This window comes from Marmota flaviventris, chromosome 7 (genome assembly GCF_047511675.1).
Source record: "Marmota flaviventris isolate mMarFla1 chromosome 7, mMarFla1.hap1, whole genome shotgun sequence".
Lineage (NCBI taxonomy): Eukaryota > Metazoa > Chordata > Mammalia > Rodentia > Sciuridae > Marmota > Marmota flaviventris.
Genome location: NC_092504.1, coordinates 107,708,624 through 107,769,571, shown reverse-complemented (window position 1 = coordinate 107,769,571; position 60,948 = coordinate 107,708,624). Strand labels below are relative to the sequence as shown.

The following is a 60,948-nucleotide window of genomic DNA, read 5'->3' as shown; positions in this document are numbered from 1 at the left end:
AGAGGTGAGGGAAAGGGGAAATACTGGGCAATGACACTGGCCAAATTATATTATTAGTGTGCACATATGAATATGTAACAATGAATCCCACCATTATGGATAACTGAGAAACTGATGTGACTCCATTTTTGAGAAACCAGCCTCTACCTCAGAGCAAAGCCTGTCCAAGGAAGTGGGCATTACCCTTGTCCTTGGAAAAACCCACAGAGCGTTCCTAGGCACATACCCACCCTGCTGAGTTGTATATCTACAAATAACAGGAGAGATCTGCGGAGCCAGGTGTCCCTGACTCAGTCAGGCTAGGTGGGGACCCATAGCAACCCCCTAGCAACCACCAATCAGCATGAGACTGGGAAAATACCTGGGATGCCAGATGACCTTCCCAGTAGTTTATGGTGGTTGATAACATGTTGGGAAACCATGTAGTTCAGCACGTACACCCCTCGTGGTTTAAATCAATCAGTTCAAACGAATCCCCCTCTTGTAGTAACCAATCACCCCTACCCAACTTGTTCCCGCCAGTGAATGCGCTAATCATGTTTTAGAGTTGTTTTATGATTTTCCCGCGGTGTGTGATGATTTGCTAAGAGATGCTATGATGTATGTGAAGTCCCTGCCTTCCCCAAAGAGTGTTTAAAACTGCTGCAAACCCTGGGCTCGGGGCCTCTCAGCGTCACCAGTTGCTGTGTGCGCGGAGGTCCGAGCTAGCTTGCAATAAATGCCTCTTTGCTGCTTACATCAATCTCAGTCTCTGGTGGTCTTTTGGAGGTCCCCAAACTCGAGCATAACATTAGTACAATGCAACAATAAAAAAGTGGAGAAAAAGTCAATTCTCCGTTTAATATGACAGTAATTTATAGTAAATTAAAGAGGAATTTAAGAATATTTTTTAAGAAATAACAATCTGAAGTAGGTAATTATGAGAAAGAAAATCATTAAAACAACCAAACCCAAGAGGTTCTGCCACAAACCCCAAGGTGAGAGATCCATGCCCTGGACTGTCAAGAATTCTTCTCCGGTACATCTAAAATAAAAGAAAAAAAAAAAATAAAACTACATTTATAGTATTTGTCAAGTTCTATTGCATATATTCACTGTTCCTTTGTTAGAGAAGCCTATAGGTAACCAAATTGTTAGTAGTTAGCTCTTTAAAACTAATAGCTAATAGTTGATGAATGCTAACAATTGTGCCAGATACCATGCTAAGCAACATGTACCTAATAGTTTACTAATCCCTAAAACAATCCGAAGGTGTATAGATATTATGCTCATTTTAAAGAGGAGGAACAGGAGGTTTAACAAGCCTGGGCAAGTTTATAAAGTCACACTATGAACCAAAATTTTAGCTTCCTCAGATTCACTCTTTTCCAGATCTATAATGCTGCTTCCTTAAAAGGAAAATTTGATCAGGTGACCTTTCACTTATTCCTTATAGTGAACCCTCAGCTTTACCTGATGGTATCTATAGCCCTTGCTAAGATGGTCAAAGCTCCTCTAGTTCCACTCACCCACAAGACAGCCATTCAAAAGAACTGAGGCAAGAATTCCAAATCTGAGGGAAAAAAACGAGGGAGGGCTTTCTGCCAAAGTCATGTTCTCTCAGCTCTCACACCAAGACCCTACTGAGGAGTATGGAAACCCAGCTCGAGGATGTGACCAGCAAGCCCAGGAATCAGACTCAAACCTTAGGTAGCAGCTAGAGCAGAGCAGGATGCAGCATTCTTGCCACAGGTTAGAAAAGTGGCTGGTACTAAAAACACCTGGTGCCGCCACAATTATTGCCTGCTGCCATTCTTGTGCACCTCTAAGAATTTAGGCATTTCAAAAACATCCCTGGCCTCTCTTTGTTACTGAAGAAGCTTCCTCCTTCCTCTTGCGAGAATGAGCCTTCTGTGAGTGTGAAGCCTATGGCCACTCCTCCTTATCTGGTCCTACTTTTTCCATCCATTTCCTGCCCTGAACAGCAGGGGGCCAGCAACTGTGTTACAAAGATGCCACACCCATCTGAAACCAAAGAGAGTACACAGGTAAAGAAAACCCCTCTCCCTAGAGGTTTTCCTCTCCATCATTCAAAATAGAAATTTTTGCTCTTGCTAAGTATTATTTTCATACTCTCTAAAATTCCAGGAGAGATTTAGGATGCTAGGATTCTCTCTTCTCTCTCATTAATTCATGTTTCAAAATCAAACCATTAATAACAATTGTAGAAAACAAAAACATTACATGTTTAAAAGATCCTCTAATTTTATTAAAACCTAAATTTGTTTTAATGATATTGTGCAAAGCTAAGACTTCCATATCAACTTACTGAAATATGCGTTTCTTTCTTTAAAGGATACATTCTCAGATAGGGAGAATTCCAAGTTAGGTTACATACACACACACACACACACACACAATGCAGTCTTTGATTTCATGATTTCTGCCAAAGATCTAAGCTGAGAGAAGGCCGAGGATCTTAGTGGGGCCATACTCACTCCTCTTGGGCTATTGCTGCCCTGTTAGCTCTTAAATACTGTCCATGGACTGGCCTTACAGGTAGCCCATAATCCATATATTCAGAGCCTATAACCCCTTGCTAAATTATAAAAGGAGCCCATGTCAATGCAAATGTTCTAAAAAGTGAGGACTGAAATTTAAAATCAAAACAATATTTCAAAAAGCACAAAACACAGATTTCTCCACAATTTTGACGGTTAGAATACAGGAGTTGTACAGCATGTTCATATACATTAGTACACAAGCACTCACTTTAAGAGGAGAAAACAGGTTTAGAAAGGTTTGCTGACCCTAAAATGACTCTTACCAGTTCTAAGCCTAAGGGCCTTTCTACACCACACCACAGTAACCAGCAAACCCAACCGGACATTGAATGCAAACTTACATCACATAGTTGCTGCAGGTATTGCTTCCTATTGTACCAAGTTCTAAACAGAAGTTCTGTCCCAAAAATTGAGTATGCTGCAGAGCCTATAACACAAGAGTGAGTGGGATAAGGTAAATGGCTGTGAATTTCAAAAAGTTCCCAAAAGATCATCATAATTATGTTCTTGAGTTTAATCGTTACTGTTTCTAGAACATTCACAGAGAAACTCGCTAAAGAACTGAAGTATTTTCCCTAGCAGTCAGGAAGTCTCCGGTGGGGATGTTGTTTCTAATTGTCCAAGAATGGAAATCTCTGTCTAGATCATCCCTTAAACCCTTCCTTCTTCTCTCCCATTTCATAAACCCACAAACACAATAATTAAAATAATACCATGGTACTCGGTGAATTTTGTTGATTTATGGTAATGGTCTTGTTAATTGTCATCATGGGAATTAGAAACTTGGTTATACAATGAAACAGAAAGTTCACTTTGGAGCCAGTTAGTTTCTAAACCAATACAGCTACGAATATTATGTGGCCTTTGTTTTTCCTCTTATTTGCTTTTCAATATAAACTGTATGTTCTACTCTCCTCTCTTCTGATTATTTTCTTACTGAACTAAACACAACAATATGTTTTTCATCATTTAGTTAATCTTTCCCATTTGCTAGGAGATTTCTTCCCAACCGTCTTCTTCCTCTAACAATAAGGTGACTTGGAAAACCCCAGATGACGTCCAGACCTTCTTTAAACCAAGGCTAAGAGGATATACTCATGCATTCCTCCTGAAAGACAATTCCCAGAAGGGAGGTTCATATCTCATGACTGGGGAAATTAGATCGTTAGGCTTTTTATTTTGATTGTTCCCAGTTTGGGAACCCAACTTGAGGACAAAGGAGGACAACTTACCCTAAAGCCATAATGAGGAATACTTAAGTACTGAAGCCAAGAAAGCTTAGATGGAATAGTTCCAACATACAGTGAGATAACCAGAAAAACCTACAGAAAGCAAAAACCAAGCATCAGAACCAGTCCAGTGACTTCATGAGGAATTCTAAACAAGACCTTCTTCAAGAACCCTAAGACCCCTAAACATTTCTGCTAGAAACAACTCTCTTGAAATTCTTCCTACTTACGTTAAACACTAATATTTGTCCTTTGCTTGTGTATCTCTGCATAGCTAAGGCAGTTTATGGTATTAAAAGAAGGACAAGGGCTGGGATTGTGGCTCAGCAATAGAGCGCTCACCTAGCAAGTGCAAGGCCCTGGGTTAGATCCTAAGCACCACATAAAAATAAATAAATAAAGGTATTATATACAACTACAATTAAAAAATTAACATTAAAAAAGAAGGATAATATACCTATCATCTATATTTATACATTCCACTTATTTGGAAGATTCTTAATTATCAACACGATGTCCTCACCTTTCTTCTGTAACTGTATACAATGAAAGATTAAGAAGTATGGTTATCCTTTGGTATCCTATGAAGAATGATTCCAGTAGGTAGAACCAACATCATCAAAATGGCGATATTACCCAAAGTTCTCTACAGGTTCAACGCAATGCCATTCAAAATCCCAACGGCATTTCTTGTAGAAATAGAGAAAGCTATCATGAAATTCATATGGAAAAACAAAAGACCCAGAATAGCAAAAGCAATTCTAAGCAGGAAGTGTGAATCAGGCGGTATAGCGATACCAGATTTCAAACTGTACTACAGAGCAATAGTAACAAAAACAGCATGGTACTGGTACCAAAACAGGCAGGTGGACCAATGGTACAGAATAGAGGAAACAGAGACCAATCCACAAAATTACAACTTTCTTATATTTGATAAAGGGGCTAAAAGCATGCAATGGAGAAAGGATAGCATCTTCAACAAATGGTGCTGGGAAAACTGGAAATCCATATTCAACAAAATGAAGCTGAACCCCTTTCTCTCGCCATGCACAAAAGTTAATTCAAAATGGATCAAAGAGCTTGATATCAAATCAGAGCCTCTGCGCCTGATATAAGAAAAAGTTGGCTCCGATCTACATATTGTGGGGTCGGGCTCCAAATTCCTTAATAGGACGCCCATAGCCCAAGAGTTAAATACAAGAATAAACAAATGGGACTTAATTAAACTGAAAAGATTTTTCTCAGCAAGAGAAACAATAAGAAAGGTAAATAGGGAACCTACATCCTGGGAACAAATTTTTATTCCTCACACTTCAGATAGAGCCCTAATATCCAGAATATACAAAGAACTCAAAAAATTAAACAATAAGATAACAAATAACCCAATCAACAAATGGGCCAAGGACCTGAACAGACACTTCTCAGAGGAGGACATACAATCAATCAATAAGTACATGAAAAAATGCTCACCATCTCTAGCAGTCAGAGAAATGCAAATCAAAACCACCCTAAGATACCATCTTACTCCAGTAAGATTGGCAGCCATTATGAAGTCAAACAACAATAAGTGCTGGCGAGGATGTGGGGAAAAGGGTACACTTGTACATTGCTGGTGGGACTGCAAATTGGTGCAGCCGATATGGAAAGCAGTATGGAGATTCCTGGGAAAGCTGGGAATGGAACCACCATTTGACCCAGCTATCGCCCTTCTCGGTCTATTCCCTGAGGACCTTAAAAGAGCATACTATAGGGATACTGCCACATCAATGATCATAGCAGCACAATTCACAATAGCTAGACTCTGGAATCAACCTAGATGCCCTTCAATAGATGAATGGATAAAAAAATGTGGCATTTATACACAATGGAGTATTACGCAGCACTAAAAAATGACAAAATCATGGAATTTGCAGGGAAATGGATGGCATTAGAGCAGATTATGCTAAGTGAAGCTAGCCAATCCTTAAAAAACAAATGCCAAATGTCTTCTTTGATATAAAGAGAGCAACTAAGAACAGAACAGGGAGGAAGAGCATGAGGAAAAGATTAACATTAAACAGAGACGAGTGGGGGGAGAGAAAGGGAGAGAGAAGGGAAACTGTATGGAAACGGAAGGAGATCCTCATTGTTACACAAAATTACATATAAGAGTTTGTAAGGGGAAAGGGGAAAAAAACAAGGGAGAGAATTGAATAACAGCAGATAGGGTAGAGAGGGAAGATGAGAGGGAAGGGGAGGGGGTATAGTAGGGGATAGGAAAGGTAGCAGAATACAACAGTCACTAATATGGCATTATGTAAAAATGTGGATGTGTAACCAATGTGATTCTGCAACTTGTATTTGGGGTAAAAATGGGAGTTCATAACCCACTTGAATCAAATGCATGAAAGATGATATGTCATGAGCTTTGCAATGTTTTGAACAACCAATAAAAAAAATTAAAAAAAAATTTAAAAAAAGAATGGTTCCAGGATCCCCCTTATCTCCAAATCACAGATAACAAAATCTGCTGAAGCTAAGTCCCTTATTTTCAAAATGACATAGTATTTGCGTGTAACCTAAGTACATCATTTATACTTTAAATCCTGTCTATTTTAAATCATCTCCATATTTCTTATGATACCTAATACATTGGGCATACTATATAGTTTATACTATATAGTTTAAGGAATAATGACAAGAAAAGAAAACGTGCAAATATTCCATACAGACACAATTATGGGACTGTATAGTTTTCATTAACAGTTGGTTAAATCTTTGGATAAAGAACCCATGGACATGAAGTGCCAACTATACTGACTATTTGGACTACATCACCACTATCTGTTCCCCTAATAAACCTGGCAATCTAGGAACATATTCCAGAAAACTCCTGAGCAGCACATATCCTTCTCTACAAAGTTTTACATTTCATATACATTAATTTAGAAATAATTTGACATTCAGAATGCAAGGTTAAGATAACCAGAAGCCTAGAACTGATAATGAGCATGATGTGGTGAAGCCCATCAGAAATTTGGTCAATGCCTCCATTTAATGATAGCAGAAAGCAGTATCACAGTGAAGATGCCAGGAAGGACTTCTGGAGACACACAAGAGGCAGCTAGAGGTTCACATGACACTAGTCCTAACTACTGTGAAGTATACTGGGATGTGCAAAACAATGACAATGTTATGATGTGTCTGCATATGTTTAGACGTGACCTAACAAAGTGCTTATTATATCACAGGCACCTCTGAGTGAAATACATTTTTTACCACCAGTTTTAAAGTTCCATAAAGAAACTTTTACATAATAATCAGTCATCATCAAATAACTCAAACAAAATATTTTTATCTATTGGATGATAACATATGAAATACATAAACAGGACTTTCTCAATGATATACATTTGGAGTTGCCACATTCATAAATGGAGGAACTAAATTTTGGCAACAGTTTGTGCTAATTATGTAGCACTTAAAGACATCGATTCCTGCCAGACTTTGTGGCACATGCCTGTAATCCCAGCTACTCAGAAGGACAAGACAGGAGGACTAAATTCAAGACTGGTCTGGGCAATTTAAGGAGATTCATTTTCACAATAAAATTAAAAGAAAGGAATGTAGCTCGGTGGTAGAACATTTGGCTAGCATAAGTGAAGCCCTGTGTTCAATCCCCAGCATCTCAAAATGGAAGGAAGAAAGCATGGAGATAAGGAGCATTACTAATATAAGAGGTTGTCATGAACTCAGAAAGGAGGTAACCTAGTATGGACTTTGGAATTTTCCAATATTTTAAAAGCATTACTTTCCTAAACATAAGAGGCACCCAACTTATACCACCCACATGGTGCTGCACACTGTTACCCTTCTCAGGGAGCTTCGCTTTCAACTTGGAGAGAAGTGAATTCAGCTAAACTATCTCTGCTATGGGTAAACAGCCAGCAGTTCAGAACATCAGCATGAAAGGAAGATTGACAACCAATCATATTTTACAAGGGAATCATCCAACCATAATTATTCTGATGTTTAAGTTTTAATTTATCAAGTTTTTATATGTCACCAAGAAATGTCTTTTAAAAGCTCATTAGAAAGGACATGTTAGTTAATGTTATAGGAACCACATTAGTACAGTGCAGAGGAAAGAGGCCTGTTTTTTTTAATAAACTATATCACAGTCTATGAACTCCTGAAAATGTCAGAGTTCCATGTACGGAATCCTCAAAGCAGGTTTTATACAACAGGTAGCGGAACAGAAACAAACCAGGAGGGAAATTCCCTCTCATACTCACCATCATAAACACAAAATAGAAGTTCATGAGGAGTGTTGACAGATAGTGCAGATTCTGGCCTGTTGCCATGGCCAGGGACAAAGAACTGGCCGTGTACGTCACCATCGTAACAGTGAATATAGTGATGAAGAAAGCCCCTGCCTCTGGTTTCAATCCTGAGACAGAACAGAATGGGTCAGTCCAGCTACCTAGGTCACCATGTATTCAAGATTGTTTATTGTTCAAACAGCACTATATTATTCTGGGAAACAAATATCAGAATAAAAGAAAGTCACCATCTCACCATCCAACTACTCTTGGATCAATTTCACTTTTCCCTGGAGGGGAATATGAGTGCATAAAGTTATATCATCCTGTTTTATTTTATAAACTTACTGAAAAAACACTTTTCCATATAATACTTAAGCTCCTTTATGTGCAACTATGAACAATTTCTGAGTTGCTGAGATGGAGACATACAGCCACACAAATGTCCAAAATTCTGCTGCCTTCTCCTGTCATTGGAAACTCATCAACAGCACCTTCTATATCCAAATGTCGCCACATTACGCACTGTCTGCGACAACCAGTGCACTGGTGAAGAATCTGGGATCAGGATTCCACGACCTCATAGTAGTTTTAATATTTAGGGGAAAGTAAAGTATCTCTGTAATCTATGTCCCCCTAGACAAACCATCAAATGATCCTGTGATTGAGATTGAAGCTTAGTGAAATTTTCCTAAACTACTTTATAAACTATAATGAGCTAATGATATGGGTCACAGAATCTGAAGATTTTAGAATAGACCCAAGAACACTGATCAGGAGTCTGTGGGTTGGGAGGCATCTATATTCCATTATAAATTCTTTATGACACATCTCTGACTTGTGAAATAGAAAGTTTAAACTCTATCAGTATTTTTGTTGTTTTTGTTAATTGAGTAATGTATTGGGTTTTTTTGAAGAAATTTCTGGTGTATATGTGTGTTGTGTGTGTGTGTGTGTGTGTGTGTGTGTGTGTGTGTGTGTCTATACTATGAAATATATACAATTTTGATTAAATGACCTGGGGTGAAGACTGAGCATAATGCACAAATATATCTGCCTACATCCATCAAATAAGTATCATTATTAAATCAATAAACTTATAAAGTCACCATCTTTCCCTCATTAGAGAATGAGAGGAAGAGAGAATATATGTGTATATTGCTTTTTACCTCTCTTTACATATATTGTATGTATATATATATATATATATACATATATATATGTGTGTGTGTGTGTATCACTATAGATATTAGATACTACCTATCTATAATTTATGTAGAAATATAATTTATGGAGAGCTATAGAGGAAAATAAGATAGGCAATAAACATCTTGGTTTCTTCAGCATAATTTCAAGTATAAATTCTTTCCATATTTACATATGAAGCAGATCAACTCTCAGTATAATGTAGTTTTATAGTTTTAAAAGTTCAAATGGGGAAAAAGTCTTGAAAACAATGTCCACATTGAATAGCTATTTGCTTATTTATTTACTTTTGTACTAGGGATTCAATCCAGGGGTGCTTTACCACTGAGCTACTTCCCCAAACCTCTCCACCCCAATTTTTTTTTTGTCTTACTAATGTGCTGAAGCTGGCCTAGAACTTATGATCCTCTTGCTTCAGCTACCCGAGCTCTAAGATAACAAGTGTGCACCACCACACACAGCAGAACAGCTATTTTAGAGAATGCATAATGAAAACATGCTTCCCAATCTCATGTCTTGGTTTATAGTTTGGATAACAAAAATGATTCTTGGGGAAAAAAATTGGCTTCACCTCATATCCAGGACAAGACACAGCCTCTCTGTCTTGTTACTTACCTGCCATGAAGTATATAATACAAATGAACAGCATACTTGGCAACAACTTCCTGGGTAATAAATCAAATAACAATTTTCCAAAGAAATAACATGGCAATCTGTAGTATCCACTGATGTACTCGTGTCTATAGGGGGAAAAAACACACACACACCACACATTTTAGATTAGTCCAAGAAGGCACAGCCCAGATGAGATGCTGCTCTGCAGATTCCTGCTGCCACCAGGTCTGATACTGCACCTGCCCATAGGCTCCAGGCTGACCGCCCCCCCACACACACACCCTTCTCTCCCTCAAGTGCAGCCTCCCTGGGGAATCAGCCCCACAAGGCTCTAACTTGGACCCTCTCTCATGACAGCACCCCTCCTGCTGCTGCCCACTGTAGTGCACATCACCCCTCCAGGGACATCATCTACATCTCCTCACTCTCCTCAGCCACCGTGTTTGTCCTCTGAGACTGGCTCTGACTGAAGAGTGGAACTCCAGTTATTAAGGAACTCAGTGGTAGCAGAGGCTTTTCTTCTCCCCACTTCTGAGTGTGAAGAAAGCGATTTGTTTTTCTCCAAGGCCACTAATGCATCTACACATCTCTAAACTCCTTTATTTCTATTTTCATGTTAAAAAAAAAAGAAAAAGATTTCTTCCTTCAATGATCACACCTCCAATGTGCAGCCCCGTCACTACTAAATCCCCATATTTCCTCTTCCTGACATTTTTCTCCTATAATTCCAAAATCTTCCACCAATGTCTCCATTCCTCTCCTCTAAGAATTCTCATCTTTGGCATGTAAGTATGAGCAAATATCTTCCATGTTTGAAAAGTAGAAGAGACAAACCCAGTCTGCTCTTTACTGTAAGGCTGCCTTCTGGCTCTTTCCACTCCTTTATCTACCAGGATTAAACCTTTTCACGTTCTTCATCAGTTTATCTCCCACCTCCGATTTGCTCCTGATCCCAGTACTTAATCATTTCCAAGCTCCTCAAGCTTTTCTTGGAAACATTATCAAGACCCGTTGTTTTCTAAGCCAGGCATGGTGGCAAATGCCTGTGATCCCAGTGGCTCAGGAGAGTGAAGCAGAAGGATCACAAGTTCAAGGCCTGCTTCAGCAACTTTAGCTCTTTTATTGCTTGCTCTCTCTCTGCAGCATTGGGATTTGCTGACCACACCTTAACCTTAGGACTCCCTGTTTCCTTGGTATCAGGTCCCACACAATTTTGATTTTCTCCCCACCTATGACTACTTTTTCTCAATTAACATTGGAAATCCCTATGTATATTGCAAATGCTTTTATTGTATATGATTAATATGTAGAATTCCTATCTATCAATTAAAGAAATAAAAGAAAACAAAAATACTGCTAATCCTTGGGTTCACATTCTTGGCCCAATTATGTATGTGACCTGTTTGTCCCCAGCTGCCAATGCCCCTTCATAGAACATAGACCTACTCACATAAAGAGTTTCCTCTCGACCACAAAGATCTGCCCAGCTAATATGCTGCTGAAGCACTCATAGACCACCAGCACGAGAAGCAGCCCAGCTCTGCCAGGACAAAATGGAAACAGACACCCTGCAGTCAATTCAATACGAACACCAGTTTTCTACCCACAGAATTCTTTACACAAATGATATGACATTAAAAGTTATTTTTTAAAAATAGAACTGTTCTGCTTGAAACAGAGAAACATGACCCCATCAAGTCTCTCTCCCACTGTTTCCACAGTGATTTTCCATAATCCCATATCATAGCACATTTTGAAATTCATGGTCTTAGTTCGCTGGGAACTCAATAATTCCCCACTTAAATTATTAAGCTGAAGAAATTACTACCATCTGGGTGTTATTGGGAGGTTAGATGATTCGGTTTACATGAGTTCATGAAAGTGGAGCACCCAAGACAGGATTAGTGCCCTTAGAAGAAGGAGAAAAACCAGATGTTCTGAGATGACAGGGCACAGAATGAAGGTAGGAAAGGACATTCACAGGAGCCTGACATTGCTGGAACAGAACCGTGACTTCAGACTTCCAGTCTCTAAAATTGAGAGAAAATAAATTTCTCTTTTCTAAGGCACAATGTCAGTAGTGTTTTGTCATGGCAGCCAAAACTAATACTTAGGTCATAAAAATATTGTCATCTTCATCTTAACTAAAGAACATGCCAAGGGCTGGGGTTGTGGCTCAGTGGTAGAGCGCTTGCCTAGCACGCCTGGGACACTGAGTTCGATCCCCAGCACAACATAAGAAAACTAAATAAACAAAATAAAGGCATTGTGTCTATCTACAAATTAAAAAAAAATTAAAAAAATAAAGAAAATGCCAAGTATCATTCCTAACGTATAAACAGAGAAACAGTGAGCTACATAAAGCCCAAAGGGTGAAAACATTTTATTACTAGTTTGGTTTTCAAGTGGAGTAAAAGTAGGTAAGATGGACATGGAAGGAAATGCCAGACAGTGGAAGGAGTCCTCACTCAGCTCTAACTACAGACACCCTACACACGGCCATCAGAAAGCCTTGACCAATAGCCTTGACCTAGCCACCTTCCTATCAGGTTTCCAAGGTGCTCAGAAAAGAAATTAAGGCTATGCTTATTTATGAGTTAAAAAAGTAATTTGTGTACCTATGTGAAAAGGAAGAATTTTAATGCTCATATTTCTGTCAGATTCAGAGACAGAAAGTAGAAGTGGTTGTCAGAGGTTAGGAGAGGTTTGTAAGGGGAATTGCTCTTTAATCGGGCTAGAGATTCCATTTGAGAAAACAAAAAAAATAAAAGTTCTGGCATTTGATAGTGGTGATAGTTGCACAATATAAATGCACTTAATGCTGCTGAACTGTGTACTTAAAAAAATGGTTGAAAGGGTAAGATTTGTGTTCTGTGTAGTTTACTACTATATATATACATGTACATATGGGAAGAAGAAAATTAACTCTGTTTTCAGTGCACTAACTCATTGTACCCCACAAAACAATAACATCTGGCCCATACTTATAAATTCAAATATTGACGGATGTCTGCAAGAATGAATAAAGTAACAACAGTTTTTCAAAATCAAGATCCAAATTTACTTACCTACTCTCCGTTTTCATACAACTATTTGTTAGCCCTTGGAAAGTGGCACCTACAAACACTCCAAGTATGACTGTGGCAATTATCTTTTTGGAAAGAAAAAGGACAGCATTTAAATGAGAGGTGAAAAATTTTGACCATCATTTATACCATTGTAATAGATATGGCTGCATAATCAAAATTTGTCCATTGAGATAAACACTTTAAATGGCTTGGCCAGATTTTCTGGGAGAATATAAAACAGTGTATGTTATTAATGCTTTCTAAACTAAATTGAAAATTAACATATCTGTTGTTTGGGGAACTAAAAGCAAATGACTGTACAAGCTAAGATTCTCCCATATCTACCAGGCACTGCCAATGTAGGGTTTAGTCTGACTCAGGAACTTATGAATAGAATTCATCAAATAAATTAAGGTATAATGTAACCCATGATCCTTTGCTATTTGAAACATCCTTAAGAAAATTTTTATCATTAAAAAATGATGTTTGTATGGTCTCCTTAGGAGTCATCCACACAGATTGAATAGGTGCAGATGGTTGAGGAGGATGAAGAATTAGCACTTCAGCTGTGATGTGTTAACTGTTGGCTTCACTGGCCAAGGTTGATAGAGAGGCAGTGACAGAGGAGATGGTAATGGAAGCACTGGGGTGCCCCCAGAGAAAGCTAACTGAATTATTTGGTGACTATAAAATGCACTTTCCCATACAGGCAGGAACCCCCAAAGGTAGAGGTGAGGCCCAGGTCATGCCTACTTCCTTGTTGTGCAAAATTCCATTTTTGAAGTGTGTTTCTAAATTTTTATTATTTATTTTGCACTGCTTGGAATTGAACCCAGGGTCTTGTACAATCTTAGGCAAACACTACATTCCTGGCCCTGAAACTGAATTTATGTATAATGATAAGCGTAAAGATAGCCTGTTTTTGTTTGAACCTCTTGAATTATGAAACTGTGCATGTTAGCTGTCAAAAAGGCTGAGAGTTCAGTTCAAGACCAAATTCTAGGCCACTTGGACTTTATTTTATTCCCCAACAACTTCCTCAGGTCCTGCATGGCTATGCTACCCTGTGTGGCAAGATTGATTTGGGTCGACTTTTAATAGCTGGAGGAAAAAAGATCAAGAATAATATTTCTTGTAATATAAAATTTATAATCAAACTTCAGTGTCCAAAAATAAAGCTTTATCAGAATACAGCCAGGTTCACCTGTTTATGCATGAGTTATTGCTGCTTCGTGCTAAAACGGCAGGGTTGACTACCTGAGACAAAGACCATATGGCCTGCAAAACTTAAAATATTTACCATTGGCCCCTTACCAAATAGGTTTGCCTATTCATATACTAACACTCCAATATTCACAAACCTGAACAAGAGTTCAGGGGGCTACCTACACAGCTGAACCTTAGAAACCGGTGAGGGGCAAAACCAGTGAGAAACACTTATAGAGAGAAAGCTGGGATCAGGTGGGACACAGAAAGTTCCCAGTGCAAGTGTAGCCACAACCATAAGGCAGTCAAAGACCATGATTCAAGTCACTGCTCTCCACAGTTCTACCCTTATTTTAGAGACTGATAATTCTCTGAATGTTGCTGGAACTCCTTTTGAGTTTATTGATGAAGTAAGTTGGCTGTTTGCACCTTAAGGAAGCCTAGACCCAAAACAGGCACAATCCTGGTGTACAAGTAACTGTGTTCTGATAATGCCCTGCCCAGAACTCCTGTGTATGTAGCTTGGAAAAGATACTTATAAACCACTTTTTAAACGCAAGTAAGGAAAACTTAATGCATAAATCACACGAAAGAATCTACTCATTTCATCATCTCCTGCTGAACAGTGGGTAACCTAAGTTGATGGCTCTAATTCAGCTGGCATGATTCTAAATGAAATTTAAAATATTTTAAAGAATAAAACATTACTCTTCATTGATAGGACACAAAATTGCTTGTGTTCTGAAAGAAATTACAAATAACAAGGCTAAAAAACATTCAGAGAAATTGAGTCCACTAAGGGTGAATCAAATAAGGATATATGTTCTCAGGTACACTAAATATGAAAATTATAGTGCACATGTTAAGAAGTCAGTAGTATTTCATTAGTACTGACAACATGCTATCTTTCCATACTCAACAGAAATTTAGTGATTGATAATAAAAATAACAGTCCCCAAACAACCAGGTGAATTATAGATGATAGATCAATGAACTGGGAGAACTAGTGTTTTGCGTGACACACAGGTTACGAATAACAGCAAAACTTTGAAGAGTGATAATCAATAATTATTACAGAGCCAGACAAAAGCAGAAAAGAACATTATCTCATCTTAAAGGAGTTAGCTACACAGTGAATAGCCTCATTAAGCCTGATTATTACCTGTGTATAAACTGAAAACTCTTTAAGGTATCTAGTGCTTTCCAAAGATAGAATCTTTAAGTAGGAAGGTCAATAATAATAACAACACTCTGCATTCAGGCTCTTCCTTCAGACAGTGGACAGTTCAGACCAACTGCAGGTATATTCAACAACTCCAGGTTTCCCTCACTGCCTGATTTCAACTGTAAACCAACGCTCTTCTCTCTACTTCTTCTCTGTCCCTCCCCTACCTTCATCCCTTCTCTGCTTAATCTTCCTGCATAGTCTCTTCTGTCATCTGACATGCCATCTATTTTCTTTATTCAGTTATCATTGTCTTTTGCTATCATAATAAGTCCCATGAGAGCAGAGATTTTAATTTTACCCATTATTCACCAGTGTAACAGAGTCCCAAAGTGCAGCACACGATCTTATGTTGACATTGTTGAGTAAATTACTGGATGATAGGGGACAACTACTAGAATACCCCAAATAAGGCTGACTCTACATTTACATTACAATTTTTTTTTTGCTCAGATTACTCATTACAGTTTATTTCAATCATCAACAATTCTGAGTTAGGTGGCCCAAGTAAAAACTAAAACAAGCTTTGCATGTTAAAATCTTGATTGTGTTTCACTTGTTCTATTGACTGTTTCTATATCCCAAATGAAGTGGGGATGACAAGTCGATGGAGGGGTGGGTAGAAGATACACAGAATCCTGAAGTGGACCACATCAGAACCAAATAGCTCCCACATGAGTACTTCACAACACAATGAAAAGAATTTGTCAGGTTACCTGAGCTATAGAGGCACGGGGAATACCCAGTACATTTTTGAAGGAACGCCTGATAATCCATCTGAGCTGATGACAGAAGGAGGTAACATAAGTGATTTTCTTGAAGGCTGAGCTCCTCTTCTTTTCCTGACCTCCTGAAAGTTCATCTAACTCAGCTTTGGTATCTCTGTAGAAGGAGGAGGTGGCATAATATTCAACTAATTTTTCTACGACTGACTTTTCTCTCTGAGAAAGCTGCTCAGTCTCGTTGGCTTTGGGATAAAAGTGGATAAAGAAGAGAAACATTATTAACAGGTTACTACTAAACTAATCCATTCTTCTACAACTCCTTTCTTGGATAACATTCTAATTCTAAAGCTTGAATATAAAAAGAACCACTAGCCTTGTCATTGCTTTATATTGTAGAAAAACACAGTGAATGAACCAGAACTACTGGTGTAATTTTATAGGTACAACAAATTCACTGACTTTTTCCTATTTGCCTATTTCACAAAATAGATTCCTTACCACACAGTGGAATAATTCCTAATATAAAAATCTGGCCCTTCCTTCATACTCTGTATAAGTGCATAAAGAGCCCAGTTTCTTATTTCAAAAATAGCATAAAAATGAGAATATTTCTTATTGGGAACCCCCTTCCAACTGAAAGTATCATAGAGATGCTCATTTACAAATTAAAATTAAAATGCCCACAGCTCTATGAACAACAAAGTCTGTCTGTTGACTCATCAGAACACAGCATTAACATGAATTCACAAAGGCAGATTTTAATGAGCCATCACATTGCTAAACTTCAGCCAAAGCAACTAGGCAAAATGAATCTAAGAGACTTACATACCTTCACAGTCTCCTTCCTCTCTGTTTAATCCCACAGCAGAAAAGTCTTCGTTAATGATATCCAGGAAGAAGTCCGCAGGGTTGTTGTAAGGTTCACATGGGTAACCTGAGAAAGAAAGCACCCCAAAAACTCAATATGATAGTCATGGAAGGTGAAGAGGACTCACTTCCAGAGGGTGATGAAGGTGAGGTTAGGGAAGACAGAATCTAACTTCTTATCTTCTCGTTCTCTGTTCTCAGTATTCATCTTTTCTCCTTATATATTCAAGTCACACAATATTTTATTTTTTTCCAGCTGATAGATAAGATATATCTATTATATAATAGATCTATTATATAATATAAAATATGGATAAATAAAGGAAATATTATTAACAGGTTACTACTAAACTAATCCAGTCTAATAAATATATCTATTATATAGAGATATACCTATTATAAACATTTATATATCTATATAGATTTGATTTTCCACACCAATCATGGATTCTTTAGAACATCTTACATTAGTCCTTACCTATCATAAATCATGAAACCCAAATAGTCATCAATATGATCTGATGATTATTAGTACTCTTCCATAAAACTAAATCTGTGTCCAAGAAAAAAAGTGTTAAATGCTGGGGCTTGTTGTACTCTCAGAGTTCACATAGCAAATACTAGAACAGCAGTGCACCTATCTGCAAAACTAGTTTCTCCACCTTCTACATTCAGAGATCCAAATTATTATCTGTCCTTCTGCCATAATTCCAAATAGACAACAAATCCACAAAACAGCATTATCAAGAGAGAATGATTAGCACAGCACACCTAAGCTCTCACCTCAAGTCCTGTGGCACAATCATCTGAACTTGACCTGAGGTCTCACTCTTAAAATTTTTATCTTCTCTGGATTCCCTTAGACCCACATATGTTTGATCATTTTCAAATGACAGAGATTAAACAAAAGAAATTAAGAAAGACAGCTAATGAATATTTACAATGATATGTTAGGTCATGAGGACACATCTATAATCATACCCAAATATTTCTAAAATGAAGTAGATTGCATGAGCCATTTAAAATAATCACAAAATTCAATCTGATATAGAAAGAATCAGGCAGCCCAGAAATGTCAGAAATACTGGCCCATCAAAGTCAGATTTAGGACAAGATATTGTATTGACTAATAGCCACGTGCACTTATTCAAAGCCTAAATCTGCAATTTAATGTTACTATAAAGTTAAGCAACATCTCCATGAGCCCTCATCAGGGTATATAAGAAGATAACATGATGGAGGAAAAACTGAAATGCCATCATCTCTTATGTGGTCAAAACAATGACACTGGGTCATTCCATAAATGTTAATTGACTAACTGGCTCTAAGTTCACTACATTTATTACTGAACTTTCAGGGGGAAGGTCATTATAACTGGGAAGCAGAGCAGACACAGGCCTAGTAGAAACATACATATATGCATACTCGTAGGACAGGATAAGGAAAGAGACCTAAACAACAAGTAAGTCCTGCAAAATGGAAAAAAAAAAAAAAAAAAAAAAACTTCTGGCATCAAACTGACCAAAGATGTTTAGAGTGGTGGCACCCCAAGTAAATGCAAAGATCCAACAGGACTCTTGTCGCCCCTCTGTTCTCTATGATTCTATGAATTGAGGATTTAGTGCATGAAAAAGTCAGCCACACCTATTGATTCAAAGTACCCCAAAGCCTCCTGGGCAGGACCATGGAATATAAGTCTTCCTGAGGCCAATAATGTGAGGCAGTCAAACAGCTTGAAGATGGAATACTGAGGTTGATGAATGGAGAAGATGATTGTTCGTCCCTGCTCAGAAATCCTAAGTTAAAAGAGGGAAAATAACAAATCATTAAGCATCTGAACCTTGTACTTCTTTAAAAAGTACTTTATTCTGCCAGTAAGCCATTTGTTCCAATTTAACTTGATTTTCTCTTATAAAATTCTCATCTCATCTACTTGGTAGTTGAGGAACTTAAATTCAATGCATTTATTAAAAACACAAGGGCTTGTTAAGGATGGTGCATCAATATTCTAAAATTTACTAGAATGTTTATTGACAATACAGATTCCTAGACAGACCTCCTAGACCCTGAATCAAAATCCTGGGGTTGGGTACAGGAGTCATTTTTTTTTAATATTTATTTTTTAGTTTTAGGTGGACACAATATCTTTACTTCACGTTTATGTGGTGCTGAGGATCAAACCCAGTGCTTCCTGCATGCCAGGCGAGCACTCTACCACTGAGCCACATCCCAGCCCGGGAGTCATACTTTTAACAAGAAAAATATCTCAAATTTGAGGACTAATTAGAACAGGTGTACTCAAATTTGAGGACTGCCTGTTAGTAATTAGACCTTGGAGAAGGGACAGGTTGGTATCATTAGCAGGGCAGTGCCTTGCCCCTTCTCTCAACTAATCTATCTGGTAATTGTCTCTAATCTGTAGACCATTCCTCAAGTGGAGAACTTTGGGGGTTTGAAACAAGTCTGGGGTCTTTTAACCCAGGGGGAAAGGCACTGGTGTTATTCATAGCATGACCTGAATTTGGAGAGCCTGTAACCAAAACTAAAAAGCAACTTCTTGAGGGATGGAGGACTCCTTGAAGCACTGCCAACATAAATCCACCTCAGGTAAGTAGTCAGAGTAACTTTTCAGGATTTCAAACCAAATGAGACACTTGTATTTCAGTAAATGTGTTCCTATGCTCGATGTTTTTGTTTCCCTTTAATTCTGATGTAAACATTTGTTGTGAAAAGAAAATGGGGCAGAAGGGTTTACAAAGTGAATGGAGGATAAAGCAACCAGCCAGAACAATTGGGAGACTGGTTGCATTAGAAAACTAAATTATTTGTTTGAGTAAGTAAGTGGATATATTGAGAAAATGGGAGTTACATCTTTCCCAGTCTGATGTCGCTTATAAACATGAAAGTGGCAAAGACTCAAAATGACATGGAGATTTTAGACTAGAATTCAAATAGTATTATAAACTGATGGGCTTTTTAATATGTACACACTAACAGAAACAGCAATAGTTACAGATGTATTTTTACATGGTTCTTTCTATTCCAATATATGTGCATATATGTACACACATATATGCACATGCACATAAAATATTTATATTCCACATATTTCTAAATAAAATATAAAAGTACTTTTCTACATGGTATACAAATATAAACATACACACCCATACATGTGTTTTCCTACATCTGCCTACAAAGGTCAATTGGCAATGCCAGTAGTAGCAACAGAGAGAACTAAAAAAGCAGACCTTGGTTTTCATTTATTTATTTACTTATAAATTTTTATTAATTTTTTAATATGTGACAGCAAAATGTATTACAATTCATATTACACATATAGAGCAATTTTTCATATCTCTGGTTGTATACAAAGTATATTCACACCAATTCATGTCTTCATACATGCGCTTTGGATAATAATGTCCATCACATTCCACCATCATTTCTCACCACATGCCCCCTTCCTTCTCCTCCCACCCTTTTGTCCTATCTAGAGTTCATCTATTCCTCCCATGTTCCCCCTCCCTACCCCACTATGAGTCAGCCTCCTTATATTAGAGAAAACATTTGGCATTTGTTTTTTGGGGATTTGCTAACTTCACTTAGCATTATCTTCTCCAACACCATTCATTTACCTGCAAATGCTATGATTTTTATTCTTTCTTATTGCTGAGTAATATTCCGTTGTGTATATATGCCACATTTTTAAATCCATCTATTGAAGGGCATCTAGGTTGGTTCCACAGTTTAGCTATTGTGAATTGTGTTGCTATAAACATTGATGTGGCTGTGTTCCTGCAGTTTTTAAGTCGTTTGGGTATAAACCAAGGAGAGGGATAGCTGGGTCAAATGGTGATTCCATTCCCAGTTTTCCAAGGAATCTCCATACTGCTTTCCATATTAGCTGCACCAATTTGCAGACCCACCAGCAGGGTATGAGTGTACCTTTCCCCCCACATCCTCACCAACAATTATTGTTGTTTGTCTTCATAATAGCTGCCATTCTGATTAGAGTGAGATGAAATCTTAGAGTGGTTTTGATTTGCATTTCTCTAATTGCTAGAGATAATGAACACTTTTTCAAATATTTGTTTATTGATTGTATATCATCTTCTGAGAAGTGTCTGTTCAGATCCTTGGCCCATTTATTGATTGGGTTATTTGGGTTTTTTGGTGCTTAGCTTTTTGAGTTCTTTATATACCCTAGAGATTAGTGCTCTATCTGATGCGTGAAGGGTAAAAATTTGTTCCCAATATGTTGGCTGTCTATTCACCTAACAGATAGTTTCTTTTACTGATAAGAAACTTTTTAGTTTGAATCTATCCCATTTATTGATTCTTGATTTTAATTCTTGCGCTATAGGAGTCTTATTAAGAATGTTGGGGCCTAATCCCACATGATGGAGATAAGGGCCTACTTTTTCTTCTATTAGACACAGAGTATCTGGTTGTGTTCCTAAATTCTTGATCCATTTTGAGTTGAGTTTTCTGCATGATGAGAGGTAGGGGTTTGATTTCATTTTGTTGCATATGGATTTCCAGTTTTCCTAGCACCATTTATTGAAGAGGCTGTTTTCCAATGTATGTTCTTGGCACCTTTGTCTAATATAAGATAAATGTAGTTTTGTGGGTTAGTCTCTGTGTCCTCTATTCTGTACCATTGGTCTATCAGTCTATTTTGGTGCTGATACCATGCTGTTTTTGTTACTGTTACTCTGTATTATAGTTTAAGGTCTGGTATAGTGATGCTACCTGCTTCACTCTTCCTACTAAGTATTGCTTTAGCTATTCTGGGTCTCTTTTTGTTCCAGATGAATTTCATGATTGCTTTTTCTATTTCCATGAGGAATGCCATTGGGATTTTGATCAGAATTGCATTAAATCTGTAAAGTGCTTTTGATGGTATGGATATTTTGATAATATTAATTCTGCCTATCCAAGAGCAAGGTAGATCTTTCCATCTTCTAAGGTCTTCTTTGATTTATCTCTTTAGGGTCTTGTAGTTTTCATTGTATAGATCTTTCACCTCTTTCATTAAGTAGATTCCCAAGTTTTTGTTGTTGTTGTTGTTTGGTTGGTTGGTTGGTTTTGTTTTTGAGGCTATTGTAAATGGGGTAGTTTTCCTCATTTTCCTTTCAGAGAATTTGTCACTGAAATACAGAATTGCCTTTGTCTTTATATCCTGCTACTTTGCTGAATTCATTTACTAGTTCTAGAAGTTTTCTGGTGGAACTTTTAGGGTCTTCTAGGTATAGAATCATATCATCAGTAAATAATGCTAATTTGAGTCCTTCTTTTCCTATGTGTATCCCTTTAATTTATTTCATCTGTCTAATTGCTCTGTAGTATACACAGAAGTAATTAAATATTAAGTAAATGAAAGAACAATATTCCCATAGCATTTACCTTTTCAGGAGCAAAAGGACAGTACTAGCTGTGCTCGAGTCTAAACCAGTTGTGGGTTCATCCAGGAACAAGATGGGAGGATCCATGATCAGCTCCATTGCTATGTTGGTCCTTTTTCTTTCTCCTCCAGATATAAACTGGGTTCCAACCTAAAACACAGTTATTGTTATTGTTTCTCTCACAAAGAAACAACCACAGTCACTGTCATTTGGTAGATTAGCCTGTGCCAGTCCTATTAGAGACACTTTATTTTGTTGTCCTTATTATTCTGAATGCAAATAAATAGACATCTGAAAGAAGAGGGGGTTTCTCTTTTATTAGATGAGTGAAATGAGGCTCAAGACACAGGTTCCAAATGACTGGCCCAGATATAAAGGCTAAGCTTTTAACAGTTATGTATGTTTCTTATCAAGTTGCATATTTAGGTTTAGCATAAATAAGCTTGAACACTAAAAGATATGTCCCTGATAGTGGCATCACACTATAAAACAAGAAATAAAGATAGGAAAGGAAAAAGGAAAGTCTCTCTAGTGATTTATTAGTCTTCTAACAACATCCCAAATACTGTTTCAAACAAAAGTCTCCAAGTGGATTTACAAAAAATAAACTCACAATCAAAGAAGTGTGCTTTCTACCACACCACATTAGCAACTTTTCAATGACTGCAAGTCTTTCCAAATTGACACTGTGCCCACCCCCAACTCATTGAACAATTCCTTGTTTGTTCTTTTAAAGCAAATCTAGAAGATGTGATATTCCACAGGGCCACTGTCTCAGTCTTTTCAACTAGTCAATGTGATTGTGTGTTGAGGGGAGTAGAAAGGTTTTGGGGAGACAGAAAGTAGCAAACAATTCTGAAATTCAGAGTCTCCAAAAGGATAATAATCAAATGCCACCCAAGGCCTATGGCTGGGTCCTGTTAACAACTGAACTACAAAAGACATTTGGAGGGTTGGGGTTGTGGCTCATCAGTAGAGCGCTCACCTAGCAAGTGTGAGACCCTGGATTTGATCCTCAGCACCACATAAAAATAAATAAGTAAAGTAAAAGTATTGTGTCCAACTATGACTAAAAAATAAATATTAAAAAAAGACATTTATAGACAATTTGAAGAATGTGAATGAATAGGGGCTTGACAAGGGTGATGATATGAACATACAGTCCATTTTGTTAGTTGATAATGGTATTGTGGTAAAGTAAGGAAATGCCATTTTATAGATACATAATTAGTATTCAGGGATGAAACACTGTATGATGTTCTTTAAAATATTCAGCATGAAATTGTTGAAGTAATTATGGCAGGTGATATTTACAACTGATAAAGCAAGGTGAATAGTATGAGCAATTATATTACCATATGATCTGACAATCATATCATTGTCATATTGACTATTTTCTCTACATTTTTGTTATGTTTAAAAATTCATAAAAATTTAAGATTTTTTCAATTAGATTACATAAATTATAAAAAGTCAATAACTGCCTTCACATATTTTCCTTTAAAAATCCAAATAAGTAACTTTGAGCAGTGCCTGCTTAAAGTTAAAGAACATAGTTAAAGAACACTGGGAAGGCAAAATCAAATAAATAAAGATCCAAAGGAAAGAAAACTCAATGACTCATAAAACAAAAATAAGTGCTAAATGGTGGCATCCCAGGATTCTTCTTCCAAACAAAGTATACTTCACATAAAATACTATCAACAGGTACCAGGGGAAGCAGCAGAGAGTACAGCCCCTCAATTCTTCATTGCCTCAAAGGAGAGGTGATAACAGGGGGTGCCAAAGGCTAAAAAAAAATGGCTATAGAAACATAACTTGGTCACCACATAAATTATAAATAAATTCTAATGTGACCAAATATAATTTTCAAAGCCAAATTAACCCAAAATGAACTACACAGAACTAGAATCTTTGGATTCCTGTCATTTATCAATCCTAGAAATACGCCTTAAAAAAAGCATAAGAACAAAGTCTCCCCAGAGCAAAAGGAAGAAGAACTACTAAAGGGGTAGTAGAAAAAAGGAAAAATAAAACTTAGAGCAAAGACATCAAATGGTCTCTCATTTAACGAAGAGGGTGAGAAGACCACATGGAAAAGGCCATGTGAGGAATACTCTTCAAACTAGACCACACTCCAATACTGGGATTCAACCATCATTAAGATTGCCTCTCCAGCTTCATTACCACCTTCATATTATGTAACTTGACTTTTCTCATCATTATGGAAGGCAGTCGCGTTGACCTTATACACCTTAGGAAACTTCTGATTAAGGTCACATTGTTCACACAGGGAAGTTCTCTTTTCTGGCTGATTCTATCAGGGTTTTTTCACATTACCTTAACATCAGCCACTTTACTCAGACCTAAATTTTTAATGACTTTGTTGATCCTCTCATTTTTTTCTTGATTTGTCACAGTTGTTGGAAGCCGAAGAGCCGCTGAGAACTGTAAATTTTCTCTCACTGTCAGGGTGCCCATCACAACATCATCCTGAAGGCAAATAGTATTTTAATGAGACATACTAAGTCTTTTCTAAGACTATCCCTCCAGTGAATGTAACTTAATACACACACACACACACACAACCCAAGGTAAAATTTCAGCTCCACAGATTTCAGTGATTCCACATACAGAGAGCTACAGAGTCCAAGGGAGGCAGTTCATCCACCAGTGCACACCCAGATGGAGCACTGGTAATTATGATGACTCCAACAGGTACTTCCAGACTGCTTTGTATAAGGATTCGCCAAAGGCATTGTATAGGGAACGTAGGAAAGTAAAGGAAGGGCAAAAAAAAAGGATAGGAATTAGCTTTTATGTAAATGATACAACAGCTAGAATCAACACCACTGCCTGACAGGGGTCATAGTCCAGATCCTCCTTTCCTTTCCATTTAACTCTAACCTCACTCTTATGGGAAATTATGAAAAGCAGGTGTAAACAAGTTTTGTTTCATGAGCATGTGAAATAATCAACTGGAATCATACTAAATTATAAGCCAAGGTTTTTCCCGATACAGAACCAAAAAAATCTAAAGGGAAAATTCACTAATACTTACTTGTACCACATAACCGGACTCACATGGGAAATTGGCATTCCGAGGTGCTCCATTTACCAAAACTTCTCCAGATAATCCACGTGGATCCTTCCTTGCAGCTAAGATATCTAACAAACTATAAAAGGGTACATATGTTATAGGGTTTTTTCTCCTCCTACACAGGCCATGTCTCTCAGCTACTCTTAACAGACATTTTTCTCAAGTCAGAAAATTAACTAGTCAGGATGTTTTTAAAAATTGTATGTGTGTGTGTGTACTTAAATTTTCACCCTTCTTTTCATCATGGGCTACAGGAAACACCAAAAACATAAAAGCAAGGTATCATTGGCTTACCCAGCACAGGTGTCCCAAATGACCCACATGGCTGTCTTACCTTGGTGGATCCAACACAGGAAATGTGCTCCTTTATCTATGCCCTCACAAAGACCTTCTGCTCTACCTCCACATTTTTAATATTATCCCCTTATTTCCCTACCCAATGCTGATAGCATGCCCCCCAGCCCATATATGCCAAATAACTTATCAAGTCCTATTAGTAAAGCCAACCTATTAAGACTTCCTGGTTCTTGGGGAAAAAAAACACAAGCTAGCCCAACTGCCTATCAACAGCACCTAGGACCAGAGAAGACATGTACAGCAAATGCTCAACCAATATCTACTCACACTAAAAATGATTGTTAAAAACACACTGAAGATTCTGGAAAAAATGGAGTAGGAGAAGGGTGTAAATTTCACTTATTCCATGAGCTTGAGGCCCAAGCAGCAGGAAAATACTGCTACCTTGTAAAGTGGGTGACAGGGAACACACTGAATCCTAATATAAGAATCATAAAGACAGAAATTCAGGAACTCTGAACATAGGGCAGGAGAGAATACCTTGGGAATCCAACCTATAATGCTGCAGATCAGTCCACTGTAGAGGGGAGGGGAGACCCAAGCAGAAAGAAGAGATTGAATCTAAAGGAAATTGGGCACAGGGTAACTGGTAAAACAGAGGTGAGGTCTGAACTTGGGTAACTCTGAGCTTCCTGGGTGGAGGGTGGAGAGCTGATGTGGGATGCCATCTTAGAGTGACTATGAGGTGACTTTCTGCTACAGGAGCCAGGGAGTTCATAACAAGCATTGGCCAACTGTCCCTGCATACGCCTGCTGTGAGATCTAGAGACCTCCTGGTGGGGGCATGACTGAGGAAGGCACAAAGAGGATTGTGCTCTTTGGTGGCTTGCAGGGTTAGTCTAAGTAAACTCAGAAACTGGACAGATGGGTACATTTACACTCGGGGTCTGTTCCTGGAACAACCATATTTATGGAAAGTGATGTGTGCAAGAACAGAGACTTCATCGCTTTACCCCAACAATGGAGTTCTCAGGAGCCCCCTCCCCATACCCAGACACCCAGTGAAGATTAGCTTCTGTCTGGCAATAGGGTGGATGGAGCCATTTTCCCTAGAGTAGAAAACTCACAGCAAAGCTCACAAGTTTGGTCAGAGCTAAGTTTGCCAGTTGCCTGAACTTAACATTTAGAAGTCTACATCAGCCCCGCCCGGGGAGTGCACTCACCGAGTTTGCATGGACAAAACTCCAATTGTCACTACTTCCTATTCTGTCCTTAAACTGGCAAGAAGGGAAACTGAGAGTCAATACAGGCAGCTTCAGTTCCAGGCCACTGTAGCTGACAGCTGAGTGACCAACTCAAAGAAGATGGACTTCACAACTCCCAGCCCTTGCTCTAACAGGTACACAGCCCTAGAAGAAACAGAAAGGACAGGAAGGCATAGGCAGTGGACATCCATACTTGCCAACAGTGTTGCCCACCTCAGCAGAGCAGCCCTTCATGTGTAATTAAAATTTTTCTTTCCCTTTATCCTTATTCTTATTTTTTTTCTTTTTTCCATCAACTGTGTGTGAATGTGTGTATGTGTGGGATGTATGTTCTGTTTCGATTTCCTAGTGGATCTTCATTTTTATCCCCTTTTTCCTCTTTTTAAATTTTTTCCTTTCCTCAACCATTTGTTATTTCACTTTCTTTTAACATTAGAGGGGTAAGGTTTTGTGCTTATGTGTTTTGGTTTGACTTTTCATCTCTTTGTTTCGGCTCTTTTTTGTTGTTGTTTTGTTTGTTTTTTCTCTTATTACTCCTCTCCTCTCTTCCCCCTTCAGTAGCTTAATTCACTTGTTCTCTCTCTTTCTCATTACTTATTTTATTGGGGAGTCAGGTATTTTTTACTCATCTTTATTTATAGCCATTACAATCCCTCCCCTGCTGCACTTCAGTTCACCTTTTGAATATTTTAAATTTCCTTTTACCTTCCTACCCCACTTTTTTTCTTCTTAATGAACTACAGTTTTACTATCTTTAAGAACAATTTAGTTTGTATAATTACTCCCCCACCGTTCATGTTTCTGCAGTTATTAGCATTGGGAAGGGCATAGTTGGTAACTATTATATATTTTTATACTAGTTATAATTCATGACTGCTTATTGTTACTGCTGTTGTTAAATGCTTACCCTGCAATTCCTCTTTTTGTGGGAATTAATGGTATATTAGTGCCATAGCAGGCACCAGGAATTTATTCTAATGCTCTATATTGATCACTACTATTGCTGTTGCTTCTTTTCCCTTTTTTTCTGAGAGGGGCTGGGAAGTAACTGGTACACTACAAGTTCAAATGAGAAACTCTGCAGTTGAATAACACCCACATCTCAGCAAAGTGACAGTGTACCCTCCTTCACACACAAATCAACCCTAATCAAGCTTCAAAAATACTTTGACACATAGAATAGAGGAGACAAAAACTCCAAACCAATGATTAGCCCCCAAGTAAGAATGACTAGAAGGAGACATCAGATTCCCCTCTTGGACATTTTTCCTACATCAAAATAAAAAATATTCCAAAAAGAAGACTCGAAAAACCTTACAGTGTTATAGCAGCTCTTAGAAGAGTGAATTCATTCAGCAGTTCTATAGCAGCAAACTGAGAGTCTTTGTTGGTCATAACTAATACTTGGAATACACTCAGCCTACATACTGAAGCCAACAGATACCAACAACACAGGACTTATTACAAAAGAGACAACTACCTCCCAAGGATATCATCACAAAGGAGGAAAAGGAGTCCATTTCATGTGCAGGTCCAAGATCTCTGAAAATATGAGGAAAAAGTCTCCCTCCAAATGTTACAATCTTCCAAAAAGGTATACACAGACACGTAAGGGAATAAAATTTCAAAGAAAGATTTTGAAACTTTGATTATTAAAAGTATTAATGAACTAAAATAAGATATAAGGGACTGGGACTGTGGTAGCGCCCTTGTCTGGCAAGCCTGAGGCACTAGGTTCGATTCTCAGAACCACGTATAAATACATAAAATAAAGATCTATCAACAACTAAGAAAAATAAATTTTTTAAAAAAAGAAGATATAAGAAACAAATTAAAGAATGAACTAAGAGCAACTACAAAAGGTCAAAGACCATTAAATAGATAGAGATTCTGAAAAGGGACCAATCAGAACTACTAGAAATGAAAAACACAATAAATTGAATAAAAGGTTTACTTGAAAGAATCACCAACAGACTAAATTACATAGAAAACAGAACCTTAGGCCTCAAGGACAGGGTATTTGAGCTGGAACATTCAGTAGATAGTAAAGGGGAGGGGAGAACATGATGAGAAAGTACAAGAAGTGTGGAACAGAAAAAAGCAGAAAAATACAGGCTAATGGCATTAGGAACCTATTTAGTAATATAATAGAAGAAAACTTTCCAATCCTTAGGAACACAATGGACATCTACATAAAGGATGCATATAGAACCCTAAATAGACAGTATCAAAAATTAAACTCTAATGGACACATCATGTACAAAATGCCTAACATAGAAAATGAGAATAGAATAGAAAATGAGAATAGAATATAAAGAGAAAAACATTAGATCACAATCACATTTAAAGCTACATCAATAAGACTCACCTCAAACTTCTCAATTCAAACTAAACGTGCGGAGGGCAGGGAATGTAGCTCAGTGGTAGAGCCCTTGCCTGGCATGGTTGAGGCCCTGGGTTTAATTCCCAGCATGGAAAAAAAAACCCTAAATAAAATTTTTATAAAACAAAAAAAGCGAGAAGGGCTTAGAATGAGGTAATTCAATCTATAAAAGAAAATAATTGCCAGCCAAAATTGCTATACCCAGCAAAGCTATCATGAAGAATTGAAGCAGAAAGTAAAACTTTCTATGGTAATGATAAACTAAAATAATTTATGGCCACTAAACCTGAACTACAGAAAATAAATACTACATGATGAGAAACTTAAAAACAACCCCCAGAGCTCTCAAATAGATGTAGCTCTCCAGAAAAGCAATTAATCAAATAAAAATAAAGAACAAATTTCATTTATTAAACAAATAAAATTACTGGAATTAACATCTCTCCGTAATAACTCTGACTGTGAATGGTCTCAATTCTTCTCAGAGGTGGGCAGAATGAATTTAAACAACAGAACCCAACTATACATTGTTTCCAAGAGACTCTTATAGGCAAAGATATCTATAGACTGGAAGTGAAAGAATAGAAAAAGATACCTGATGCAAGTAGAGTTTGAAAACAAGCAGGAATACTTATTCTTGTATCTAACAAATCAAACTTCAAGCAAAAAATAATCAGAAGAAATCACATCATTTGCTGGTAAATGGAGTGAGTCCATGCTGAACAAAATAAGTGAAACTCAGAAAGACAAGGGTGAAATGCTTTCTCTCATGTGCAGAAGCTAGAGAAGAAAAATAAATTCAAGAGGAGATCTCATGAAAATAGAAGAGAGATCAGGAGAGTAGAAGCAAGAAACCAAAGGGGTGGGAGGAGGAAAGGGAAAGGGGAATGTGAAATAGAGTTGACCAAATTATACTAGGTGAATTTATGGTGAGACCACAATGTATTATAACTTTATATATGATTATAAGGCATTAATTAAAAAAATAAGTAGAAGAGAGACCAAGAGAGGAGAGAAAGGGAATCAAAAGGAGGGAGATGGGGAAGAAAGGGGTAATACTGGAGATTGGAATAGTTTAAAACTATGGTATATGCATTTATAAATATGTTGAAATAAATCCCACTATTACATATAACTACAATGCACTAAAAAAATAAAAAATTTAATCTTAAGAGACAAGGAAAACTATTGCATATAATTAAAGAGAATAATCCAACAAGAAGATATAATGATAGTAAATATTTATGCCCCAAATGTTGGTGTACTTAATTACATAAAACAAACACTTATTGACTTTAAATCCCAGATAGAAACTAATATAATAATACTTGGTATTTCAACACATACCTCTCAACATGCAACAGGTCATGCAGATATAAAATCAATAAAGACACTTCTGTCCTAAATAATTGTATAAACCAATTGGACCTAACAGTCATCTACAGAATATTTCACTAAACAAGAACTGAATGCATTTTCTTCTCAATATCTCATTGAATATTTTCCAAAATAGACCATATTTTAAGACACAAAGCAAATACAAATTGCCGTAGTCCAGCTAGGCTGCCCAAGTCCGGCTAGGCAAAATAACCAAGAGGTGACAAGCAACTTGAAGGTTGAAGCAGGAACTACTTTATTGCCAGTGAACTCAGCAGGAACTGAGAACTCAAAGTAGCGGGCACTCAGAGTAGCAGGAGCCGCCTCTCTGCCAAACTGTAGAGGTACATATACCCAACTAATTACACACAGCTTAACTTAATTGACATCATCTTGACACAGCAGTCAGTCATTAAGGAATCCTCATCATCTTAATGGCTTGCTGGCGTTACTTCACAAACCACTCCTCTTGGCATACTGCCAGGTGCCATCTTAACTTGGTTGTGGCGCTCATCAACAAGTCTTAGCAAATAGAAAAAAAAAAAACTATCCCATGCATCTTGTCAGATCATAATGGATTGACACTAGAAATCAACAGCAAGAAAATTTATGGAAATCACATAAACACATGAAGATTGACCAATATTTTTTTTAACAAGGAATGAATCACATTTTAAAAAATGAAAGGAAATATTTATAAATTCCTAGAATCAAATGAGAACAGCAATACAACACAAAACAATCTGAGATACTGTGAAGAGGATATTAAGAGGAAAGTTTATAGCGTTAAGTGACCACATTAAACAAAAGAATAAAGATTCCAAATAAACAGCGAATGCTGCATCTCAAGACCATAGAAAAGCAGAAATAAACTAATCCCAAGACCAGAAGAAGACAGAAAATAATTAACATCAGAGCTGAAATTAAAATAGAGGACTAAAAAATAAACTACAAAGGATCAATGCAACATAGAGGTGGTAACTTGAAAATATAAATAATATCAATAAACCCCTAGTCAAACTAACCAAAAAAAAAATTAGAAGACACAAATCAACAAAATTTGAGATGAAAAAGGAGATTCATTACAGCAATTGATGAAATCCAGAAAATCATTAGGGACAATTGAAAACACATGTAACAATAAATTGGAAAATCTAGAAGATATTGACAACTTTCTAGACCCATATGACCTATTCAAATTGAACCAAGAGGATATAGAAAACCTCAACAGAACAATAGAGCAGTGAGATTGCAAACAGCAATGAAATTAAAGCCACAATAAAAAGCCTTCCAAAAAAGAAAAGCCCAGGAATACATGGATTCTCAGCTGAGTTTCACCAGATCTTTAAAGAAGAACTAACACTAAATTATTCCATGAAATAAAAAAGGAGGGAACACTGCCGAATTCACTCTATGAAGCCAGTATCACCTTGATGTCGAAACAGATAAAGATACATCAGGGAAAGAAAACTGCAGACCAATACCCTTGATGATCACATATGCAAAAAACATTAATAAAATGTTAGCAAGCCACATTCAAAAACACATTAAGAAGATTATATACCAGGATCAAGTTGGTTTCATCCCAGGGATGCAAGCTTGATTCAATATGCACAAATCAAAAATGCAATTCATCACATAAATAGAATCAAGGACAAAAATAAATGCAGAAAAAAAGTCTTAGACAAAATTCATCACCCATCACCCATTTATATTAAAAACACCAGAGAAACCAGGAACAGAAGGAACTTACCTCAACATCATAAAGGCTATACATGACAAACTCAAAGCCAACATCATACTGAACAAAGAAATACAAAGCATTTCCTCTAAAATCTAGAACAAGACAAGGATGTCAATTCTCACCACTCCCTTTCAATAAAGTTCTTGAAATTGATCAAAGCAATCCGGCAAGAGAAGAAAATTACAGGGCTACAAATAGGAAAAAAAGTCAAATTCTTTTTGTTTGCTGATGACATGATTCTAACCCTAGAAGATCCAAAAAACACTACCAGAGAATTTCTAGATCAATAAATTCAGCAAAGTGGTAGGATACAAGATGAACATAAAAAAATGTCTTTCTTATACTCCAATAATGAATCTGCTGACAAAAAAAAAAAATTCCATTCAAAATAACCTAAAAACAAACAAGAAAAAAAAACCCTAGGAAAAAAATCTAACTAAAGAGGTAGAAGAATTCTATAATGAAAATTATAAAATACTGAAGAAAGAGAATGAAGAAGATTCTAGGAGATGCAAAGACCTACCATGTTCATGAATAGGTATAGGTAATATCATCAAAATGGCTATATTGTAGGAATGATAGCAGAATGAATTGGACATTATTACCCTATGTGCATATATAATTACACAAATGGTTTAACTCTACATTATATACAACCAGAAGAATGAGAGGTTATATCTCATTTATGTATGGTGTGTCAAAACACATTCTACTGTCATGTATAACTAAGTAGAACAAATTTTTAAAATGACCATATTACCAAAAGTAATCTACAGATTCAATGCAATCTCTATCAAAATACCAATGACATTCTGCACAAAACTGGAAAAAAAGCAGTCTTAAAATTTATATGGAAGAACAAAAGACCCAGAATAGCTGAAGAAATCCTAAACAACAAGAGCAAGAAGAAAATATGGTGTCAACACTTCAACCCATTGACTCAGACACTGACTTCCCTAATAAGACTCCTAGAGCTCAAGAAATGAGACCAAGAATCAATAAGTGGAATAGTATTAAATTAAAAAGCTCTTTACAGTAAAGGAAATAATTTAGAGTGTGCAGAGAGATCCTACAGAATGGGAGAAAATCTTTGCCAGCCACTCTTTGATAGGAAATTAATAATCAGAATATATAAAGAACTCAAAAATCTTTAAAAATCTTGCCACCAAAACCACCAATCAACCACTCAATAAATGGGTAACATCTCTCAAAAGAAAAAAAAAATACAAATGACCAACAAATACACACACACAAAAAAATGTTCAACACCCTGAACAATCAGGGAGATACAAATCAAAACTACACTGAAATTTCATCTCACCCCAGTTAGAATATCAATCATTAAGAATACAAATGATGGTAATTGCTAGAAAGGATATAGGGAGAAAGATACTTGTACATAATTTATGAGACTGAAAATTAGTACAATCACTTTGGAAAGCAGTATGAAGAGTCCTCAAAGATTAGAAACCACCATATGACCTAGCTATCCCAAAAGAACTAAAACCAGCATACTATAGTGATATGAGCAAACACAGGTATATGATAGCCATATACAATCCACAATAGCCAGTTATGAAACCAGTCTAGATGCTCATCAATAGATGAATGGAGGGAGTTCTACTCAACCGTTATGTCACTTGTTAGTAAATGAACCAGACCTCGTCCTAATTGAACTAAGCCAAATTCACAAAGTCAAGAGTCAGATGTTTTCTCTTATATGCAAAGGCTAGAATGGAAAAAAATATTTTTTTAAAAATTGAGGTCTCATGAAAATAGAAGGGAGATTAGTAGAGTAGAATAAGGGGACTGAAGAGGAAGGAGGAGGTAAAGAAAACTGGAATAACTGGGAAATAAAGTTTAATAAATTATGCCATGTGTATGTATGAATACATCAAAATGCATTCCAATTTTATATACAACTATAATGCATTAATTAAAATAATTAAAATAAACAGAAAGAATATCAATAGAGTAAAGGAAGAGGATGGGGAGAAAGGAGGTGAAGGAAGGGGAAAATACTAGAGATTGAAATGGAGAAGACTATGGTATACACCTGTATGAATATGTCAAAATGAATCCTACTATTATGTACAACTATAATGCACTAAACATAAAATTTAAAAAGCACATTGAACCTGCACAGAAATGGCTGACTTATATTTTCTGTTATACTCACAAAGATTTGCCTCCACCTGTGGGTCCCAGGATAGCATTGAGGCCAGGTTTCATGATCCCACTATAAACAGAAAAAATATAAATTTATCGTTCCACTTTCAAAGAAATAATTTTCATTTAGACTCTGCATTGAATATTTTCAATGAAGGTTGGTAAAACTGTGGACAGAAAACAAGCACCAACTCTTTATTGGCGTGGGAGGGGTACCAGGGATTGAACTCCAGGCACTTGACCACTGAGCCACATCCTCAGCACATCCCCATCACCACCCCCAGCTTTTTTTTTTTTTTGTATTTATTTAGATACAGGGTCTCACTGAGTTGCTTAGCACCTCACTATTGCTGAGCCTGGCTTTGAACGTACAATCCTCCTGCCTCAACCTCCTGAGCTGCTGGGATTACAGGCATGTGCCACCAAACCCAGCCACCAACTCTTAAAGAGAAAAAAAAACTGATTAATAGAAGTCTAGTATACATAGGATATGAACCACTAGTCAGAACCCGTAAGAATGGTTAAGGTCCCTCTAAGTTGCTTTCATTTATCCTTGAAACTATTTATTCCTTTTTGCAAATGACATATCCAATGTCCAAGATTCCTTGAAACAAGTAAGATTTTTTTACCCATCTCTTACTCTTGTTACTCTTAACACAGTATCAAGTATGTAACGGTTTTCAAGAAATGCTTTATAATATCTTCCAATCATAGAAACCAGTAGTAGTGGTCTCACTAACAAAATCAAACAGACCAAAAATCAACATTTCTGAAGCAAAAATACAAAGGGTAGAATGAAGCACTCCCAACCATAAGAAGCCATCACCTGTTCATAACATTCAAGGAAAATGTAGTACCAACTAGGAAAGGAAACACACATCCTCAAGACAGATCATTTCATTCCTTTTTCTGGGTCCAGAAGTGGACTGGAAAACTCTCAGTTTAGAATTAGGAGACATCCCTCCAGTAGGGAAAATTTTTTAAAGATGTACAAGGATGGCGGAGATACCAAAGTTTCACAAACTAAGAGCATGTGTGAGGGTAAAATATTTGGATAGAGTAGGAAGGTGGAAAAGGTATGACCAGGCTGAGAGCCCAGAAGGCAAATAGCTTGAATTTTATCTTAAAGGTAAGATGTACAGTGCTAAATAGAATGAACTTAAGGAAGTTTAAGGGCTGAGATTCCAAAGGATACAGAGATGATGAAACAGAGTCCTTTCAAAACCTCAATGTCTACAGTCTTTCTATAGCATTAGTAAGGAGGCAAAGATGTACTCCTCAGAGAAATGGTATTTATTTCAAGTGTATGGTCAAATCTGACTGCAATTGTCCTAAAATAATGATTCCCACAGAGGTCGATCTTACAATTACACAATTGTCACAGTGAAGAACTTCCCAACACAAGTGCTTCACAGAACTTACAGTGAAGGGGACCTCAACATTCACTGACTGTGCTACCTGACTTGTCACAATTATACTATGGCTGCCAGGGGTTAAGGCAATATGTACTCTCACTTTGCTCATTAACTGATGTATCTCTCACTGAAACATGAGGAAAAGTGAAACTTGGGTAAACACAGAGCCAGCTGTAACACAGAACAATGTTATTCTTTTGTTGACTTTTTCGTCTACTGTAAAGACATACTAACAATTGGGTAGGTCCGTGGGTTTAAACCAGTAGCAGAGTGAGCGCTCAGCATGCATGAGGTCTGGGATTCAATCACTAGCACCCCCCTCAAAAATATTCTAAAAATGATATAACCTCTCCAAGTGCATTTATCTGTATCTCTTAATGAATCTTCTTCAATAACAGCTACCTCTAATTTCTTGTAAAATGACCAGAAATAAACTTTTTATTCACTAAGTCTTCACTGTCAGAAAATCTTCCCAGGTTTTTAAAATACTTACTCAGAAAAAGACCAAGAAATCCTGATGGACAGTATATTGTGATGGTATTTTGCTTTACAAATAGAGCTATTTTTTTTTCTAAAACATAGCAGCCAAAAACTGAATAACCATTCTCATGGAAACCTAAACCAGAAATGTGAACAAGCATGAACCCCAATCCTAGGTGCCATTTTAAATATAAAAATTGAAAGAATTCTAAAATTTGAGTGCACTTATATGAGCCTAGGAAAGCATAAGACAATGACCTTTGCTGAGAGGCACACCATTCAGCCATGAACACGTGACGCCTTGAACAGAGGAGACACTGCATGGAGTCACTAGTCCACTAGCCAAACTAATAAGCCAGAGGGGCTGGGGATATGGCTCAGTGGTACAGCTCTTGCCCTGGGTTCAACCCCTAGCACCAAATAAACACAAAGAAATAAACAAAAAAAGACATTCACACAGTTCACATTTTACATCTATTTAACCTGCACATATTAAAATCATGTTACCTTCTACCTGTTTCAGCACAAAATACAAAAAAAAAAACCCCAACATTTTCTTGATTGTTATGTTTCATGAAAAGCTCACCAGCTTCCCCTAAGTCAATTCTATCTAATCATGTACCAAAGGATCAAAGCCTTTCATCCACCATTCCTCTCCTTTTTCTCCTATTCAGGATTTCTTATCCAACACAAGAGAGAGATGTTGAGAAAGAGGCAAGACAGCAAGTGTTCTTCATGGAGAAAGAATTGAAAGAATTCCGAACTTTGAGCATAGCACCCCTGGCCTCAACGCAGTCTCTCACATCCTGATCATCTCTCTCCCCATCACACTCCCACAAAAATTCTACCTTATTTTGTCACTCCCTTATCCTCTGAAGGAAGTTGGCTCCAGTAACAGAAGAGACCACAGTAGTATACAAAACATCCAAAAAAACAGGATTCCATATAGATCTACAGCCACACCAGGTCAAAGGGTTCCTTTATAACCATTCCCCAGCCTTGGAGAGTCGGGAAAATTGAAAAAGTTGCTTGCTTTGACTAGGAGCAATTATTTTCCCTACTAAACAGTAAATGAGCAAACGAACAAAACCATATTGTCTATACTGTCTGAGCAAACCCAGATTCACTTCCTATCACTAGAGAGGGGAAGCACAGGTTCAGTTCTCTAGACATCAGGAAAAAAAAATTGACACCCCTAATCGCCAGCATCTGTGAACTCACAGAGGAACCTGGTGGTGAGTAGATTCTCTAGAAATACTCATTTCCATACCACTCTAGCTCTCATTTCAATACCATGTTCTAAATTTATTGCATGATGAAAAGAATAAAAATTGTAATTACTGGGTGCTTTTAAAATAAAATGGACTGAATTTTTTTGGATCCTAGAGTTTCTCACTTTATATTTCAACAGCATAACTTCTATTAAATAATAGTTGTCTTATATTTAAATAATTTCTACCTGATACTATTATGTAGAGAAAGCATTAAGTAAATTGCTATAGTCTATGAATTTGTATAAATAAGTCATTCATTTAAAACAAGTCTATTTGTCATTAGGGGAAACAGCACATACTTGTATTCCTACTGACCCAGAGTCTGAGGCAGGAGGATTGCCAGTTTGAGGCCAGCATTAGCAACTTAGTAAGACACTTTCTCAAAAAATAAAAAGAACTGGGGATGTAGTTAGTGGAAAATTGCCTCTGGATTCAATCCCCAGTACCCAAAAAAGTAAAAAAAAATTAATAACAGTTCTATTTGTAAAGCAAAATACTATCACAATATACAGTCATTTCAACCTCCTTGCTACTAGAATATAAAGAGCATAAAGTGCACAAGTACCTAAAAAGTGTCTGGCTCAAAAAGTACACCAGCAGATCTTCTGTTTAATAGTTGGAAAACAAAAGTTCAAAGCTTACAATTATATTGTCACAATCAAAAAGCAGTAAATCACATAGCCAGGTCCACTTCCTCCAATACACAGGGAAAACTAAATGACACATTATGTGGGGAAAAATAAATAACACATTAATTATCCAGTTTTCAAAGAAAACTCAATGCACATGGGGAAATCATTTTTAAAAACAGCACATAAGTTCTTTTCAAAGTTAAACATACTTTAACAAAGTGATCTAATCATTTCTATCCTAGGTTAGCCAAAGGAAATAAAAGCACATATCAATATGTCTGTACAAAATGTATATGCAAAAGTTCATAACAGATTATTTGTAATAGGAAAAAACTGGAAGTTCATTGTAGATCAATAAAGGGGAATTTTTAAAAGATTATGCACATACTTGATATCTGATAGTATTTCTAACTCTTCTTTATTCTGACCAGGTAGAAAGCCACTCTTTACTTTTACTCGATAGTAGATGTGATGAAAACTCAACACAGCCCCCTCAGTAGATGTCTGCAGGTCCCTGGAGGACATCCCGGGCAGGCCATCGGTGTTTCTTTGCAACATCGGGATACAAATTTGATTATCTCTGAAAGTCATCTGAGGAGTTTCTGCCTTCCTGTGGAGGGAAAAGTAATGGTAGGTTGAAAGGGAAAAGAGATGGTAAGCCCTTCATAACAAACCCTTACATCAAGTCTATTTTAAACTGTGCTGCAGCGAGTAGATTTCTTTCCAATGAACAGCCCACATCACTGTAATAAGAACAACCCCAGAACCCATAAAAGAGGCAGATAGAACTTTGAATCCCTGCACTCCAAATAGGTGTCAAATAATTTCTTCATAAGTAAATAGTTAAGAGTATGAAAATTATGCAAAATACATAAAGAAAAAGACAGATAAAGGTTACATTTGACTGGCTTGAAATGCATATTATGATACAACTTCAGTTCAGGGTCAATGTATATGCTGCCTATATTTCTTTTTTAATTTTTTAGTTCATGACACTGTTATCACCCAAAGGGGCATAGCCTAGCAGTCAGGGACAAAAGAGCTTTCTCAGACTTTGTAGCTTCAGACTTTACATCTCTGGTTGTTATGCACCTTCAATCATCTAAAAATGTAAACCCCAACATCCTCTGCAAAGATATACTCATTTCCCTAATGGGCAAACATATTTAAATTCTAGGATGATTTAAAATTAAGTCTCATTAAATAAATCAAACTAACAGTTAAAAAGCTCAAGACTTTAGAGGGAAAACTGAATATTAAATTTATAAATAATTTTTTAAAACTTTTTTTAGTTGTAGGTGGACACACAATATCTTTATTTCATTTTTATGTGGTGCAGAGGATCTAACCCAGTGCCTCACGCATGCTAGGCAAGCACTCTACCACTGAGCCACAACCCCAGCCCTATAAATAAAATTTAAAGTATTTCATTGAACAAATTTCAAAAGTCCCCTTAGAAAGATTTAGATGAAGAAATAAAGGTGAACAGAAATTGTGAAAGAAGTTTGAAATATCATCTGTAATAAACCTAATTTTTATTTTTAAAAGCCAAAGGCATCCATGAAGAATGTTCTCTCTACCTTTGGAGGACAGCTGCTCCAAATTAATCATCCTCCTGAGAATATGACAAGGGGTGTGTGAAGATTGTTCTGATGGGAGCAACAAAGTCACAGGGACCAGAGGAACCAAACTCCCAACAAGAAGGGAACAGCTCTGGGCAAGCCCAGCACCGATGCATTTTCCTCTCCAGGTATTTGCACACACGGGGTAACACTCAGGAAATTCATGCAGAAATAAGCTTCATCCTTATGAAGCCCCTCATGATCTAAGAACATATTTCAGCAGTCTCTCAGCAAGGGAGACAAAATTTTTACTACTGGGTCAGCAAATATAAGAAACCCTGGTGAGACCAGACTCAATTTGTTCAAGATGATCTTCTCAGACTTTGCTGGAAGAAAATTTAATCCACTCTCAAAGAAGCTATCATCATCCAAATTTTCAATCCAAAATTACCAGCCATGCCAGAAAATAGGAGCTCAGGTTCCAAAAATGAAAACACAGAAGTAGACCCAAAGGAAATCCAAGCTGGAGTTACCAAATATCGACATTAAAGCCACTGATTAATATGTTCAAGAAAATAAATAAAAGAGTGTTACTAAAGAATGAGAATCTATTTTTTAAAGTCAAAATTAAGAATTCAAGCTGAATGTAGTTGTCAGGAGCCACTCTGGACAGCAGCTTTGTATATACCTTTAAGTCCTGAGTAAATAGCTACTGGACTGGTGTTGCACCCATTGCAATACAGGTAGACTTTACCTCCGCTTGGATAAGAAAGGTGCAGCTCCAGGAGCAGGTACCACCCGATGGGGTTGAATTACACCCACTTGTTTGTTGTAACCCTATCCTTTGCCCTTTTTTTTGATAGAATGTTCCATGGACTAGCTCCCCCTATTAATAAAACCTGGGTTCAAGGCATGCTCCCTCTCTTTCTTGCTTGCCTTGCCTCCTTGGTGGAAGCTGGGTTAGAGGGGCCATCGCAGAACCCAAAGAAAAAGGTATTTCTCTGTGTGTCATTATTTCGTGCCAGCCCAGTTCTTCTGGAGTGACCCTGACCGGTTTAGTCATGTGTCACAGCATGTACTGGTACATAACAGCACTCCCAGCTATACCAGAGGCTGAGGCAGAATGACTCCAAGTTCCAGGCCAGCCTGAGCAACACAGACCCTCCCTGTCTCTTACAAGAAAATTAAGGGGACTAGGAATGTAGCCTGGTTGTAGAGCACATACTAGGTTGTGGGTTACATCACCATCACCAGAAGGGGAAAAAAGGAAGAATTCAGTGCATAAATTCAACAGTAGTTTGCACACAGATTAGGAATAATAATTAGTGAACTAGGACAGTGGTATCTAGAAAATCTCCAAGATGAAAATGGCAAATAATGAAAATCATCACCATGAAAAAAAAAAAAAGCTTTTGATTGGAAAAAGAGAAAAAAAACCATAAAAAGCCTAAGAACCATAGAATATGATGATAAAATTCTCACATACATAACTAAGAAATCTGGGAGAAAAAAAAATACAGCAGAATCGATATTTAAAGAAATACTGGCCAAGTATTTTCCAAAACACAAAGGTATTAAGTCAGAGACTGAAGACACTCTAGTTATACCAAAAGGATAAACACAAGAAAACCACACACAAACCTGACATAGCAAAACTGACCAAAAAAAAAAAAGCAATGTCCAAATAATTGTTTCTACACCCTAAAACTTAGCATTTACAACACTCTATTCATTTTGGAAACTAAAAAGCAGAAACCTATTTAAAGACTGGCACCCAAGATATTAAAAGTAAACAGCTGGGTTTTTATGTGAACACAGTGAATGATAATAATTAGACAAAATTCTACTCTCCTGAAGTACTAAAAATGAAGAAACAAGTAATGTAGGAACTTTACACTTTTACTTTAAAAACATAAGCCATCTCCCCGGGGCTTCAGAAACCAACATATGCCAATTCCAACACTAGTGATCTCTTCCCCTACTGCCACCCCACATGATGTCCAGTCACTGAGGACATTTCTTACCTCCAAAGATGTATTAAGAGAACCAGGTAACATATTGCTTAACTTTAAATAGCTCATTGATTCAAGATGGAAATGAGACTTTGGTGAGGTTCACCACTAATATGAGGCAACAACTGGAACTAAAGTACCCAGGAAAAATCACCCATACCCATAAAATTCAAGTGGGCTAAAACTTCTCAATAACAATGTTAGGCATGTGTATACACTTTCCCTCCCTGTGAATGGATTAGGTCCACTATTCATATTGCTGAGCAGCTTCTTAGTTCCTCACTAGGGTTGTAACAATCCTACTCAGAGAAAAGCAGCCCCCTAGTAATTCATAGGTCACAAGCCCAGTGGTCAGACAGGTCTGACCCAAGCCATTCAACTGAAATACATTGCAGCAAAAAGAAAGGGAGAGGAAAATAAAGAGAAGGAAAACAAAATATATTTCTAAAACCAATATGAACAGTGAATTATCCTAAGATGAAATGAAAAATATAGTAAGGATTTTTAAAACGAAGGAAATATATCTGGGTACAGTGGCACACTTCTGTAATCCCAGCAACTTGGGAGGCTGAGGCAGGAGGATCAAAATTATGTGTCCAGTCTGGACAATTTAACAAGAGACTGTCTCTCAAAATAAAATTTAAAATGTTTGGAATATAGATCAGTGGTGGAGTCTTCTTTAGCATGCATGAGGCCCTGGGCTCAATTCTTAGTACTTCAAACAAAACAAAACAGTTTTCTCTACTTTTTAGTTCTTACCATGCTCTAAAACCAAAGTGCAAAATTAGTTTTTACACAATGAAAACTGCACATAGGAGAGAAAAGGATGCAGGTGGAGTCTACATCTTCTGCCAGACATCCACCCAGTGATAACTACTGCATATGTTGGTAGAAGGAAAGGCAGCTTCAGACCAAGAGCTCAGGGCCTTCCCGTACATTTTTTCTCTAGGAATAATACTTGTAAATGGAGAGCAGCTCTCTGCCTTATAGCTATTTATCAGGCAGCTGCTTAAGCATATACCTTCTTAAACTGCTGCCTCAGATTACTGCCAAGAGATCAGACACCTGACAGGGAGTTAGGAGCCTCAAGTCACTTTCTAGTGGTTGCTCAAATTTGAACAAGAACACAAAACATGAATTTAATTTTCACAAATTAGCCCTTGAATCTAAAATTTTTTTATTCATCAGTGATTGTCATTTTTCTTTCACAAGTTCACCCTAAAATTTTCACCAGAGGAGTTCCCAAAAAGGGGGATCTCTACCCATGCCAAGTGGGGTCCTTGGCAGTGATTTGTAGGATATGACATGATAAGAAATGGGAAGAGACCCTATTATGAAAGATATTCATGCTTCTTTAAAAGCTAGAGTCTTTTTATGATACTAATTATGTTTTTAGAAGAACATGGTGGCTGCTGTTCAGAGAACACTGGGAGAAGGGGAGGCTGGGGGCTAGTGCAGAAAACAGGACAGATAAGCTACTACAAGAGAATGGGCCTGGGTTATGGCCAAAAAGATATCAAGTTGAAGGGTTCAGAGGGATATGATAAAGCATAGGCTTAGCACACTCTAAATTTAAAAAAATAAATAAAACAACTTGTAATCAATTAATTAACAAAATAAAAAGTATCATCATGTAAATATTTGCAAGAATTTCACACACAACAAAATGAGACTATAGGTTGGATCCAGGTAGTTCAGTATTATAGACAATGTTAGGCTAAAGAAAAAGGGTTCAGGACTTCTGGTGGCAAGTTTGGGGAAGGAAAGGTGTGGGTAGGTAGGGGTTGTTTTGTTACACAGGTTTTTTCTCAGCGAAGAGTTGTCTTGGAGATGCACTTTTAGAAATAGAAAACTAAAAGTTAATTTCCACTTGAAGGGTTAAATTTATACTGTCTTTGTAGTCATTGGAGGGAGGGAGCAAAGTGATTTAAAATTGTTCCCAGGCCCTCAATTGTCTTACACTCAAAATAATTGGAATACCAAAGAGGCATATTGGGATGGCATTTTCTTGAACCCTTTACTACAGACTCCCATTTGATAGAGCATCCAAGTGTGAGCTGTTTTCAGGGCAGCATCAATGGACCTAAATTGTCACACAAAATTTCAAAGTTTAATATCTTGTTAGCAATAGTGATTTCAGAATTCAAATGGAAGATCTTTGTCAGTAGCCTCCCATCTCTGATCTTCTCTTCTTTAATGATCTTGCTTTCTGCACTACTCCAGTCAAGCATTTTTCCAACTTGTCCATGTAAATAGACACCTGCCTCTCAGTTCTGTCTTTCCATCTCACAATCTATAACAAGGACTTAGAAACTGGTTTTGCCAGAAACACTGACTCTCCACTTGAGCCTTCAAGGGTTAAAAAAAAAAAAAAAAAAACTTGTCATCTCTGCCTCCATTTTCTATCTGTCTTCTTTGCTCTGAATCAGTCACCTTGAATTCCAAGAACATCTGATTTGATTGATAAAAATCATGTGTTAAATTGAAGCTACCCACATCCAGGTAAAAGCAACTTTTTTTTATCCCTGCCAACAAGACCCTGCCTGACCCAACCTTAGATAATGACCAGCCAGACCACTGTTTGACCAAGACAGAGAGATTATGCATACTTCTGGTTTTACTTATCAATATAATCTGGGAACTCCTGTTTGTACCCCCCAAAGAAAAGACTGGAAATGTGGGTCCCCTTGTCTTCCTCATATAGCTACACTGATATATATTTCCAGCTTTTCACCATGATTTTTTTCCATTTGGGTATTGGAGAAAATAGCCAGACCTGATTCATTTGGATCCCCAGAGTCAGGGGATTTCAGTTAGATGTTCTTACTAAAAGATATTCTTTCTGTTAATCTTAGCTGATGAGATGACTTTTTAGACATTCAATCAGAGATAAAGTGGGTAGTCTTGAGTTCTAGGAGAAATTCTAGGAACACTAAAAAGGTGATAAGCCCTGAAATCAGACAGATGGAATACAGGGATAACTATTATTTTGAGATAAGGCATTTGAACTCCCCAAATCCTTTATCTGCCTAAAAGTAGAGACTTTCAAAAAGAACTCAGTTGTCACAAATCCCATCCTCAGAAGTAATTAAAGAAGATTAACTCTCAACACAGACATTCTCACAAAACTATCACAGCCCCCATCTACTCTCCATTCATCTTAAAGTTATTTTTTCCCCATAAGTAGCCTTCAACCCACACCACCTCACCTATTAAGATGGTAAAGAGGTCTCAAATTTTATACACTGCTTGAAGTCATATTTTTCTTTGGGCCTATCTTTGTCTAAATTTTTGCTTGCTAATATGGCTTTTGTCAGGTGAATTCACAAAAATCCAAACACTCAACTAAAGAGGACAACACAAGTTATTCCTCTACTATACTGTAGACAAAGAAGTTTAAGGGATGTGCCCTAAGGCTACGTGTTAAACTTTAGAGATCAGAAAGCACCCCCAGAGGTATGGAACTTGATAAAGTCAAAAGTTAGCAATTGCCTTCCATCAGCACATTATTCAAATCACTTACAATAATCTGGTTTTTGTTATATAAATAAGTTTATAAAAAATAAACTCTCCAAAAAAGTGATTTTCTTATGTATTACAGCTCAATATAATGGGGTCAGAATAAAAAGTAACTATACTTCTTTTCAATTTTTCAACAACATGCAGAAGAAAGAAAATAAGTGAGAGGTGTGCACTGTCCACTAGATGCACTCAACAGATCCTTAATGTTGGGTTAAACACTAATCAGTGCCTAAGAAAGCTTGCAGTGAGAGAAGGTCTCTAAAGAATATGGTGATGAAAGAAATGGAGAGGAGAAGCTTATCCCCAATCTTTAGGAGAGGATCTAAAAGAGTGACCCAGGTTGAATTAAAGGGATGTACTCATAAACATCTAGGAAAATCCACCTATGCAGCGAGCATGCAGCCTATCCTATAAGTCCCCCTGCTTTTAGGTAGAGTGGGGCCCTCCATTGTATCCTGGCCCATCACCACCAAGGACTAAGTAATAAAATATCCAAAATTTTTCCATTAATTCCTCCATGTTCTTTCTTTGGGATCAGTAAACAGTGTGCTTGGGTGTATTCAGCCCTGGGGTCAAACAATTGGTATAATTGGCAAGATCCCAAAGGGGGAAGTATTGAGTTGGCTCTGGAGTTGGAAAAGGGCATAGAGTCTGTGGAGGAGACACCAGACTGCCCATAGCCTCATTGTGGTTTGAGGTAGCTTCCTTACTAGAGGAGTTAGAACTCCAGTGTGAGTATGGGGACACTGCAAATGCAAAGAGGAGTGCTGCAGTTATTGAAAGCAGTATTCAAACTAGTCATGAGAAAGTGAAGGGACTACCAAGTAGTTGTAGGAAAGCAAAAGGAGAATGAAGCCACAGTGGTGGCATGGTCCCTGCTGTGTGCATAAAAGTTTGCCTCAGACAGGGAATTAGCTACTCAGGCTCAGCTCTTCAGAGGACAGGAAGATTTAAAACTAGAGAGGTCCATTTTATGCAGGTTGACAGCAAGAATGTGCTCTCATGGCATTTAAAACTTACTGACTACTGTCTACAGGTCATGAACTGCTGTTATGCTGAACTGAGGGAACATTGTGAGCCCAAGCCCATGTTAGGGCATTGGTGACTAATGAAAAGCGGGACTCTCAGATGTGGGCCCACTCAGGGAATCCACATTTCCAGTGATTCAGAAGTTGAGGTGAAAGATAAAGCTATAGTAGAAGCTAGACCAGTATTGGTCCAAAAGTTAAAGACCTAGCAGAAGCATCTTGAGGATACAAACCGAGAAGTGCTCCCTATTTCAAAGAGAGATATTTCCGTACCACCATGAGACCATACATTCCCATGGAACTGGTGGAACTGGGGTTCAAGTTCAGGCAGAAAATGAAACAAAATGTACCTTCTTGGATGTTCTGCTTGTGGGACACTGGAGCAGATGGTGTAGAACTGTCTAAAATGGCTTTAGTAAATGCTCACCCTGCTTTATGTCGGTGAATTTACACCAATACTGCTGATGAAAGTGTGATGTATTATTAGTTGGGCTGCTTCTTTCCATTCACAGTACATGACCAAATTCAGGAGATGCACCTACACCCAGAGGCACCTAGACCTCTATGGGAGGGAGCCCTATAGAACTATTTATAGGAACTAGCATTAAAACATGCTATTTATGTTGTTTTAGTCAGCTTTCTCACTGCTGTGACTAAAGGACCTGACCAGCACAATTATAGAGGAAGAACATTTATTTGAGGGCTCATAGTTTCAGAGGTCTTAGTCCATAGAAGGTTATGCTCCATTCCTCAAAGCTGGAGATGAGGCAGAACATCATGGCGGAGTGTGTGGCAGAGGGAAGCAGCTCCCATCATGGTGACCAGGAAGCAGAGAAAGACTCCAATTGCCAGATACAAATATGTACCCAAAGCCACACCCCAATTCCCACCTCCTCCAGCCACACCCTATCACTTCAGTTACCACTCAGTTAATCTCTATCAGGGGATTAAATCACTGATTGGGTTAAGATTCTCACAACCCAATCATTTCTCCTCTGAACCTTCTTGCATGTCTCACATGTAAGTTTTTATGGGACACCTCACATCCAAACCATAACATATGTGAAGCCTTTCCCAGGACATGACAGTGTGACTTTTTCTGCTAGGATAAGGGCTGCAATGTTACATGCAGTGTCTCCAACCATTTATTATGCCCTGGTATCAATATTATCCCCATTAGGAGGGCAGTCTCTCCAGAAAGCAGCATGGCAGATAGCAGACCTAGGGGACACAGAAAGATGGCAGCAGAAAATAGAGGTTCATAAAACCCAGCCAAAACTGGAAGGACCTCTCTGAGTCTCCTGTAAACAGAAGTGGGTGGATTTAATAACAGCAGGAGTGAATGAAAGAAAAATAGATAAACAACCTAATGTTTCCCTGGAACAGTTATAGAAACAATTGCCAAAGGACAAGAGTTTCACCATTACCTCTCAATAAGGAAAAGGGAAACAGAAAGGGAGAGCGGACTTCACCCCAAAAAGAGACAAGACAAGCCTTTCCTATTAGGAGAATAATGAAAGCAGAGCCCAAGACTCTCTCAAAGAAGCCTTGCAGCCCTTGGGTGTGGGACAAATAGGGGAGAGGTCAAGGTTCAAAGGTCCGAGCCTTATCTCTGGACTGGAAGCCATATATAGAACCGACAACACATTGGTCTTCAAAAAATATTCAGAGAGTAACTGCATTAGTGGACATGGGAGCTAAGTGTACATTGATATATAGTCATCCTGACTAATTCTCAGGCAGGTTAACTACTATTGATGGATACAGATAAAAAACAGTGAGAGTCAACATTGTAACATAGATGCTATGGCTTGGACACCTGCTGCCTTCCCCCTACATAGTATTCATAGCTCCCATTCCTGAATATAGAATGTGTTGTTATCTTACGGGATACGCGTCTACAAATCACCACAGCTGAGGTCCATTTGAGTCCTCAGAAGATTAAACATGTCAGCTGTAAAACCAATATTAAGAGGGAAAGTCAGGCACAGTGACACATGCCTGTAATCCCAGCACCTTGGGAGGCTGAGACAGGAGAATCATGATTTCAAAGCCAGCCTCAGCCAAAGTGAGACACTAAGCAACTGAGTGAGACCCTGTCTCCAATAAAATACAAAATAGGGGGGTGCGGCTCAGTGGTTGAGTGCCCCTGAGTTCAATCCCTGGTACCAAAAAAAAAAAAAAAAGAAAGAAAGAAAAGAGCGTGTGCACTTATTTTGCCTGCACCCTATTATTGTTACCACCAAACAATGTTGGCTCCCTGGTGGCAATCAAGAGATAACATAGAGGGGCTGGGGTTGTGGCTCAGTGATAGAGTGCTTGCCTAGTACATGTGAGGTGCTGGGTTCAATCCTCAGCACCACATAAAAATAAATAAATAAGGTGTTGTATCCAACTACAACTAAAAAAAAATAATAATAATAAAGAGATAACAGATGCCATATGTGCATTAGCTAAAGTAAACATAATTCACTCAACCCATTTAATTCCCCTGTGTAACTGGTTAAAAAAAAAAATAAAAGCCAGATGGAATTTGGCACACAACAGTGGATCATAGAAAACTAAATAAGATGATTGTGTCACATTATGTAGCCATTTCCAACATTTCCACTATTCTGAAAGAGCTAAGTACTCAGTTGGGAAGATATCACAGTGTGCTGGACCTTTCTAATGGCTTCTTTATCATAGATAAAGTCCGGGAGAGTCAAGCCCCATTTGGCTTTCTGTGGTAAGACAATGGATACTTTCAGTGTTACCTCAAGGATATCATATCTCCATCACCCCATCTTGTGTGTGGTATGGTTATAACCCTGGTAAAAATGTTTACCTAACAATCATATCTGATCCCCTTTCAGTGCTCACCAAGGCTACACCCACAATTTTGATTCATTTGCAAGGGAGAAGATGGACTATAAACCCTGACAAAGTCTAGGGCCATGGTTTATTAGTGAAATTCGTGGGTTTTATTTGGTTGGGCAAGATAAAGTTCTTACCTCAGGCTGTAAGAGAAAGTTCAGGTGTTTCTACTTTCCAACACAGTAAAGCAAATTCAAGAGTTTGTGGGGATACTCAGTTACTGGAGAGCTTTTATCCTTCATTTGGCTCAGTTATTATGATCGCTATGAGATTTGCATAGGAAGAGTAGTATGAGACTGGCCTAACTAGCATATTAAAGCTTTTAATCAGGCTTAATGGACAGTAAAACAGACACAAGCCCTTGAGACACTAAACACATGGAAACCTACTGAGCTTATCACACACGTCACTCTGTATGACTTTACATGCAGTTTATGGCAGTTAATTAAGGGATAGAGAACCCTACTGGATTCTAATCACAGCTAAGGAAGGGAGCAAAAGAATGTTATCACTTGTTGAAAAGACAACTGTGTGCCACTTAAGTCGTCCTTCTTGCTATGGAGCCCAACACCACAGAAACACCACTCAACGTTGCACAATAGGCAAAAATAATATGGCTGGAAAAAGATCCATCAGAAGAAATTGACACTTGGCTACATCAAATATTAAAGCATGCAGGTGAAAAGACTATGAGGGCATCTGTGACACTCTGGAAACTGCCCATAAAGGTGTCTGAAGTTGTTGCTGCACGCCAGAACCGTCTTGCCTGCTAGAACTATCTTGCCTGCTGTCAGCATTACCCACTATTTAGTCAGCTTTTTCATTGCTGTGACCAAAAGTCCTGACGAGAACAACATGGGGCTTACAGTTTCAGAAGTTCAGTCCATAAATGGCCAACTCCATTGCTCTGGATCTGACACGAGGCAGAACATCATGGCAGATGGCCATAGCAGAGGAAAATGGTTCAGGACATGGCAATCAGGAAACAGAGCTCCATTCATCAGAGACAAAATATGTACCCCTCAAGACATCAAATTAGAGACAAGGAGTATTAGTAGGCCTTGGACTATATGAGTAAATCCCCAGTTTTTTGCTTTACTGACCCCTCAGGGAGAAGGAGAATATCTAAATTTATAAGTGAACCCTAATGTGTTGAGAATCTGGCCTTCAAAAGTATAGGCAATATTACCCTTGGATTTCATCATTTGAGAAACACTTTGTATCAATGTATAGTGCTTACATATTCCAAAGGTGACTTGTTCTTTCTGTGCCCTTAAAGTATAGACAGATTGGCTGGTACAGTTACCTGGGTTGTGCAGAAGCGTGTATACTGCCTTATGGAGCTGACTTGCTGCTATGTGTACCCATTAAACATTTGCCATATTCTCCATATGTTAATAACAATAACCTATTCTTGAACTGGGCAACAGAATTTTCACATTGCATCAAAGAGAGTGACTGTGAGATCTACTGGAATCCCCTATGACTGTAGCACAAGAACTACTTTTGACAGTCCTACCTGCAAATGAAACGGAATGGACTTGGATAGTGGCACACACCTTTAATCCCAGTGACTTGGGAGGTTAAGGTAGGAGGCTGCAAGTTCAAAACCAACCTCAGAAACTTTTCAAGGCCTAGGCAACTTAGGGAGACCCTAAAAAATAAAACAGGCTGGGGATGTGGCTCAGTGATGGTACAAAAAAAAAAAAGATTAAAACATAATATCTCTCATGCTTTAACCCAAGTATCTAAACAAAGTAATTCTATCTTAACTATACTATATTAATCAGCTTAGTATGTTTTCTGTAGGTTCTTGCTCTTTGTACTGTTGTTGTAAGATATGAATGAAATGTGCTTCCAGAGGCCTGTCCTGAGAGCTTCACAGAAGGCATGGAATGTCAAAGGCTATGAGGGACATGAAGGGGATTTCAAGGCACTCTAGGGGTAGAGTGCTGGGTCGAACACTAATCAGTGCCCAGGAAAGCTTGCAGTAAGAGAAGGTCTCTAAATATGAAAATGGAGCCTCTACAATGAAAACAAGAGAACACTAAAGAAAAAAATTGAAGAAGCCTTAGAAGATAGAAAGATCTCCCATGTTCTTGGATAGGCAAAATTATTATTGTCAAAATGGCCATACTACCAAAAGCATTATACAGATTTAATGCAATTCCTATTATAATCCCAATGACATTCTTCACAGAACTAGAAAGGCAATTGTGAAATTCATTTGGAAAAATAAGACACCCAGAATAGCCAAAGCAATCCTTAGCAAGAAGAGTGAAGCAGGAGGCATCACAATACCAAATCTTAAACTATATTGCAAAGCTATAGTAACAAAAATGGCATGGTATTGGCACTAAAACAGACGTGTAGACCAATGATACAGAATAGAAGACACAGAGACAAACCTATATAAATACAGTTATCTGATACTAGACAAAGATGCCAAAAACATACATTAGAGAAAAGATAGACTCTTCAACAAATGATGTAGGGAAAATTAGAAATCCATATGTAACAAAATGAAATTAAACCCCTTTCTTTCACCCTGCATGAAACTCAATTTAAAATGGATCAAACACTTAGACACTAGAACAGAGACCCAGTAGGACCAAATATTCATCAAGTCAGCTTAACAAGACTCCTAAAGCACAAGAAGAAATATCAAGAATCAATAAGTAGGATGGATTCAAACTAAAAAGCTTCTTCTTGGCAAAGGAAACAATAACACGAAGACAGAGCATACAGAATGGGAGAAAATCTTTACCACATGCACCTCAGACAGAGCACTAATCTCCAGGATATATAAAAAACTCAAAAAACTTGATACCAAAAAAAACAAATAACAATCAATAAATGGGCTAAGGAACTGAATAGACATTTCACAGAAGAAGAAATACAATTGATCAACAAATATATGAAAAATGTTCAACATCTTTAGCAATTGGAGAAATGCAAATCAAAACTACACTGAGATTTCATCTCACTCCAGTCAGAATGGCAATTATCAAGAATACAAGCAACAATAGATGTTTGGGAGGATGTGGGGGGAAAGGTACACTCACATTGCTGGAGGGACTGCAAATTGGTGCAACCACTCTAGAAAGTGGTATGGAGATTCCTCAGAAACCTTGGAATGGAGCCACCACCATTTGACCCAACTATCCCACTCCTCAGTTTATACTAAAGAACTTAAAATCAGCATACTATAGCGACACAGCCACATCAATATTTATAGAAGGTCAACTGATAATAGCTAAGCTGTGAAACCAATCTATGTGTCCTTCAAAAGATGAATGAATAAAGAAAGTTTGGTATATGTACACAATGAAATATTTTTTTTAAAGAGAGAGAGAGAGAGAGAGAGAGAGTTTTTTGATATTTTTTTTTTAGTTTTCGGCGTACACAACATCTTTGTTTGTATGTGGTGCTGAGGATCGAACCCGGGCCACACGCATGCCAGGCGAGTGCGCTACCACTTGAGCCACATCCCCAGCCCCAACACAATGAAATATTACTCCGCCTTAAAGAAGAATGAAATGATGGCATTTGCCAGTAAATGGATGAAACTAGAGAATATCATTTAAATGAAATAAGCCAATTCCAAAAGAACAAAGGACAAATGTCTTCTCTGATATGTGCATTCTAATTCACAATAAAAGGGGTGAGGCTAGGAAAGAATAGAGTTACTTTGGATTAAACAGAAGGGAGTGAAGGTAGAGGAAGGGTATGGGATTAGGAAGGACAGCAGAATAAATTGAACATTATATACCCTATGTGCATATATGACTATATGACCTGTGTGATTCTACATCATGGATTCTTATAAGATTCTAATAAGTTGAAGCTTGTATGCACTGTTTTATAAGAATGAATAGATCATCATTTGAGAAAAACTGAGAACTTTGAAAAACTACTAAGCTCTGCCAATTTCAACTTTTTTCTCATAAAAGATTGAATCCAAATTGGCTACTACAGTCAGGTTCTCTTTAGTGCATAAAATTAAAGGGAATACCAGTCTTTATAGAGATGTACTTCTGAGGTCACAAACCCATGAAAACAGAAAGTTTTAGGGCTGGGTGGTAGGTAGCTCTATGGTAGACTACTTGTTTAGCATTCATGAGATTCTAGGTTCTATCCTCAATACCAAAAAAAAACAACAACTCAAAAGTAACTTCAAGCATCATAGTGCCCATATCTCGGTTTTTAATGTCATTCTAAATAAGTACCAGAATGTCTTGAAGAAATGGGCCATTCCAGAGTCAGGTTATGGGAAATACAAAATGAATCTAGAGCACTTTGTGGCACCAGAAAGTAAGGAAATGCTTTTAAAGTTTAAAAAAGAAAAAAGCAAGATAGTATGTCAAAATGGCACATGGCCCAATCTGGAAGAAGAGGAACTAGTACCAAAATCTGCAACAAGTTGAGCAGAAAATTAAGTAAAAATAACATTGGACTATAACCCACACAATAGAATAAAACATCCATAAGTTGGTATTGATACAAATATTTGAATAAACAAGGGAAAATGGATAGCTCTTCCATACAGAAAAATATATTTAAAACATAGAATGAATCAATTTTTTTTCAAAAACCTACCATTAGGGGCCAGGGTTGTGGCTCAGTGGTAGAGAACTCACCTCACACGTATGAAGCACTGGGTTCAATCCTCAGCCCCGCATAAAAGTAAAATAAAGGTATCATGTCCATCTACAACTAAAAAACAAACAAACAAAAACCTACCATTAGATTGACAAATTACATGTTCCACAAGAGGATGCCAAAACTATTGAATAAAAGCTCAAGGAGAAATTATATATGCATAATCCAAGTTTTTCTACCAAGATATTTCTTAATTATAAAGGGAAAAAATGTAATTCTATATTGAAGTCCTGGGAAACATCCCCTTCACCAAGGTTAACATCATCAGTAATTGACATACACTCCTGATGTGATGCACTGAGCAGAGCCTTTCTGTGGCATTTTTCCTGAAAGTCAGAACCTCAATATCATCATGGGAAAACATCAAACAAATACAAATGAGGTACATTCTACAAATTAACTAACTGATGTCTTCACCGGCATCAAGATAATAAGATCTTGGTTAAAGAATCAAAGTTAAAGAATCATCATTGATTGAAGGAAATGAAATATGTTAGAGTTAATTGCAATGTAGATCCTGGACAGGAAAAAAAAATAATGGAAAGACAAGAGAAATTGAAATGAAGTACATAATTAAGAGCATTATAATTAATCTAATTAATAGTATTATAGTGCTATGCCAATGTTAATTTATTAGTTTTGACAATTCTACTACAGTTAATCAAGATTTTTTGTTGTGTATTGTTTTGAGTTTGATTATGTGTGTGTGTTAACTTTAATCAGTGTAGCTAACACTGGGAAGACAAGGGATGCATGTATTTAGGCCTGTCTTCAAGGGACTGACAATGACTTTGAGGTTTTATAGAAAGGGGAATAAGGGCAAGGATTGGAAGTTTGCATAGTTGAAAGATTTTCACAGCTGCCCAAGCAAGTTGTTTTAGTCAGCTTTTTCACTGCTGACTGAAAGACGCGACTAGCACAATTGTAGAGGAGGAAAAGTTTATTTGAGGGCTCACAGTTTCAGAGTTCTTAGTCCATAGAAAGCTGGCTCCATTCTTCAGGGCTCTAGGTGAGGCAGAACATCATAAAGTATGGCAGGGGGAACCAGCTCACCTGATGTTCAGAAAGCAGAGAGAGAGACTTCACTCACCAGTTACAAAATATATACCTCAAAGCCATGCCCGAATTCCCACCTCCTCCAGCCATACCCTAGTACTTCAGTTACCACTCAACTAATCCCTATCAGGGGATTAATTCACTATTGGGTTAAGACTCTTACCACCCAATCATTTCTCCTCTGAAACTTCTTCCATGGTCTCACAAGTCAGCTTTTGGGGGATACCTCATATCCAAACCATAACACAAGTGATCTTGATCAAGTATGGTCTATCATTATCCCAACATTGGTCCGGTGTAGCCTTATCCCAATGAGAAAGTTGTTGCCTTGGGCATAGATTCTACTGACCACAGGTCTAGGATTACTTTATCCCTGGAATCAAAGGTTACTCATAGCAAAAGGGATAGATATAAAATGAAGACAGATGTGCCAGATGTTTCATCTTGCTTTTAGCCACCCACCAGACAACTGCAGGCAAAAGTGAAGAGTCTATATCCTTATCATAATTGCTCCATCTTTTGTCTATTCCTCAGAGTCTTGAGTTAACTGGGTGCCAGCCAATCTGGGCAGGCTTCCTTTCCCAGTGATAATTAATTAGTCTTTAAACAATGGCTGATGCAAAGAAGCAAAAGGGTCAGATGCTTAAGCCTAAAAGTAGAAGTATCATTATAAATTATAGAGCAGAATTCAAAAGAGTCAAAGTCTGAAGATGTCCAGCTATCTTCAGATAGTTATCTTTCCTTTTTAAAAGCTCCATAAGTATAAGATACTAGGAAAAAATAACTTAGGATCAGAAAGTGTATATTTATAACTATTTTATATCTCTTTCTCCTCCTTGCTCTTTTTTCCCTTAAGCTTACATTTTGAAACAATCCTTCCAAATTTTTTCAATTTATACAAATTACTTCTTGTTTTCCAACAAGATGAAATACTTTATGCTTTCTATAGTATTCTAACCAGAACACAGCTGAAATTCTTCATATTTTTGTATGTAGACGTACATCTGTTAATTAGAATTGTAATTCTTAGTAACCTTGATTTTTAACGAAGACCCCAAAACAAAGCAATCTTAAAACTGTTTTTGCCCCCAACAAATTATAAGAACACATTTAATAGAGGCAAACATATATTTTTTCTTAAAGAATTTAAGAAGTCAAGCACACTTGTATTTAAATTTATCAATTGATTTTGCACTATTTTAACTTATAAATGACTTAGATTTTTTTCTAACAAATACATTTTGTGGAGAGAAGAACGTACCCTGCTCAAAGTTACTCCATAACGTATAGAACAGCAGTTTTCAGACTACATCTAAACTCAAGTTATTCCACTTTGTAAGAGTAGTTGCGATGAGCTACTGCATTTTGAACACAAGTACTAAGGTATAATGACCTTGTCTGTACAAGTAAACAACCATCTGCCTACCACAACCATAAGACAAAAACTGATAAATAAGTTAATCATGCTAGTAAAAATGACTACCAGTTAATTAATCAGAAATTCATGAATGCATGGGTATATCAAACTCATATCAGAAAAACCAGGCCCATCAGCTTATTGAACACACCAGACAAGTGAATGAAGCAACCCCCTCCCTTGAGGCCCATAAATGGAGGGGCACTCTGAGATTGGACACAGTCGCACCCTGACCCAATTACCGGGTTACTCCTCATAAGCCTTCCTTAGAAAATCACCACAGCGATGAACTTCCATATATCTGTCCTCAAGTTTCAGCAGAGTGCCGTTTCTGCTGCTTGTGACGATCATGCACAGCCCACTCAAAGCTGAAGCTAACGCTATGAAACTGTTTTTTGTCTGGACCTTGGCCTAGAATCAGTTGCTGCACTTTGACAGTTCCGTGTCCTGAACAAGTTCTTCAACTAGTTCATAATCTTATCTTCCTACAGTGATCCTTTGCTGTTTGCCTAAGGATTATGCTTTGAACATAATCCTTGATGCTTTGTCACTGTAGCTTATTTTAAAACTGATTTTTTTCTTTTCTCCCTTTCCCCCTTCCCTCACCCTGGGAGAAGCAAAATTAATCTTCTTCTAGTCCTAGGCCAAGTTATCTGTCCTTCATCTCATGCACTACAGAAATGAAGGACTCGAGACTTCCGGGCTGGCACTGGAAGTTCTAAAAAATGGCTCTCTCTCTCTAGGTTACAAATTAATTATTAATCCTCACAGGGCACAACTGGAATGTAGCCTTTGAATCAGCTCTATAAAAGCCCTCTGTTGCCAGGCATGGTGGTGCACTCCTGAAATCCCAGCAACTTGCAAGGCTGAAGCACGAGGATTGCAAGTTCAAAGTCAGCCTAGCAAAAATGAGGTCCTAAACAACTCATTGAAACCCTCTCTCTAAATAGGGCTGGGGTTGTGGCTCAGTGGTCAAGTGCCCCTGAGTTCAATCCCTGGTACCAAAAATAAAATAAAATAAAATAAACCAACCCTCTTTTCCTCCTGGCAATTAGAATCACAGCCTCTGGGACAGGAATCCCCTGTATTTCTCCTTTGCTAACAAAGTAATGAGACTTCTTTTTCTTTCTCTTCACAGCCTTGTCTTCATTGTTGGATTGGCATCAGGACAAGAACCAAGATGTCACTGTAAAATTTGGAGACCACTAAGGGTATTTGAGAGCATTCCTGCACTTAGAGCAACTCCCCCACCTGTGCTACAGATGCAAGGTGGCTGGTGTACTTGTTGAGAGTCAAACACTGGATAATTAGGAAACAGGGTAAGCATGCCTTAGGTTGAATCAGAGGAGTTGTTCCTATAAGTAAAGAGAGGGCCCAGCAGCTGCTGAGGCTTCTTTTGTTTCAGGGATTTCCCACCTTCTCTCCTGAATGGCATGGGTTAGTACACCAATTGGTCTACTTTGAGAAAACACTAAATGCAGTAAAGTCATGACAACTTGGCCATCTAGTAAGTTCCCCAGGGTGCATGCTGAGACCCTTGATGCCACACATTTGGTCCCTCTTTGTAGGGATATCTGTGGCACAATTAGTGTAGGAATCACACTTAAGTGGGAGTAAGGAACCTAGGAGATTTTTCCCCCTAATTTGTCTATTTTAAAGGTTCCCATCTGTCAGCCTTAGATTTGGGGTATCTTCTCTGATGACCTGCCTCCATGGGGGATTTTGTGTCTATTATTGGTCCTTTAAGACAAGGTCAATGCTGCATTGACCTCACCAGAAGTCTCCTTGGGAAAGATTTTGGCTAAAAAGGCCAAATAGAGGCATAAACCTATGACTTAGAAAAAGATGATGTTTTACTATAACATAATCTGGCCTTTTAATGGTTTTCTGAATTACTCTGTAATCTTGCAGTTGAAGTTGGTCATCAGAGGTAAAGTAAGTGGGAAAAATTTCATATGTGCAGGCATTTACGCAGTTGTATGATAAGGACTCTAAACAGCCAGAAACTAAGTTGATGGTGCAAAAAAGTACTGCCTCTGATTTGCAAAAATAGTAGGCTATCCTTTCAACTCAGTGCTGGGAGGTCTGGCACTGCTTCTCAGCCCAACTACAGGCAGTCATAGATCATCCTGGGCTGGAAGAATAGTCCAGAAAGCCTCCTGGGCTATAGAGAAATTGGCTGCCAGTCTAAAATGACATAGCAGTGGGTGTTGGCACTGCTAGACTGACTTGAGACGGGGAATGATCTCCCCCTTTTAAGATCTGATAGGATATTCCATTTAGCCAGGGGACACCCATCACTGGGGCAGAGCAATTCTTGCTATAACAGTACTCCATCAACCTAAGTGCACAGAAAGACTGGCAGAATAAATAACTGTACACAGGGGGGAAAAAACTGTAACCTCTTAGGTTCTGGATAAAAGTAGCAGCTATGAAAAATGAGCTGAGCAACTGGAGGGTCCTGCCATCCAGATATAAAAACTAAAGTCCTTGAACTATGCAGGCTATACTGCAGCTGAACCACAAGCCTCAGGGGCCATGCCCTCATAAGAGATAAAGGGGAACTACCTGTTTGTCCTCAACACCTAAGGTAAAAACCTCCAGGCACTGATCTAAACTAAGGCCAGAGTATTGCCCAGAAGAGGCAATACTCCCCCACCTTGTGTATCCTAAACCTCTGAGCTTTGACCTGCTGGCACACATTTCTGGGTGTAGCCCTGCCTGCTGCCCAGAGAGCTAAGCAGGTACAAGGATATCCTTGGAGTCCCCATGAATACAGGATCGTGCCTCAATGTGAACCTCACTGGACACAGTATCCTGGACATAAGAATAAACTTAGGTGAACAGAGAAGGTAAATTGACACAAACGCTTCACAGTTAGTTGGTATTGTCTGAGAGAACAGAAACTAAAGCCAACTCATGTTTTGTTGGCAGCCCCTGCAAAGGAATCTTCAAAATAGCCCCAAAAAAAGGCTTAAAGGTAAATGATACCAAGTAGATCCTAAATGGGTATTTGAAATTTGTTGTTGACTATTTAAATAAATATTCATATAAATGGATAATGACTGAGAATATATAAAATTAATATATCCATGTTTTTAAAAAGGATAGAATAGAAGGGCCTCCCTCCCTTGAAAATCAATATGCCTACCATAAGAAAAAGGCCCAGCAAGAGCCTCTGAGTACAACTGACAGTGGGATGCTCACTTAAAGTCAGTGGCATTGGGATAATGATAACAGTGACAAGTCAGGCTCACCCACATCCCATGCTCCCACCCCTCGAATGCAAGCTGGGGAAATAACGATTAAGGCACAGGGGTTTTGTACATGCCAGATTGTTCAATCCCTCTCCTGGGAAGAGATTCGTTATGTAAAGATTCAGACAACCTTCTCATCCAAAAAGCAATGACTCTATTTGAAAGTGCCACCAGAACACACGCTCTGGTTCCAGCTTTAACTTCTCATCCAGGACAAGGAAACTAAGCTTGCTCTGCTTGAGGTCTACTAAAAAGTGAACAAGATCATATAGATCAACCCTGGGAAGGATTATCAAAGTTATCCCAACTAAGATTTGTTTAAGGAGAAAGTAACTTGACCCAGGGAGAAACAATACTCCCCTTAAGAGCAAGGCATTGATAAGAATCCCATCTCTTCTGGAAAAAATTCTTAAAACATGAGGGCTGAGGATGTGGTTCAGTGATAGAGTGCTTACCTAATATGTGCAAGGCCCTGGGTTCAATCCTCCGTACTAAAAAAAGAAAGAAAGAAAAAGAAAATAAATTCAGTCAGTCTTGTCAAATACCTTACAATACTCCAATCCTGCTATCTAAATGTACACACCCACACACACCCAATGAGTATTAATTTGTGCAAGACTTTAGAGCTAAAAGTAATATTATTTATGATATTCAGCCCTTAATACCAAATCCACACTCCCTGCTGAGATTCCAGCACATTTAAAGGATGCATTCTTTTGCATCTCACTGGGAAGAAGGTCCCAATTACCATTTTCTTTTGAATGACAGGACCTTAATACCAATGTAACCACCCATTATTGTTGGTCTGTCCTACCTCAGGCATTTAAAACCTCTCCTGCTCTGTTTGGTGAGAACCTAGCAAAAGACCTGTGAATGTTACAGCAGGATCAAGGAATCCTTTTGCAATGTGCAGATGATATGCTTATAACCAGCCCCAAATATGAACACTGCATTTCAAATACTGTTGTTGCACTAAACCATGTCACCTCGTATGGATATGAGGTGTCCATTACAAAGGTTCAATTTTGTAAACAAGCCACCTATATG

General features: G+C 37.8%; 1 protein-coding gene across 2 annotated transcripts; it reads right to left on the bottom strand.

Moving 5' to 3' along the window:
• Positions 1 to 876: 876 nt before the first annotated feature.
• Positions 877 to 39,120, bottom strand: LOC114085529 (broad substrate specificity ATP-binding cassette transporter ABCG2-like). Of its 2 annotated transcripts, none has more exons than XM_027926709.2 (15): positions 38,918 to 39,120; positions 34,739 to 34,798; positions 25,455 to 25,569; positions 24,734 to 24,886; positions 22,395 to 22,543; positions 18,630 to 18,781; positions 16,948 to 17,052; positions 16,110 to 16,360; positions 12,963 to 13,045; positions 11,345 to 11,434; positions 9,895 to 10,019; positions 8,047 to 8,201; positions 3,776 to 3,865; positions 2,885 to 2,970; positions 877 to 1,024 (listed from the first exon to the last, which is right to left on the bottom strand). In XM_027926709.2, the coding sequence occupies exons 1-15, from the start codon at positions 39,118 to 39,120 to the stop codon at positions 877 to 879; spliced, it is 1,965 nt and encodes a 654-aa protein (XP_027782510.2). The 2 variants fall into 2 exon arrangements, with proteins under 2 accessions (XP_027782510.2, XP_027782511.2); XM_027926710.2 differs by having other exon boundaries at positions 16,954 to 17,052.
• Between the last annotated feature and the right edge of the window lie 21,828 nt (positions 39,121 to 60,948).

What these genes read in the sequence shown, in the direction of transcription:
- LOC114085529 (XM_027926709.2), bottom strand. Translation starts at nt 39,120, where the DNA reads ATGACTTTCAGAGATAATCAAATTTGTATCCCGATGTTGCAAAGAAAC. An exon ending in GTCCTTTTGCTCCTGAAAAG is followed by an intron (nt 18,782 to 22,394) that starts GTAAATGCTATG and finishes CTTTTAACTTAG; the next exon opens with GATTTCTGAGCAGGGACGAA. An exon ending in CCCGTGCCTCTATAGCTCAG is followed by an intron (nt 13,046 to 16,109) that starts GTAACCTGACAA and finishes CTTTCCAAAAAG; the next exon opens with ATAATTGCCACAGTCATACT.